This window comes from Erpetoichthys calabaricus, chromosome 6 (assembly GCF_900747795.2).
Source record: "Erpetoichthys calabaricus chromosome 6, fErpCal1.3, whole genome shotgun sequence".
Taxonomy (NCBI): domain Eukaryota; kingdom Metazoa; phylum Chordata; class Cladistia; order Polypteriformes; family Polypteridae; genus Erpetoichthys; species Erpetoichthys calabaricus.
The window spans coordinates 45,065,713-45,137,801 of NC_041399.2; the positions used below are offsets into that span (position 1 = coordinate 45,065,713).

Sequence of the window (72,089 nt, forward strand, 5' to 3'; positions counted from 1 at the left end):
TGTAGTTGTGCTCATATACTGAAAGTCATTACAAAAAAAGTGTGTTGGGGGGGAAGAGAAACTAACAAAAATATTTCATGAAAATAGGCTATTTGGCTCAGGAAAGTTTTATTCATGGTCATTTAGTGCATCCTAAATAAACCTTACTGGAAAATGGACAGTGTTCTGGCGTTGGTTCCTACCAGATAGGCAACCAGATCCAAGTATGCAAGTTGTTTGTGTTTAAATTTGATTTTTTTAGAGCTCACGATGCTTCGGTTTTTAAACTATTTACAAAACTAGATGAATATTGGTACAGTTTAGCCTGTGTCAGTCCGAAAAAAAAATATATGTTGTTAAACTAAATAGTAACAGTACTTAAGTGTCTGCAAAGTACACTTCTATGATGAAGTGTATGACAAGCATTTTCTCATTTCTCTCCTCGGAGTTCTGGCACTATTTGTACACCAATAACTACATAACAACAGACAGGAGTCAGGAAGAGGGTGGGATAAGGATGAAGCCAAACAATTATTCTAACATGAAACATTTGCAAATTTAGCAAAAACTAAAACTAACCATAGTGATTCCAATAAACTCTGAATTACATTTTTTTCTATGATAGAAAGACAGGTGCAGGGAGATGTTCCACTGACAAAGCTGAATATCTGTATCACACTTTGATTCAAGTACCATTATATTTAACAAATATGCAACAAGAGCTTTGAAAATTCAGAGAATTACCACAAAGAAAGCTCTTAAATTTTGATTTCTCTTGGCATGAGCAAATTTGTAAGTGCAGGAAAGTACTCCAATTGAGTAGTTTCATAATCTTGCATTTAGCACAGCAAATTGCTGACCATAGCAGGTGGAAATTGCACAACTATACTGTAACTGAAAGAATTATATATATTGTTACAGTATTTACCAGAGGAAAGTAATTTAACCTGGAAACCCCCCCGAAAAACAAACAAACAAACAAAAAAAAAACAACCTACTATAAAGATGACAGGCAAAAACCCTGAAGACAATAGTATCTTTAGCGTATATAACAACAAAAGAATGTATGGGCTAAGAATACTATCAAAGTAAGCCAATACTATAGAGGACAAAAAAGCCTGTTGTAATATGAACATATTAACCAGCATTGAAAGAGTAAACAAACAATATGTTTAACCATATTGTAACTGGGCACTTTTTTTCAGACAGCACTAATTTACTTATATTGCATTGAGTTTTATGTTTTACCTTTATAACTATAAATGTGTGTGTTCTGGGCTTGCCTTCCAAGAAGGGTGCTATACAAGGATGCATTTTAAATGAATCTAAAAACATTTCACTACTTCAGTATGTGGGTAAAATCCTTTGTAAATAAATCATGGTTATAAGAATTGGCCTTCTCGAGTGTTACAAATTACATTAAAAACAATCATTCATGACAAACTTTGTTTAAAACAATTTCAGGTTAACTATCAAATTAATTTCTTCCCCTATAACATACACTGATATAGTTCATAAGATAAAACCTTAAGTTGCTATGACATAATGGTTTCATAGATTACTGAAAGGCTTGGTGAAAGCGAGGCAGCGTAGTAGCTGTGCTTAGATTGGTTGTAAAAGAAGAAGGCAGACTATGAAGTGGATTCATGCCCACAGAGCTGCTAGGATCTTGTAGATCCTGGGCCTGTGGTGGGAGCTGTGACAGGCAAGAAAGAACCTCCTCCTGTGTATAGCTAATTCCCAAACCTCCCACTGAAACAGGTGGATTGTACTGAGGCCCATTTAAAGGCAGGAAGTTAAACAGCTGAGAAAAATCTAGTGAGGAGGAGCTAAGAGGTTCACTGGCAGAAGCAGAGCTTTTCGTTAATGAAACATCTCCAGTCACGTCATCCAAAGCCCCAACTTGGGCATCCAAGTCTAACTTAGAAGCAGGGCCTTGAGTTTCTTGTGATGAAGATGCCATGTTGCTTTGTAATTCCATTAAATAACTTTCTATTTCTCCCTTTAATGGCTGTTCTTTATCAGGCATAGAAATGGCATATGAGGTAGAACCAAGTTGATACTTTAAAGAGAACTGGTGGGAAGGATGGATGGCCGACTCCATATCGAGTGGGCAAGACATTCCTAAAGGCAAGGTTGTGCTGACCATTTGGTTTGTGGATCCAGCAGCCTGCATGGACTGGATTTGGGTATTGTAGATGTTAAGTTGCAAAGTATTGGCATACGGCTTGGGGGTAAGTTCACTGGAAGATATTACTGAATGCAATTCATCTTTAATTGGAACAGAGATGTTACAGGAGAAGGGGTCCAAAAGGTCCATGGGTTCCGTTTTGACTTTTAGAAGTTCTTGTGTGTGGCTTTTCTTCATGTGGCGAGTTAAATGGTCCTTTCGACCAAATCTCTGTGCACAATACTGGCAAAGAAAGTCTTTTCTCCCGGTGTGTACTACCATGTGCCTGCGAACATCCTTACGGGTATAAAAGCGGCGATCACAGTGTTCACACTGATGCTTCTTTTCTTTGGTCCCACCTGAAGACTTACCAGCATGTGTCTTCAGATGCTCCAGTAACACCCCTGTGCTTTCAAACGTTTGAAGACAGACCTTACAGGTGAGGTCACCACTGGTTGCAGCATGTAAGGCTAAATGACGCTTAAAACCAAGCTTGGTGTTGTAGTTCTTGCCACATTCTTCACACTTGAAAGCCTCTTTATTTGGATCATGAGTATGTAAGTGATTCTTTAGGTGATCCTTACGATGAAACATTTTCTCACAATAATTACACTTGTGGGTTTTCTCAGGAGAATGAGTAGCCATATGCCTTTAAATACAGATACAATCAGTAAGCAGATGTATTCAATAAACAATTACTTTGAAGGACGTTATTTTAGAACATGGATACATGCATTAAAATAAACAATCATATGCATTGCAAACTTCTAGCCACACAATTGTAATTTTAGTATTGTACAAACATATTATGTCAAGATTTGCTTTTAAACCTATTGTTTTAATGTACATCATCATCATCATAAAAAATAAGACTGCTTTCATTTAATTAAAATTTGAAAACAGTATATTTAGCACTTAAATTAGTTGCAAAAAAAAAAAAAAAGAGAGAGAGACAGACAGAGACAATTCTGGGATGCACATTTAGAATATACACAATCACAAATTCTGACCATGAATACAACCATGTATGCCAATGTTTCTTATATACTGTATATATATTTTTTTTTTTTCTTCAAAACAAGCAAATTCATGCAAATGACTGACCTCTTCTATGTAATGTTTTGCTCTTAGTCTGTCAAATTTAGAAATACACAACATGAAGATTTGTATAGTTTGATGACATTTAATGTTTTTTTTTTTTCCTTTTGAAAACCTAATGGGATGTGCAAGTTACATACAAACTATGACCAGACTGAAAACTAAAGCCAGGACTCTGGTAATCCGAGGCATGTGCACTAACCATGGAGATAGTGTAGCACAGAAATATTTTCACAAAATAGTACTGCATTTGCATGTATATGCAATATATGTAGATTCATATTAATCTATACTGTACATTAAAAATACACTACTTGTCAATGTTATAAAACTTTTGATTAAAGAAATTTTAATTTCTTCTTAATAAATGACAAGGATTCATATTTTAAGATATTCATCTTTTTTCTGGGTTATGTATTCAGTACCCTGCTCCATTCCTAGCCAACGTGTCAACTCATTTTCACTAATTCCACTATATGCATACACAGTGCACATCATATTAACAAAACAAGCAAGGGACCATACCATATGGCTTTTCATTTTATTGTAATATTCCACTTCAGTCTTTCTCAATGTGAATATCACTTAAGGCAGTTTTCACATCAAGAAAGTATAAGTATTCAAATAGATAAGCTATCAGCTTAACTTTTTGACCAAGCTAATATTTTTGAAGTTGTGCATTTTCTCTTTTAATGAAAATAATCATTTTTCATGGTCCAGATTAATAGACACTTGTATGTGTTAATAAGCCATCAATAAATAAGCATATTTAATTCCATTCATGTTAATTTTCAAAGAGTAACTGATGCTCATGACAGTTTGCCTGTAGCACAAAAAACATTTATGCCAAGACAAAACACTGCTCCCTACTTGTGTTCTCATGTCATGGTTCAAGATACATATTTCTGTGTAAACGGTAAGTTAATATAGTTCTTTACAGAAATATTTTATAAAGCCTTTATGAAGACCTCAACATACATTTTGTTTTTGCTACCCAACTTTAGATGTCTGAAGGAAAAAATTATTAATTTAGAAATATGTCTGTGTCATCAAAAAAATAAAATACCAATTTGCTGCTACCAGTTACGTGTATATTTTGTACATTTTGCATGAATTAACTTTAGAAAAAAACAAACAAACAAACAAACAGAAGACCCTAAACCAAAGCACAGCTAAATAATTCTGATGCACCTGTAAAGGCTTTTTAGGCTTATAACAATTGACATGACAAGCCCTTATGTAAGTAGTTAAAATAGAGTCTGTGCTAGGATTTCTTTACATTACCAAAAAATTGGAAGGCACCAGTATTACCCTGTGTGTGCAGTTTTCAACTCCACTCAGTGTCTACCTGAAAATTTTCCCCAGTTAAATGGACATTTGTTTTTTTTTTTAATTTCAAAGCAGTTTAGTTTTAATGGCAACTATAAATTGCCCTTGTGTGAATGCATGGTGGGCTAGCGCCCTTTAATATACGATGCAAAATCTAAAGTTTGTTCCTGCTTGACACCTGACGTTGTTGGGAAAAGTCAGGTTAAACTAGATTACACAAAAGTGTTGACATGTTGTTCAGATTAGTAATTCTGTAGTGTTTAAAAACACTAAGAGGTATTTTTTATTGAAAGTCTAAAGAATGAGAACATTACCATGTACTCTCTTTTCAATTTATTCTGTAAAATTTCCATGTACATATGTAGATATCAAAACCGTAATAAGAAAGCTGCTGTAAATCTCATGTTTGTGCAATACAGTATATTACAAGAACAACTTGAAATATGAGGGAAAAGGTAATACAGATTTGTGCCGCTTATAAATATGAGGCAAATATGTGCAATACGTTTATTTTTAAATGAAATAAATCTTCCAAGTAAGAATATTTAATGTGTACAGTGTCTTTAATCAATGTGCATTTACTGCAATGTATATTCTGTATTTATAAACAGAAATATACTCTGCAGCTACACTAGAATATAAATAAATAATTTCATTTACTCTAGTGTATCCCCCAGAATAAAAGTAAAACCCACACGGTTGGATATTTCTGAAATGACAGACTAAGTGCAGAAACAGGAAACCACCACATTCAAATTATACAAGAATTTTAATTAAAGGCAGAATTCATCCACTGATTAAAATTTGGTTAAAACAAACTAATAGCCACAGTTTTACTCAAGGACCAATTTTTGGAATTTCTGGATAAATTAATTTATATAATTTCCAACATATAACAAAGCAATAATAAAGAAATATTCAAGCAGTATTATCTAGTGTTATTGTGCATTCTGCTATTATGTATAGATTTACACTCTAAACACAGTTATCTTGAAAGAGAATTCAGTACCTTAGCAGTTTGTATTTAGAAACAAAGGCCTTAGTGCAGTCTTGCTGAGAGCACTGATAAGGCCTTTCTCCTGTGTGAGAATATGAATGCAACTTTAATTTCTCAACACTGTTAAAGGCTTTATCACACAGCTGGCACGGGAAATTTTTCCTTGGTCTACTTTCACCTCTCTTTCGTTTCCCCACAGCTGCTGGGACTTTCCCTGTATCTTTAAGTTCTTCTAAATCTTCGGTTATCACCGTGGCCATTGCAGCCTATGGCAGGCCTGCTTGCTGGACACTTCTGTAATGCCCAGTTTCTCTAAATTTTGGAGCTTGGAGTAGATTCCCTAATTTCATGTGGTCGATAAAGTTTGGAGTCAGTGCCTGAAAAATGGGGATAAAAAGAACAAAGATTTAAGGATAAATTGTATCTAAACAAACTGAACAATACCTTGGCCGTATGGCCATAGAATGGTTAATGTAAACAATTGTAAAAATAAATATAATGTTTAACAACATGGACTTGAACTGCTATGTACATACTGTATTAACACCAATTTCTTATTTAATAGTTTATTAGAAAGACAAAACAGAAACAGTCATTAACTATAATAAATTTACAAAACTGAAAATAAAAGAATACAACACTTTCAACTTAATGAAATCTGGAAATTTTAAATACATTTCCAGTTATGTGGAAACATTCAACAAGAAACAGTATATTTGAAAGAGAATTTATATATGTGTGGGCTTTCATCAAGAATAAAGTTTATATCTTTACAATATGAGGAGTAAAAAATACAAATAAAAAGAGGACAAGGAAAATGGTTTTAAAAGTCATCTGCCTAAAATTATTCTCAACCAGTTTCCGAAAGATATACATTGTTATACTATTTAGTTCATCATAAAAAACATCCTGCCATGTAAAAAATAATGTTTTATATTAACTCCAATGACATCTTGTCTGAACTAGATGCATACATAAGTAAGAAAAGAATGCTAGGATGTGGTGTAGTGGATTTACAGGAAACACTGAAGCAATTGATTGAATAGGAGTGATTATGGAAGGATAACACAAAATCAGTCTTTAGGCAATAAAATATTATTTAGTAAGATTCCTCAAGGTATCATAGACAAAAATATTTGATTCATCGACATGGATGTTATTTTGAAGAAGAAGAAATAAAAAAACAAAAAGGGTTGTGCTGAATTTAGCAGTTTAACCACAGTGAAAATAAACCTTATAGCCTTGATAAAACTAAAAATGTTCCTACTGTTGCAGGAGAATCTATAGACCAATAAACAAACAAGCTTTCAGTGAACTCATTTTGTTCAAAAAAAGAGAATGACATACATAGTAACTTCTGATTAAAATTATTTTTAAAGTTTGCAAGATTCACAATTGAACTGAATAAAAAAATCTGTTCCTAATTTTACTTTACAATACTTTAGTGATAAGCTTGATGATAATAAAAAACAGTCAAGATAGACACAGAAAACACTGCTAACATGTAATCAGGAGTTAGAAAAAATGTAGCACATGAATGCTGAACATAAACCAACAAAAATGTTCTTTTCTTTATATGTTTGCGGACACAAGCGTCTATCACCCTGTCTGGAGACAAGCCAAATGAGGTGTAAATGGACAGAGTAGATGAAAAAGAATGAACAGCCTGTTGCTGTAGCAGTGAACATACAGTATAATGGCATAATCACCAGTTGTAACATCACACTGAACTTAATTCAAATAATGCTTTGATTTCACAACCAGTAAGAGAAAGTTTTGTATTTTTTTCCCCCATACACCCCCAAAAAAACTAACCACATCACATTCTTTGATAGTGAACAAACACTTTAATAGATACAGAATGAGGTCCTTCTTGTTAACTTTAATTTGATCTAAATACCACATTAGCCTGTATCAACACTTCAACTGCAGAAAGAACAACAGGACAAATCAGGACACACGTGAGAATGTATTTTAATAGATCTATTTCAGCGCATGCTCCCAACCTATTGAAGAGAAGCAAGTGAACTCTCAATCTTATTGAGCCACTCTGACTAAACAAAGACATTCCTAAGTGTACTAAGGCATAGATAACAAACAGCAAAAAAGTAGTTAATCTTCATATAGATTGTGAAAAAATAAGAAGCTTAAAGTAAACAAGTTGTCATATGGTTACATCTTCTGCATGTTTTAGGCAAGGCAGGGAGTGTTCTTTTGTATATTATTTATAGTTGATTGATTGATACAGAGTGGCAGAGAAACTCAGAAGTTCAAGTTCAGAAAAGCTGTACAGTACCTGAAATAAAAAAAATTAATCTAGTAGTTTATTTCGTCATTAAAGTAGAATGTCGTAAACTTAATCAATGTTAAAGTTACTAGAGTTTCTCAGATCCCATCGTAACTAAAGCTGGATGTTAAATGCTTCGTATTGCATGTTGTCTTCTATGTGCTCTATGTGTGTGGATTACTACGAGTTTCTTAAATGGGCTTTCTCTTACGCCGACAGGACACAGAATACATTACATTCATAATATTACAGCTCTCTGAACAATTTAAATACTAAGGTGTATACTTGATATCATTTTCATGATGAAACGAATTAAAGCATGTATTAAATGGTAGCACGGAAGCGCAGTGGTGGAGATGAGCTGGCACCTCATCCAGAGATTATTTCTGCCTCTCGCAAAATGCTTACTGGGACGATGAAATAATTTAATGCAGCAGTACTGTCTCTTTCAAACGTATCAAACCCAATGCTTGCCCTTCCTTTTCTTTTCTTTCTCCACGTAACCAATCGCCACACAATGAGCCCTGTAATAACTATAAAGCCAGTTGTAAGCTTAGAACCCTGATTCTTCAGAATGTTTAAGGAACACAGAAATATCTTCATAGTACATGTTTAATTATTCCATCCATCCATCCATCCATCCATCCATCCAGGGTTGCACTTGTCCCAGCAAGCATACAGCATGACGCAGGATCAATCCCTGGACTAGGCGCCTGCTCATCGTTATCGCTGTGCCACCATGCTCACACTTTTAATTATTAACAGTTTACATTGTTTAAATGACGTTAAAAATTTATCTGTATAACATACACAGTTTAATGCATTTCATCTTAAAAATGATATTAAGAGTTCCAAGAAGATAGCTCTTGGAAATCTAAACAATTGTCATCATCTGTAAATACGCGCTCTCTTCAACTGAACTCCTTTATTGTCACTGTATGGTACAATGAGATTCAATATGCACCTCCTCCAAAAACTAATTTTCCTATAAAATGATAACACAAAATAATGATAACATAATGAAAAACAATGACAACTATACAATTTGAAAGCATAAGTACAATATGCATGTTCATATAGTGCAGATAAGTCAAATGGTTCATAAAGTGGCTCAGGTTGTGCAATATTACGGTTGTAATGCAAGATTGCAGTGAGGTAATTGTAATTCTAAGTACAAACAGTTCTACCGGGAGCACTTCATGGACTGATCGAGTACGTTTGTAATACTTGGGATGAAACTTTCTGAATCTTGAGGTTTGTGTTTGTCGAATGGGAGAAATTTAAATAGACTGTGTGCATGGCTGAGGCAGCATTTGCTATAAATGTTCTCCAGGGTAGATGCTGTAAACCGCCATATAACTTTCCAATCAGGTGCTGTACAGCTGTGATTCCACACTCAGATACAATGGGTTAAAATACTCCGAGTGGTGCACGGAGAGTAACAATGTTTAAGCAGCTATGGTATTTGGAATGTTTTGCCCATTCCGTGAACCATTATATTTGTCCACGCAATGATTACAATCAGATGCCTTAAATTTATAAATACACTGAAATTAACTGCATATTTGATAAAGCAGCACCAGGGATGTGAATCTATAAAGGGAAAGGAAAACCACAGAGGAACAGTAGCACTGCTTTGACGCTGGGTGCCGCCAGTTTGGAAAACCGAGTGGAAACTTGCGTACACACAGGTTAAGGCTGGCGTGGGAAAGTGCATGGCTTTATACTATGTTTAGTTTTTATACATGTCGAAATGAGCACGGAAACGGGCGTACACAACGTTTTTGTGCGTATACATCGTTTATACATGAGGGCACTGGAGTTTTAGATATTTCTGTCCTCCCTGGCAATCTGATCATTGCATCAGAATCATCATTATAATCATGACAAAATTAAAAAGAAATGATAATTAAGGACTTTATTACTTATATATCTGTAGCATTTAAGTGTGTATTGATTTATGTTTACTTACTTGTTTTGTTATTTCATTTATTCATTCATACACTTATCTTTAATTTGTTGTTTTTCTATTTTTTCTGGCAATTGTTTCCTTATATGTTTGTAAAGCACTTTGAGCCACATGCCTTTGTATGAAAATGTGCTATAGAAATAACTGTTGTTGTTATTGTTTTACTATTGTCTATAGAAACAATATCATAAAGCAAGTACCCCAAGCTTTTAAAAGTAAGAAGCTGCAAAACGTAAAAGTTCTTAAGTTCAGTAAAACATTTGAAAACATCTCAGTTAAACTAATGGAAGTGAACTTAACTATAAAGTAAACCTTAATTCAGGAATGACTTGTGGAGTGCCAGACTAGTGTTGGATTGATAACAAAATTTTGATTGCTGTACTGATACGTGAACAATACCAGAGTAAATAATGGATAACTTGAAAATTACAGCAGGGTTCTTCAACTACTTTCTCTTGAGGGCCAGATTACCAAATGTTAAATGTTGGGATAGCCAGGCATAGTTCTTAGCTCTTAGCATTCACACGTGAATGAAATGAACAACACTAAATATAATACTGTGTATGACAGGGTGTTTATTGACATTAATACTGAATATTATTATTATTAATATTTAAATCAATATGAATTATACAGGCACAAACAAAAAAAATCTTACAAATTTACCTTAGAATGCCATTTAACTGAATAACAATGGTCTGGACTATCAGTCTCTTGACACTATATTACTTTTTGTTATATGTGTTATAATTATATTTTATATAAATTTTTACAATCACTTTTAATTTTAGGAAAATAGAATACATGCACAGGACCACGTGTTAAACAACAAAATGTTAACAGTCATTCTTTTTTTCTTTACTTCTCTTATCTCATTTACACATTATACACATGTTAACAGCCAGTACTATATTTGTTTTCTAATGACTAAGAAAATTGCGCTTACTTGACTTTGCAAGAACATTTAAGTAAGGTTCATATGAAGTGAGCGCAATTTGTAGGCATTAATGGAAGTGGGTGCTTGTAAAGGGGGAGTAAGTGCTTGTTTTTATTGCATTCATATACGGAAAGATTGACTCTCATGTATATATTGTAGCAAACATTGTTAGAAGAAAGATATCCATCCCTTTAGTGTTTGGAAACTGAGACTGGTTCAGTTCTGTCTAAAGTTGTACACACCCCACATATCGAAGCACCTGCTTCAATTCAGATGATTCTTGCCAAGTCTTTCAGTTCTAATTGCAGGGAACCTTCATCAAGTGACATAAGCAACTGTTTGGCGTTGATGCAAACTCTCCTCCCACATCAGTCGTAAACGGATTCTTTTAAGATTGCATCACCTCAGTGGGAATGTCAAAGTTGTCAAACCTTGCAGCAAAGTTCGCCTTTAACGGTCTAAAAATTCTGTCATTGTTATGGTAATTTGTGCAGATGCCGAGTTTTTTTTATTTTTTATTAAATTACGCGGTGCTGGAAAATGAAGCATTGTCTCTGAATAGTTAAATCATTTGAAAACAAATCCAGTTTCTTTTTAAATCTGTTACGTTGTTCCACAAGACTGAGGACTGTTTTGGCCTTTCTTTGCAAACCAAGACTATTTAAATTTTGGAAGAGGTCATTCAGGAAGAACACTTCTGCCATGAACGTCTTGACTAGCATTTTAACTATAAATGCCCCCGTTTTCTTAAAACAGCTGCAGAGAAAAGCAACAATCTCCTGCCTGAGTTCACAAACCCGTTTAAGTGCATTGCCCTTACTTAGCCACCTAACATTGTTATGCACTTGTAAATCATTGTGCTCAGCTGACAAGCAGTGTTGTGGGCTTGAAGTTGTTCTGATGAAAGTGATCATCAACATTAACACTTCCCATTGTGTTTTTAACTCCTCTTTGAGTTCTGCTCATAGAACAACATCACATCAGCCTTCTTCATTCTCTCTAAAAGGGTTTTGAAAATATCACTTGCTAGTACTCAGACTCTTCTCATTGTTGTAGTATCAGACATTGGTATTTTCTGAATGGATAAAGTTAGGCTCTTCCTTACTTTGTCATCTCTCACTACCTCCTCTATAGTAGCCAACATGCATTCTTTCACTGAGTCAGTGAACATTTTTTCTCCCCCCCCCCCAACCAAGAGAGAATCCATGCTACATGGAGGGAGACTGACATAGCCTGTCTTGCACAGAACATGATTGATCCAGGACAGGTAGCCTGCTTTCACAGCGCGTTACTAGACATTGCTCTTTATGTCTATGAACATCTGAGCCTGTTGGAAAATCTGTGTCAAAGTTTGAGTGCTTTATATTAAAGTGCCTTCTCAAATTGCTCTCAAAAGAACAGACGTAATGGTTTTGTTAGATTGAGAAAGGCACATTTGTAGAGATATTTGCTTGCTGGAAATTTGGAGTAGTAGAATCTTGGCCCCTAGTGAAGTTTCAGGGTGTGCACTTCAGAGGCATCTAAACGTGGTGCAACAGCAAGGGTCGGAGCAAAGAGAATAAGCCGTTTTCTATTCAAGGAGTTTGAATTCGGTGCAGTGGCTTGCAGAAACAAGTTGATCTCCTATGATATATACATTTTAATGGGCTGGATATATTTTTATTTTAAAAAAACAGGAGATGGTCATGTTGAAGAGCCCTGGTTTACAACATTAAACTGGGATTAAACTAGATAGTATTTATGCCTGTGTATCAAATGACCCTTGTGAAACAAGTTCTTTGTAAATTTGTGCTGTGTGAAAACACTACAGTTCTTAAACAACTGAAATAAATCTGAACTTTTCTTGTTTTTACTGTACATATAATTTCACACCTATTGAGATCTGAAATTCTAGAAGACATCAGGAGGAGGAAGTGATAAATGCTTTGCTAGATTCGATGTGTTATATTTTGTAACACTGTTTTCAAACAGACAGTGTAATATCTTCATTCACCTTATGAACAAAGTATTGCCATATCTTACTTTGACAGCCCAGAATATCAACAAGTTGTAGACAATTAGTGTTTTCTATCATGTTAGCAGCAATTTCCATCTTTTCTTTTGTAAACTGAATTAAGGAGTACGAAACAAAGTTCATGAAATAATTTTCTGTAAGTTACAGAGGCACAACTTAGCATGGAGAGAAACTTTATACCTACAAGCCCTTCTTTAAGACACAGTGCTTGTTTTCAACCAATGCAACATAAAGAAATTTCATGTAGTCATATTACTAAATGGTATACAGTAGACCCCCGCGAAGTCGCGGTTCAGAGTTTGTGGCCTCAGTCATTCACAAATCTTTCCTTAGAACCTAACTGATAACTGTTAGCGGAAACCACAAATATCCTCCACAATTTTTATGGCTTTTTTCGTGGCAATACTGTACTGTAGAGAGAACAGGAAGCAACTGTAGAGGAAAACGCAGCTTGGGATGGTGAAAGTAGCCAATAGAATTTGAAACTGCAACTCCCAGCAGTCCCTGCAGTGGCTCTGATTGGTCTTCTGCTGAGGGTGCTGGAGCTGTTGGGATCAAAGGATGTCAGCGCGGCTTTTACAAAGGGGGCCGGGGATCAAAAGCAAAAATTTGTAATTTGTGTTTCAAGTTCCTGTCGGTCTGCCTACTGTTGCGTTACCTGTACTTATTCGTTTTGCCCTGGATCGTTTCGCGTTTGGCATCTGAATTGTCTGCCTGTATACATGAGGACTGTAAGTGGATTCATGGCCATCCTACAAAGAAAGGTGCACTCCTGAACCTGTCCACCCGTCTTCACCATTTCAGGAACTAGCAGTAGGACTATCTTTATATTCCCATTCAACGTGCGGATCTCTGGATTACCTGTTGCAGTTTATCATGATTTACTGTGTGGGTTTTCTTTGTGCTTTGTTATATTTAATGTGTAATCTCAGTTAAGGGAACATGGGTGGTATTGTTTTCATTACATTCTTTATTTGCTGTTTGATTACCAGTTTGCTTTGTTTTTGTCTCTATTTGTGAGTGCATGTGGGTCGGGCCAAGGCTGGGTGTGTCCCTGGAATTTCCACCATAAAAATAAATAAATCACCGTCTTCTCAGTGGTGTGAATCTTGGCGGCACCGGACTGCTACAGCGTTATTCATTTCTCCTTGCTGCTGATTGACTGTGATGCATCTCCAGCTGAGTGTTCTTGTGTTTTCCGTTTTGTTCCTCAGAACCCTTAAACCGCCACAACTGGCTATAGTCGTTTCCCAGTGTCATTTGCGAGCACACAGGAGCTGATCAGTCAGTGCTATACATCCGTTGAGCAGCCAGCCCCTTGGGAGCAGGGGTGCTGAACACAACCCCTAGAAGACATGGACGCTCCTCAAAAAAACGCTGATAGACTACCTTCACATTGCTCCCTTACTTGCTGGGCTTACTTGCGGCTGCTCTGTCATGCGATACGATTCTTGCGCGATGCTATTCTTACTTAAAAGCCTGAACAGCACCTGCCCTTTTTGGCCGATTGCTTTGTTTCTTTCTCCTTCCCCAGACATCCTCTGCTCCTGTTGGGGGTCCCACTCCCATTGTGCTCCCCTAGGATTTCATCCATGGCGTCAGTTACACCTTGCACATATTGTTCCAGTAGTTTTTTTTTAAATAGTTTTTACAGTTCATTAGCAGTGTGTAAAATTATCAGTGTTGCAGTAATTGTGATGCTCTTTGCATGAAAACAAATGTGTTCCATTAAAATTTCACTCAATCTTTGTGAATTGTGATGATTACTTAAAGTGCATCAAAAAAGTTTTTGGCGTCCAGGATGCATTAACCCCCAATTATGTGACAGTTTAAGGGTTAAAGCCCCAAGATGCCGTTGAAACGCCCTGCACCTTCTAAGGCTTCTGGCAATGAAAACGTGCTTGCATGAATTACAGTACATATAGCGGCAACATCAGTATTTTACATTCTAGCACTGCGGGTGACACATCAGTACAGTACTGTGCAGTATATGGGTTTACCTTTACATTCCTTTTTTTTAGGTAATGTATTAAGCTGAGTTTGAAATTAAAGTGTTTTGGGGGCATATTTAGGGTTTAAACTATAAAAATAGGCATTTTTTTAACCACATCCAAAATGTGCGGTTTTTCACAAGTCACGGGTGTTCTAGGAACATAACCCCATGAAATTTGGGGGTGTACTGTTTTGGTATATGCTGGCATACTATGGTTTAAAAAAAAAATTTGTATTGCGATTTTTTTTTTTTTTATTACACCACATTATTGTAATACATATTAGCACAGATGTTGCAGAATAGTAGAAGATGTTCAGTTATTTCCACCATGATATATACACAAGTTCTGGGTAAAAATGGGGTCAAGAAAACCTTACATTAGAATTAACTTGAAACTAAGTCATACCTAACAAGCTCTTCCTAATCACTTCAATATTTTCTCACACTTTGACTTAAAGTAGATAAATTGTATTTCTGTTATTGTAATGTTTATACTGAGCTACAATGTTTAATTATTTGAATGGTGTAAAATATAATGAACCCTGATAGACTGATGATAAATGACAATGTTCTTGAATGATCAACAATGTAAAATGAAAAATTAACATTAAAATAGAAAAAAGCTATTTAATTTACAATGACATTTTAATGTACTGAACCAGTGCATTAGAAGAAAAAAAATCTGCCATTTTACATTTATTCATTTTTATTATTCACCCACAGTACATATATTTAATTGATTTTAATACCATTTCCACACCTGGTGGAAGTCCAAGGCTCTTTCTTCAAAACCTCATCCAGTTCTAAATATTCTTGTCGAAGACCATAAAGAATTATTATCCATTTTCAAGGACCTACAAGGCAAGGGTGGAAAAGAAAAAAAGAAACATTAAAAATGGAAGTTTAAAAATAAATCTAAAACTGCATCCTAAATCATTTTCTTAAACAAAATTAATAACTGGCAAGCACATTTTGCATTTATTGTTAAGCAAAAATAATGAGTGACCTGATTTGCTGTATCAAAATGGCAATATTTATTTAATGGTAAGTGTTTTAATCCAAAACAATTTGAAAATGCAGTAAAGCATCCTTCAGTTGTTGTTTAGTAAGATGAGTGGAAATTATCAGGACTATACCTTGGAAATTGTATTCTGCAAGTACTTTGCTTTATTTACTTCCTGCTTAACAAAACAAGGTAGTCAAGCTGCCGAGTGTACTTTGGCAATGACATTGATATCAATTCTGATAGTTTACACAATTAACAATAACTTAATATCTTCTTTACTATTCTCCTCACAACTTTAACAAATGAAATATACATTATGTTAAGCCTGATTTTTTCCTTCTGCATTTTTTTTTTTTTTTTTTAGTTCTTGCAAAGTAAAGATTAGGGGCCTCATGTACAAATGGTGTGTACGCACAAAAATGTTGTGTACGACCGTTTCCACTTACACTTCAAGATGTATAAAAAGTAAATTTGGCGTTAAGTCACGCACATTTAAACAGCAGCCTCACACCATGCATACGCACTTTTCTGCTCGAGTTTGTAAAGTGGCAGCACGCAATGTCAAAGCAGTGCTACTCTTTCTGCGGTCTTTCTTTTTTAGATTCACATCAATGACGTGGGCTGTATTAAATATACTAAAATGAATTGCATATCGTTTATAAATTTAAGGCACTTGATTGTAATAATTCTGTAACAATATAACTATGCACGGAGTGGCCAAACTATTCCTAATACCATGGCTGCTTTACTGTTATTACTCTCAGTGCACCAAACAGAGTATTTTAACCTGTTTATTGTATTTGTGTGTACTTTCACAACTACACAGGTTGCATTGGGAGCGCGAGGACTACAATTTACAGCAGAGGATAATGCCTCCAGCCCTGGAGTTCATTTATAGCACGCACTGCCTCAAGAAAGCCGCCAGCATCTGCATGGATTCCACTCACCCATGCCACAGACTATTTGAACATTCCCCTTCTGGCAAACGCTTCACAGCCTTTCCTGCACACATCCTGAGACTCCGAAACAGTTTCATCACAAGAGCTATAAATGCACTCAATCAGTCCATCAAGTGCTCCTGGTAGAACTGTTTGTACTTATAATTACAATTACCTCACTGTATACTTGCACTACAACTGTAATATTGCACAACCTGAGCCACTGTATGAACCATTTGTACTATCTGCACTATATGAACATGTATGCTGTACTTATGATTTCATATTGAATAGTTTTCATTTTTTATTGTATCATTTTATAGGAAAATAAGTTTATGGAGGATTTACATATTGAATCTCATTGTCCTTTTGATGCATGAATTGTGGCAGACCGCTGCACATTAAGAATTAATTCCCACAGATGAGTGGCAGTGACACTTTTAAGACTTCCTCTTGCCAAAAACCCCAGGTCGAGTACTGGATACACTAAGGAATAACTAAGGGTCAGCCCAGATGAATGGCTACAAGGCACTAAGGCACCTCACATTATGAGCATCTCTAGAAGTCAAAAGAAGCATTATGATTGGGGCACCAAGCTGCACAAGGTAAAAAAAAAAAAGAGACAATATTAATATTCATTCTGTGCAATTCAAATAACTTTTGACCAATTTTAAGGGGATTGAAATATTTTAATTACATAAATAATAAAAGGTGAATGAACATGTTACAGATAATTCATAAAATGTGGTGCATGGAGCTACATTACAAAAAAAAGTGTAGGAGGGAAAAACACTAAGTTCAAATTCAATTTTTTATTTAGGGATAATTAATATTTAAACTAACACTAATAAAAGATAAAGACTGAAATACAACGTAAAGGCACAGCTGACACAACATCCACAAGGTATCAATGAAGATGATGGAACAGTAGGTAATTAGGAAATCCAAGAGTGAATTGGGCAATCTAATAAGTTCCATACTACCCATTAACCCAGCTTTTCTATTAGCACCTAACATGGTTTATGGTATATTTTAACTATCTCTATTTCTGTATGTACAAGCAGAATACTTGGCACCGAGAATACCTTAAACAAGCTTATAGAGAAGTTGTAGTCACCAACTGATTCTAAGTCATGCTATCATACAGATGAAAAACTGCAATCTAAACACTGTTGATGAGAAGTATAGTTTAAAATTTCACATTAACCATTTAAATTGGTTTTGCTTTGTGTAATGCTTATTTTTGCTTAAAATGAAGTCACAAGCAGATTGGACTAAAAATGAAAAACAACAGACTGAAGTTGATGCTGATGAAGATTCAAATGTCAAAGAATGCAACCCTAAAACAGTCATATAGAATGTGGAACTTTCTGATTAACCACAAACATATGCAACCACAATACTGCTGCACAACTTTATTGATTGGTGCAGCAGCTTCCCACCTGATGCACGAAGACCCCTCCACCTACATTCAAGAGTATCTGGTTGCACTCAGCAACTAAGAACACAAGAATAGCATAGATTTATAACATCTTTCCTCTGCATTTTGGGGGTCAGGTGAAGGCATAAGGCACCAGTGCCTGAGTTGGTAGCTGCTATTACCTGTCATATGTAATATACAAGTTTGCTGTTACAATGAACAGGCCAGATGAAACAGAGGGTTCAGCCAGTTACCTTACCAATAAGCCAACCACAGTGTACAGTATCTTCATGGCCGCTAAAGCTACATTTCCTCAAAATAAATGACCCAGGCCAGTGAGTCACGACCCTTGCCAGTCTTATCTTGGCTTTACAGAGGACTTGTGTGTTAACGGGATGTCACTGCTCATAGTTAACAAAAGCAGCTTCATTCTCACTGGAGGTGTTATTGAAAGGAAAATACTATGTATTTGCTCAGACTAAACTAGGAGAACTGGATACTGCTGCATAAAACATGTTTTACGTACATGCACCCACACCATATGAAAACTGGACGTTACATCTCGGCGGCCAGTTAATGGATTTTATTACAGCAGGCATGACGGAGTGAAGCTTGGCAGAGATATTCCTGACCTATCAGCCAGGTCTCTGAGAAGGGACAATAGGTAGCAGATATAAATTGACAAAAAAAAAATTCTTCAGGGCAAATAAACAGCATTGCTCCTTTTTAAAGGGAATTAAAATATAGTCTGCACAGCATAGTCATCACTTCTGACTTTTAGGTGATTAGACTATATCAAAGTCCTGTGGCAGGCCTTACTGAAATTTCTACTGTCTATTGTTGACAAAAATAGTTGAATCAAGTCATGCCAAACCTTCCCCATCTTTAATGTGGTCTTTTAACTAAACAATAATAAAGTTAAATAATTATTGTTAGGAAAATATTAAATAGCTTAGTTCATCAGAAGAAACTGAAATGTCAATAACAGTATGTAGGCTTTTAACATCCATTGTTATCAGCAAGGACAACTGGTGTAAAGAAACAGTTTCTTTCCCAGGCTACAGCTAGCTTTGGTCCTTCCCTCTTGTGTACATCAAACACTGGACTGAATTAGATTACTTCCCTTGTGTGTCTTGGGGTAAAGTAAACATGCAATTCTTGTGCACCCATAAATAAAAACAGGCATCTCCATTGCTACTGACATTTTATACTGAAACAGTGCAAAGCAGCTGGCACAGATCCAAACTGGAAGTTGTTTGCGAAACCACAAAATAAAGCCAGCTTTTGGTTTCATCACCATCTCTGGCTCCTGTCTACAATCGGCACAACAATACTCTAACAAAGTCTGAGTACTTATAGCATTTGTATCAGGAATGTTCAATGGCAACACTATTACAATTACACATGAAATAAATGGAAATTAATTTGCTTTAACATCCTGTTTTATTATGACAGGATAAGAAAATAGTTAAAAGATGCAATTCTTCATTCACTCTGTTGCTGTCAAGGCAACTGGGCTAATCTGCAACTTAATTTGTTTTGATTATCACATAACTGAAAAGGGATTTTTTTTTTCTTTTTTTTACCCTTAACCATCATAAGTGGAAGCCCAGTTGTCTCACATGCTAAAACAACACCCCAGATACTCTAATGGGCATATTCTATTCAGGGTACTGGAGAGCTATATCCCAATAGCATGGGGCATAATACATGGTGGGGATGTTGGTGGTCACCAAGGAGGTCGATATTTCGGTGCTAAATTTTGTAGTGAACATAAATGTCAATGGCATGGCTGGCACCTTAAAAGAATAGCCCTTGGGAGAAATATGTGGATCTCCCAATAGAATTGGCAATATAGCCAAAACAGCATGATGGGGGGAAAAAAACAAACAAAAAACACAAAAAGAAAAAAGACAAAGTGATAACTGTTGCAAAATATAGTAAATAAAGCTTCATGTACACAGCAGTGAAATGTCCTCTTTAAAATTAAAATGTAAACAATGATAATGCATAAAGATTAAGAAGGATCAATCAAGAATTGCATTTTAATTCTACATAAATAAACATATACACAACAAAAATGGATTACATACAACCTGTGAAATTCATGTCTACATATTTATTCTTAGCAATATTTAATCTAACATTTTCCTTTAAAAACTTGCATTCTATGTTTTGAAAATATAGTTATAAACTGCCATTATCAAAATACATCCTACTTTTTATTTATTTATTTTTAAATGTACTATATTTTCACTACTGGCTTATTCTGCTAAAATGTCAGAATCTTTAATAATAATAGCTTGTCTGCTAATTATTCAAAATGTGAATTTTTTTTTTTTTTTAAATACCACATGCTCTGTTGCTAGATAGTTAGCCAACAGCCATATACAAAGCATTAGCCCCTCACTTGTTTTGTGTATGTGTTGGCACAATGCTAAATTATCAGAAATTTTGTCTGGCTGTATGTGCACATGGACTACAGCAGAAACCTTGCCTTCTCACAGAACCAAGCGTAATACTCAACAGGGATGATCAGTAAAAACTACCATTAACAAATGAGAATGTGAAATTAATAACTGAAATCTAAGGCGTGATATTGATGAAATAAAAAGTGACAGTGTGAAATCAACATTTAAAAGCAAGAGTATGAAATCAATCTAACTCACAAGAGAAATGACTTGCACCCTCTGAGTATGAACCCCGTTTCTCACAGAAATGCTGCACCTAGAATTTACCTCTGAAGTGATTTGTCGAATATTTGTGAATAAAAAAAAAAAGTCACAGATATTAAGAAAATCTAATTGATGTGCTGAAACTCCCCACACACAGCACCATAAGCGCTCCATTTCAGTCTTCTTTTTTTGCAGCGTGCGGCCATTACAGTGGTAAAACAGAGATGAAACGGAGAGGGCAGTCCCATGGGGATGGGTCAGCACTGGTCCAAAGTACTTGATAGAAATCCCAGCCCAGGAATGACCAGTACAAAGTTTATGCTGAAATAAACATGTATTGTATTTCATCATACAGTATATTATTTTATGATATACAAGTGTAAAAAGTACAACAACACGAGATGTATTGCCCACCTAGCCGCACTAAGTAACCAATAAAATGGGTGTGAATCCCGCACCCTGCTACTGTCTGGATGGATTTTACACAGTCTCCTCATGTCCGAGTGGGGATACACAAATAAGATAAGTAGATAACAAAGGGTCATGCATTATATGGTGTGCAACAACCAGAGGCATTATGTTTGTAGTGTGTAGTGAAAAGGCAGCAGATCATAGCACATGCACAAAAGAAAGGGAAATCAATGACATCATATGCCATTGCAGAGAGTTCTAGCCTGGTGTCCCTCTAGCACACAGGTGTCGAACTCCGGTCCTCAAGGGCCACAGTGGCTGCAGGTTTTCATTCTAACCATCTTCTTCATTAGTGAACCGTTTTTAATGCTAATTAACTTCTTTTGCTTTAGTTTTAATTAACTTGACTCAGGCCCCTTAGTTGTCTCTTTTTCCTTAATTAGTAGCCAAACAATAATGAGACATCAAACAAGCCACCATATGACCAGGTTGCCCATCACACAATATCTGAAAATAAAGAAAGGTGAAGGTCTCAGTAAGGTTGGTCTCTCAGGTCACCAAAACATTGACGGTGTTCTTAGAAAAAACAGAAAAATCAACAGATTTGGAAATGTCTGCTGTGTCAGAATGAGAGCAGCAACAAGCCATGGAATTAAATAACGGGTATAATTAACAGCAAGGATCAGCTTCTCATTAAGAGACTGTTTGGAGTGAAACTGGTTGGAGTTTGAAATCCCAGTTTAGCTGGTCATCTGTTGGCTCATTTCACGTCTCATTTCTGTTTGGCTGCCATTTAATGAAAAAACAAATCAACTCAGGAGGACTGAATCCTTAAAAACAGGACTATTGAAATGAAGGGAAAATGAGTTAATTAGCATTGAAAACTACTCACTGATTAGGAAAAGGGTTAGAATGAAAACCTGTAGCCACTGCGGCCCTCCAGGCCCGGAGTTCGACACCCCTGCTAGCAGAAGGTGGGCTGCTCTGATGATGCAAGCGACTCCAGCATGGAGCTTCAGGTTGGACATGGTAGTAGAGTAACTCAGTAGGAAAGCAGGGGGAAGATTTTGCTGCAAAGGCTCATCTAGCAAGAGAAAAGGCCAGTACTGAGAGAAAGAGATGTGGTGAAAAGTGGAGTGCTTCATTGTACTTTTAAAGTGGGCAACTCAACCTTCTAGCAGAAGTTTGCACAAGGAAGAACGCAACCCCAGACAAGACTCCAGTAATCTCCAAGTAATCAACATGTACTGTACATGGTGGGATGTGGAAATAAAGCTATGTCAACTCTGTATATTCATTGCAATTGCTTATTCATCCAATCTCCACAAAAAAGGGATCAAACCCTATCTCTGGTACTGTGATACAGTGGTTCTGAACAATTAACCCAACATACACCAACTTCATATTTGGGAAGATGCTAAAGTAGTTGTCTAGACTCCATATAGACACAGTGAGAATATGTAAACTCTGCTCACAGACTGGTTATGCCCAAAATAAAACCAAAGCCGCAGGGGCTATGAGGCAGTGGTGCTAAATACATTGCCACCATGCTCCCTATACTTTCTACACCTCATAGGGGGGAAAAAAAAATCATAAAGCTCAGATTTATGTCTTCTTGCACAGATTTCATCCTCAGACCACCACCTCCATCATCCTCAAAAGGTTGATAAGAGTCTGAATTTCACATCACATTACTCATCGAAGACAGCAGTCATTTTAGTCAATCATTTAATTAAAACTGATAGTTGATTCATTAATTAATTAATGAGTACATTTATGTCCACCGATGCCTAAGTCAGCCACCAAATAAAACCTTACAGAGAAAAAAGGCTCACTTCTGAAGCTCAGTTTTAAAGAAGTACTGTAGCTAGGTTAACAAAACCAACATAACACCCAAAGAAAGAGGCTCAGTGACCTTTATTAATAAATGTGAAGAATAGAAAGAATTTGCCAGATTTTTGAAGAATAATCTGTTACCTTATAGTTTGTACCTTTCAATACCAATTACCATAACTGATTACATTCTTGTCAAACATTACAATAAACAAGTGCTTTTCAAACTAACTAATAAACTATTTAGATCTTTCATCAACAGTGTTTTTGTGGATGTTTGGTGTAGCATGTACTCCATACACACACACACACACACACACACACACAAATACTGAACACTGACAGAACACCATAAAGGAACATGCCCTTCTAATGTAGAGAGAGAATTTTATTTGTCACCCAGGGGGAAATCAGTTCACTACTTAATCAGTGTGAACATCAAATAAAGATCACAGGCACAATTAAACTGTAAATCTACCAATGGCATCCATTTTAGATCAAGAATGTTTAAACATTCTTGAAGTGTATAAAAACATTTTTTTTTCTTGCAAGCCAGTATCGATTTAGAAATGTCTAAAGCAGCAGCATTTTGTCCATCTCATCAGATGGAATCATGACCAGGCTTGTTCTGAAAACTTCAAGAATTATCTGTTTTCTCTAATTATGAATAGATTTAAAAATTCATTAAATAGAGAGCTGCATAGTGACACTGCTTCTTTAATGTTAATGCATTTTAAACTCACTTGCCATATAGCATTTATTGAAGACTGTCTTGAGACATCTTCACTTTTTAAAATGAACTATTTTTGAAAATGTGATGCAATTTATATTTGCCTCATTTTTCAATGTTAATTCAAAAACAGCAGAGTCAACCCCGATTAGTTATTAAGATTAAAATTAAAAAAAAAAATTTAAAAATCTGTTTGACGAGTTTTGTTTTTTATACTGCCCTCCGTCATTGCTTGCAGTTCTATGGAGACATGTAAACCTGGAGTTAATAGTGTGCGTGCAACTATCAGTACAGAAGTGATCTTGGGATAATGATAAAGGGGTTAAAGTGGTCTAGATTGGTCAGTCTAGTGGCAGAAATATTTCTTTGAAAAACAAAGCACAAACACTTCTTCATACATCTGGATTAATTTTGGAGCCCGGGGCTACATCCCACGTTAGTCTGTGCAGTGGGTGCCAGACACACTGGCCTGAGTATACAAGGAACATGAAAAGTCATAGAATAGTTCTAGGAAAATGCTAATGAATTCATCTCTGGGCTTGTTAACACCTGTGTGTTTTCCTGTGTTACCCCCAAAGACAACAGCATAAAACAGGTAATCCCCTGAACGGCAGTAAAACATATTATATTCTATGGCCCCTGTTCACATCACTGCGGAGGGAAACACACTAACACAGATGACTTATGTCTAGATGTTTCCTTAGTTGTGGCCTTTTCCAGGTTTCTGTATCCTGGAAATAAGATTGAGCATATGCACACAGAAATCACTGTGGAGGAAGGTGAAGTCCTGTCGGCAGACATTTCTTTCCCAATATCATCTGTCTCAGAACACTCTTTAGAATTGCAGCTTCTAAATAGCCAACCGATTCTCAAGGTGGACACTGTGCTAAAAGAATATTGAAAAGACATTGTTCAACAAGATGTCTGCACAGGACTGGAAGTGGCTCCAGTGTTTTCCTCCACTTGAAATCTGTTTTTGTTTTTAAAAAACAAGAAATGGCAGGTATACACAAGAAAACACATAAACCTAGCTGCAGGAACATGCAGTAAAAATGCATACCAGCACACATATATGCATGTGCATATGCAAAGAGGTGAATGGGCCCTTTCAGCACTGGGTGCTATAAATTTTAATTTAACTATTATCTGGAGTAGGGCTTCATAATCAGCTAATATGTATGAAATGAGACATACTAGCATTCACATGGGCCAGAAGCTGTGTGAGAGTTTAAGGATTTCTTGAAGAACTTATCAGAATGTGAATTTCCCCTTGGGATTAAGAAAGTATCTATCTATCTAGAATGTTTATATGTACAAATAAAAAGCCTAGAAATAACTTACAATATTTTAAATCAAAAGTCTCTTTATTAACTGGAATGCAAACAAAACAATCACTAAAAACTTTAAAGTAACTTTTTCCAGAACAGCTATAAATAAAGGAAAAATTGATCAATTACAATCATTACAATTGATAAAATTGCAAGATGCAAAATAGCAAAACAACAGAGAAATCTCTATTATTACAAGACTTACAACTACACTTCCACATGTAAAATTTATGCCTTATCTTTGTGATGTATTATAAACTCTCATTGAATGAACATTCATGGCTTTCAAAGAGCACCACTTAAACATAGATTTTAGTTTTCCTGTAATTTGGATGACAACAGTCACCCAAACTCATGCATTTATACTTTTACAATGATATTGACTCAGAGACATTTTCATAATCCAGAATTACAGGGATACAAGTAACAAAAGATTCACCCCATTAAAACAAAGTCATATGTATAGGTCAGTCTGACCAATTTCTTTCAAGAATGCATTTTCTCACATATATTTAGATAAGTGACTGGTTTGGGTAAAAAATTAGACGTTTGCTCAGACAAAACTTTTGCTCAACTGTGTGTGCCTTAACTCTTTAAGGACATATGTATTCATTGTTACAAAATTATTTTTTAATTTTTTCTTCTCAGCTATGAAAATGGTGTTAAAAACAGTGCTCAAGACGGAGACAAACTAAATCAATTGAATAAAAGTATTCATTCACTAGCAGGCATAATTTTAAAATATTCTTTAAAATAACTAATTTTCTCATGCATATTTGCTTGCATTGATAGAAGTATGAAATGGCACATTTTGTACTTTTTAAATAAAATGGACATTATTTTTTTTTTTTTTAACTTTTATTCTGGAAAAAGTTCAGGTAAGACATTGGCATTACTTGACGTACACTATTTTTGAAAGCCTTTAGTTTAAAATTTGTTTTGCTGATATGGTGTAAAGGGTGGTTAATAAATTCATATGGGAGAGCACTGGAAGGACATTCAACTGACCATAGGAACAGCATTATCCTTAAACCAATTTGTTTTGCCATACATCTAACTTGGCCTTTATACATGTCAGAAAATTCAGTAAAGTCAATCACATATATTAAACATTTTTTTGCAATATAGAAGGAGATATCCATAAATGAATGCCTTTTTGCCAAAGATATTTTTTATGATTTGGCTTGGTGCTCAAATTTATTTAAGCTCCACTAACTCAGACACATCTTTGTTGCCCCTCCTTAAACCATGTCTCTGACAGTCATCGGTCTTGAAACTTTGGTCTAGAAAAAAAATTGTAGTTGATGTGTCTACCTGTACAGTATATGTAATAGAAGCACAAGGCCAGTTCTTACAGCATATCAATTAGTATAATCTGTCTTGGAGATAAAATACTTCTACATAGCAAACAATTTTGTTTTTCAGGACCAAGTCTCCAGTTTTTTTTTTTTTTTTTTTTTTTTTTTACACCCTTTTAACTTTTCCATGATTTTTCCCTATTATAAAGCTGAGCAATTAAGGTAAACATTTGTAATTATATGGTATTTGGGTTTTTCTGAAACTCCTCAAACTCACAAGGTAGGGTAACAGGGCTGGAGCATAACTTGGTAACACAGAGCACAATAGCAGGAAACAGCCCTGGACAGGGTGTTAGTTCATGCTTGTTCGTTTACTCATTCACTCACACACACACACACACACACACACACACACACACACGCAAGCAAGCAAGCACACATAATGCAGCCATCCTAGGCTTCTAATCAATTCTAATTTTGACATCTTCAGGGATATGGAAGATAAATCAATGCAAATATGGGGAGCATATGAACAATAAAAATCCCAAAAAAAAAAACCACACACACACACCCCACCACCACAACAATACACACAAGTCCTTCTATGATCAAATCAAAGTCATTATCCGCTATAGTAAAACATTAGCCCTCTGGAATTGTTAGAATTCAGTGATGTTTCAAATATAGCACTGACCACCTAAATTACATTTACTGTACTTATTTGGCCAACTTACAACATTTATGATACAATTCTTTCAGTTTCTCAATTGGAGTACAGGCACAATAAATGACTTGCTCATGGTCACACAGTGTCAGTAGCAGGATTTGAACCCACGACCACAGGATTTGAAGTCAAAAGCTTTCACCACTACACCACACCGCCTACTACACAATTAGGCTAGTACTGAAAATAATGAAAACGTTGATTTGTTTTGATACAAGAAGAGTTTTTCATTTCACAGAAAACCGTAGACATATGGAATAAGTTACCAAGTAGGGTGGTAGACAGTAGGATTTTAGGGGTTTTCAAAACTAGACTTGATGTTATTTAGGAAGAATTAAGTCTAGATTGTTCTAATGTTCTAAGACTCCAGTCTTACAGAAGTCATTTTGGTAAATTGAGGAACAGAGTTATTTTTGATTTTAAAGACAGAATCACTATAGAGGAGTTATTTTACTGGTCCAATGTTATCCAGTTATGCAGTATTATTTAGACACTATATTTGGATCCAAAAAACATCACTTTACAGCTCTATACACAACACTGTAACAGATAATCTTGTAATCTATTACAAAATTATTAAAAAAAAAAAAAAAAAAAGTCTTGAGTTTAAGGGACAGTATTATAAGAAATTCTTGAGAAACTGAACCTGTACAGCATGGAAACAGGTTTTTATGATGTAAATGCCTAACAGTTTCCCCCTATCTGCTTCAAACAAAAACAATGCAGCTAGAAATGAAAGTAAAGAACCACCAGTTCTCACATATGGATGGAAATATCTAAATGGGTTTACAATAAAGGTTTTATAATTAAAAAAAAAAAATATTCATATTTTATATATATATATTGTGGACCACCAAGGGGGCATACCAGTCAACCTACCCAGCACAGAAAGGCAGACACAAGTTCAAGTCCAGCACAAACAATACATACCGTGGGGAAGCCCTTTCCCTTTGCACCCCACTACACAGCACAGTATACAGTGCAGTGCATAAGCAGCACAACACAAGTCCTTTCTTCCTTTCTCTGCCGCCTCCAGTCCTCTCCCAGTAAGCTCCGTCCACCTCCTCCCGACTCTGGCTCCTCGAATGAAGTGAGGCAACCCCTTTTATAGAGCACCCGAAGTGCTGCAACCCAGGGCTCAGCAACTATCCAGGCACCCCCTGGTGGTGGCCACAAGCCCCAGCAGGATTGAGCTTCTAAGCTCCAAACCAGTGGCACTGCTGTGAGCAAGGGGGGGTTGCCCTCTCGTGTTCTGGAGGAGGTATTGCTCTAAAAGTGCCCTCTCCACCTGTCCATCCATTACAGGGCCATCCCGATCCGGCAAGGGCCCTGGCCTTCCGCCACAATATTCTATTATATATTATACACACACACGCACATTATATATACAGCGATCCCCCGCCTATCGCTGAAGTTACGTTCCAGACCCACCCGCGATATAGAAAGACCACTTTTTTTTTTTTTTTTTTTAATAGTTTAAGCCTTAAAATACCCCTCCCACATGCTTTAAACACATGTAAACTTATTAAAACACACTCTGGATACACATATGATACACGGATGTCAGCTAAAGATTTGAGTAACATAATAATTATCATCATCATCAGTTTTACCTTCTCCTGTATGGTCAAGGTCTTCCTCTGGCGCTTAGGCTCACTGCTACCAGAAGGCTTACAAGATGCAGGACACTTGGGAGCCATCGTAGGGCTTAAAACAAAATGAAAAGTTCACAAAAGTTTGCTCAAAAAAGTCGGACCACAAGCAAGGTACACGATATGCGATTCGTCGGGGACCCACGCTCGTTGTTCTTGCGAGATTACACCACATTAGCAGCAGCTAATCAGAGCCCAAGAGAATAAAATCCGCTCTGATTGGTTGAGTCTCATCTTTCAGCCAATAACGGACTTTGTAAGAAATCATCTGGGTGCTGTAACGCGAAACTTTGTCTGCTGAAAACCGTATGCTTTGTTATGAATTGGCTGCAAAGTACACTACAGGTAGGATGTACTTATTGAATTTTTTCACGATATAGCGGGGGCATGATAGCTGAACCGCGAGAGAGCGGGGCATTACTGTATATATATATATATATATATATATATATATATATATATATATGTGTATGTATGTATGTATAAGTTTAATATGTTTTACAGAATATTTAGAAGAGTTAAAAACCTGAAAGCAGTTCTAGTAGGATAAATGCATATTAAGTACAAGAATAAAAACTAGTCTGAAACAAGGATCATTTTTGATTTCCGTGATTATATACAGTATGTTTCCCCTTGTAGTTCCATGTGCAGTAAAGATCAAAATATCACAACAATGTGACAATTCTGTTAAATTACCTATACAACAATGACAAAATTGTGGCTATAATGTTCCTCACCTATGAAACCAGGATTCGCAACAACCACAGGGACAGTGTCTACTACACATAACAGAGGATAATACAAAATAAAGACAGCTGTAATATGAAGCATGCACTAGAAAGCAGTGTGTGAAATAATAATCTGAAAACACATAATGTCCTAGTAACCTTTACAAGACTTTGGAATGAAATAAAAATGAAAAATTACAGAGTATGGATAATAGCTGGGTTTAAAAACACTTAGTCGTCGCTAAAGCTCCCACCGTGTCATGCTGTCACTTGTTTCATTTTGGGACTACTGTTTAATAAGATTCTGCTTACTTAGTTGTTTCTTCTTAGCTAGATTACAGTTAAAGTTTAAACATAAAAGTGAACCAAAAATTCAGTTGATACAATTTGTATGTGTGTTGTTTATCATAAGTAGTTGTTTTATTAAAAAGAAATAGGAAATACATAAATCATATCAGCCTCTAATTGTAGAAAATTCTGATGCTGCAAAAGTATAGTAGTCATTAAAAGTTACAAGGATGAGCAGACCTATAATTAAAAGACTGGTTAGAACAATGGAGGAGAGAAAGAAAAAAAATAAAAAGTAGCCACTGCTACTCAGGGTGGAAGATGCCTAGTACTCTTCCAAAAAGCACAGATGCACAGTTTATATGTATTTTGTATTATGTATTCACACTTTATATGTATTTCAATTACAAAGAGTACCACAATATTGCCTTTCTTACAGTTTTAGAAGTTGAAAGTTTGAAGTAACTTTAATAAAAGTAAAACAAAGTACAAGCAATAGAACAGCAGGGGCAAGTGAAGAAGCTGAACACCTAATCACTGCTGCTTCGAGGGAAAAAAAAAAAAAAAAGAAAACACACACTGATGAACTGAATTTATGGGTACTAATCTAGGTTTGGCACTGGGAGAGATGGATTAAATCGTAAATTGAAGGGGAAAAAAACACATTCAAAGTACTAAGAATGGGAATACTAAGTACCAATGTTAGACTTACTGCTAATGAAGAAATATCATTGGAAGAGATCATTTTTCTTGCTCTTTCTTCTACAGGAAGTAAATGGTGGATGTGTCTTTCATATTCAGTATCTCTTAGTGTTAGTAGAGAGATATAATATACTTCATTTAATCCAAGTTTTTCTTATTCATCATTTACTTATATATTCATTTGAATGTTCCTTGTTTTCATTTTCTTAATCTGTTGTGATTTATATTTTATGAAGCATTGTTGGTTTCATATTTTTACATAAAATGTCTAAAAATATTGTATGTTTCCTTAAGGTTGTTTTTTGCATTTTGATTCAATTTTTAGTTGTTAGTCTGTACCAAAGGTGGCTTAGCTGGCCAAACCTTTATGCATTATAAAACAGAAATTAGAGCACTTTTTATTTAATTAGACTTGTAATTTGTCACAGTGGTAACAAATTAACTAGGTGCATGGAGGATCCTCCTATGCAGAAACCCCCCCCCCCCCCATAAAACTATTGAAAGACAGACAAGGAAGGGGAACCTAAACAAAATGTGCAAGGTAGATTTTACGTAGCCTTCTTGGGTAAAAAGTGAAAAGCCAGGCAGCAGTTTTATATCATAATATGACCAACCAGTAAGTCAAGATTAACATTTAATTATGGATCAAAAACAAACTTATATGGTAAGGGAGATGCCCTAAAAAGGATGCCATCACGGGTGATTTTCTACTAAATATTATTTTGAGCTTTGTAGCCTTTTCAATCTTTTGAGTCTAGAGCTTCCATACAAATATGCTGGTCAGACCGATTTGGAATGAGCACTCACACACACCCAGTAAAAGTGATCAAACATCACTTATGCTTGCTGGGAGTGAACAAATGAGAAAATACATATCAAAGTAGCATGCAATGTAAATATAGACACATTTAAAAATGAATTGAATAAGGCAAAAAGAAAAACATAGATCTACTGCATGCTTTTTGTTTTATGACATTTCTAAATTTTTTAATAAACATTTCAGACATTGAGTAAAAAAAAGTTTGTTCTCTGTTGTTTTTGCCACTTTTGCTAAAGTAAAGGGCAAGACGAAGCTAAGTTTAAGTCACAATATTGAAAAACAGGATGAGAATTTAAAAGAAAAAAATGCAAATTACTTTAACAAAACTAATATAAAACTCAGACATCAGTATATCTTCAAAGATTCAGAGTACTGTAAATTAATAACTGCAATTGTAACATTAAAACACAGAGTAAATGCTTAATGTGATTTAAATTCATAATGTCAAAAAAATATGCAGAATGACGAACCATGTCCACTTACAATGTGGCACCCATATTAATTGCCTTTTATTAAACCGAGCCATGCTTTAGGTCTGTAATGACACTTAAATAATACAGAAAAGAAGATTGGGGTTGAGTTTAAAAATGAAAAGATTGTACTCCTCATCATCAAGGAATACAGGACAAAGCAAAAGAAAGCAAAAATGTCTTTTAAATAACATACAAAATTATTTTAGAAATAAAACTAATGTAAAGCAAAAGCTACCTATAATTTCACTGAGAACTTAATAAAATTATCTAAATTTATTTCAAGTAAAAAAGCAATAGCCTTATAGTACAAGAAAATTAATTTTTCTCTATTATTACTGCTAGTCTGTTATACTTTGGTGAGAAGATCCAAGTATAAAGGAGAGTGAGATTCTCATTAATAAAAATTAAATTTGAAGAATTTTGTTATTAACATCATTTTTACAACAGAAACTCTAAAAAAATTATTAAGTTAAACTAAAACTACAACTAAGATTTACATGGCACAGGATTAATATTTCTATACTTTCTTTTTGAAAGATGGAAAATGTTTAAAACATAAAAATACACTTATTATTTTGTATTATTTTGCAGGATGGCTCAGTATGCAAACATGTAAATATGAACATGAAAACATGAAAAGAATACTTCAAAAATAAAATTGACTTTTATCCCCAAATATTCTACATAAAATTATTCAAGTGTCACATTCTGTGAAAAGACTCACTTATCAATATTTTTGTATAATGATACTTTAAGCTATATGATTTCCAGTTAACTATAAATAATTTCATAGCTGCTTTCTGAACATTGTGTGCATTATGTGCATTAATCCAACATTCATTTTTTGTGGATAAAAGAACTTTAGCTAATATGGTACATATCTATTCAAATGGCAATCTCCAGATAGATGTCTTTAAACTATTTTTGTTTAATTGCATGTACAACTATTTCACAAAATAATTTAAACCGGTCCATTTTCCTGGGAATAAACAGCCTGTATTCAAATGTCAGAATTTTAAGATTTGCACATTTTACTGTAAATGAAGGCTATTCAATTTTTCAAGCCACTCTCAGTAAAATGTTTAATTTTTTGGTAATTATTTTAAAATCCCATGTTTCCATAAGATAACACAGTACATGTTCAATTAATATTGAAAACTTTACATTTCCCTCCATGGATAGCAACTACTATGCCAGACAATATTTTAATACATTTTTCAGCATACCAGTTACCTACTGTTTAGTAAGGTAAGGTAATTTTACACATTAACAACCAAATGCTCTTTGTAAACCATTGTGCAAGTGTTACATAGTTTCATGCTACTTCTGGTGCTTCTTTCTTAAAATTTCATTATTTAAAAAAAAAAAAAAAAAAAAAGAGCACTGAAAAATGCTGAATATTTTAGTGATTTGTATAAGCAACAAACATCCTTTACAAAGGCATAAAAACCAATATAATGAATATGGTCATTCCTGCTGAAAATGCTTATTATAATATAAGGTTTTCCCTAAGGACAGTAATTCATTTAAGATGCAAATCGTAACATATAATGATTTAAAAATAAACTTTAAATTAATTGACACAAACAAAATTTTGATACCATATCTTTATACCAACTGCAGGAAAAAAACCCAATACAAAACACAACAAAACTTCACTCAGAATACCTCTTAAGCAATTCTTTAAAATGAATTTAATAAGATAAATAAGCTATTAAAATATAGGATACTAGTTCAGTACAGTATCACAATGCACTCAAGATCTATTCTAACCGTAAAGTTGTCACATATTCACATTTTTGATTTTTCAAAGTTAATGAAACAATTAAAAATGATATTTTCCCCTCAAAACTTGAAAGATATCAAGCATTAGTAATTTATTTAACTAACTGATAAACTGACCAATGACCTAGGTCAAAAACCATCCCATAATTCTTCATACATCACTATCTTGTTCAAGTAGACTTTTTTATATTATCTTTAAGCAAAAAATTATACTGTTTTAGCTCACTCTTTTCTTTAAATTGAGATCTCATAGATTTCACACACAACACACTATACTGCACTTTAATAATTACTACCTACATGAAATGCCACCTGCTGTTTAACAAATGCAACCAAATAATGGATTCTTTTTCAGATAATGTGTAGTTTGTTGTTTCAAAATAAATCATCACCATACTCTCTCCCAAAAAGCTTGAAAGGGACTTATCTATCATCTAAGAAGGGAGCCCTAACCAATATTTACCAAGGAATGATATTAAGGTTTTAGGGATGATCAGTTTATTTATGGACATTTAAAAAGAGTTTGCTCTACTTGCCAATGACCACAATAAAATTTTACATCTAGGCAAAATTATTTTTAATGAAATGCATAAATATTACCATAACACTTAAACTGATATTCATCTGATAGTGAAGTGTGGAGATTAACATTTGGGAAAATGCATTTCTTCTCTTCTTGCTTCTGTTTATTCTGTTCATTTTTTGCATTATTTTTAAAGGACCAAAACTGATAAATTAAGAATGTACTAATTCAACAATTAAGCAATAACATTATAGCAAAACTGGATGGGGAAAAAAGTTAAAAATTCAATATGTTAACTTATGTATAACACAATTAAATTACATTTATGTGAAGAAATGAAACTTGCATTCCAAAAGCTTTTTGTGCCAATTTATGTCATGAAATACTTCGAATTAACACCAGATTAGTAAGAAATGAAACTATGCTACAAACTGACTTTAAAAAAAAAAACGCCAATCTTGTCATATAAGCTATAGAACACTGTAAAAAATCAATGTATTTTGAATCCAAAACAGCTTGAATTACGTATCCAAACAAACTCAATTTAAGAGAAATATTTGTAGATTCCTTAAAGAATAAACAATTCTTAAACATATTATCATTGCATGTTTTATACGTTTGCAGTGTTTTTGGTTTTCAGTTTAAATACAAACTGATAAATATGTAGCTACTACTGAAGCTGTACAGTTTGATTATTTAGCTTTCCCCATTATAAAAGCAAGCATATACAGAAATATTTTATTGCAAAACAAGCACTTTTGTGTTACCTTTATGGTGCCTATTAGTATACAGGCCAAAGCCTTATGTTTAAAAATCTCTCTGTATATTTGTATCATAAAAGGTATTTTTCACATATATGAATTTGGATCCAAGTGGCACAATCATTAGATTTATGAAGAATGTCAAAAATTCTAATACATACAAGTCGAATATTTGTTTGATATTTAAAATGGTTGAATTTTCATGTAATATAAACCATTCAAATAATTTTATAGATTAAATACCTATAATAGTGTAGATGTTTCATATTAAATACACAATCTGTAAAACAGTAAATATTTATTTTGACATATACAAATAAGTATATATTTTAAAATTTATATACAACATATCTAGTTGCTTTAATGAACACATGTGGTACATGTTAAAGCCAATGTAAAAAAATGAATGTACAAATTGCTAAATCTGGATTAATACAAATTTGACATTATACAGCATTTTAATACCCCAGTTAGTTTAATGCCCATGTAACGTACCATACACAAGTTAAAAAACACTCTTAATTTGTTTTGCATCCTTTATAAAGCTTTAAAAATATACATGGCAGTAATCTCCTCCATCCCATCCCTCAAAGTAAAAAGGCAAATATGTTCAAAAAATTGTAAACTGTTAACAAAAATTAAGCTAAAGGAAATACATAACTATAAAAATTAACAATGCACTCAGCTCAAATCAATTCCAGTAAGGTGTAAATAGTAAATGTACAAATAAGCCAGGTGATTAGCAAACAATAAGTCCTACACACATCAAATCGTTTAATATGGTGTCTTGTAATATGAATAAGCAAAATGCATTCAGCTATCAAAGATTGCAATTGAGTTACCTAAAAAAAAAAAAAAAAAAAAAAAAAAAAAAAAGGCTGTACTGTTTATTACCAAAGAGAAGTGACACAACAATTGTCAATGTTCAGCAACAGAAATATACTACAAAAATGGTCGTGTACAAGTTTCAAAGGACAAAACAGCCATGACCCTTTAAATCACCAAAGTTTACCAGGTGAAAAAACAATTTCAAATGCTGAGGAGCAGTACAGGAAAAATTCAACAGCCTGACAAGCAGAATTCTGCAACACCATTATCTTCTCCTCAACCTTCAAGCCTCATCAGTGTATATACACTGAGCCTTGTCTGAATGAACTGCAAGGACCATGAAATGCCTTGTTTGATTAACACAATCAAATCAACGTTATAGTCAAATCGATTGAGACCTAAAGCACAAAATAAATATGGCATAGAAGCCATAGATTTTTTGCGTCAGACATATCATATAAAGTTCAGCGACTCGTGTTGCTGCAAATTAAAAAAATATATCCAAAATAAATAACATTGTACAACTGAAATTTTCTGCAAGTCGTTTTTATCAGTCATGTTAAGCACATGGCTAAATAACGGCAGATAACAGGCAAAAAGATAAATTGACCAAAGACTGGCCACTGCATCATATTTGAAATTATGAATATTTTACTGTAAATGACCCCACATTATATTTTACTATGCATTTAAAAAAGAAAACAGATGCATCATAACAATAATTTACAAAAATCCTCTGCATTTGTTTCACTGCATATATTAATCTGATTCATGTATTCGCGCATACACACATATTTATATATATTATATATCACACCAAACGTGATGCATATAACGAAACAACATATTCGAAAACAACTTAAATTAGGACTCTTCAGTTCTCCCTCCATTTTGGTTGTTTATGATATTGACAAGCAATCTCTTATTCATTTGGATCCCCCTTTCTACATAGCCTCCTTTCGGTTAATATGGATTTTGGAAACGCGCAAAGCTCTCTCTAAACTTGTTAAGCAAAGTTTTAATCACAGCATTTACCAATATTATCTGCATAGCATAGTTACATTAAATATAGCAAATCTAATCTGGTTTCAATCGACTGCTCTGCATTATTTTTCCTAAATATAGATTGCACCCTAAATCTGATCGGTTTTCAGGAAAATTTGCGTTCTGAGATTTATTTTCTGCATTTTTAAATTGCATTTAGCACGAGATACGTTCCTCCCTCTGTTCTTATAATATTTGCAAAAACTATTGTATTTATGCAACTTTTCAAAACTTTGAACAACTTTTTGATTAATGTGCCAGTTCCTTGAGATGCTCAGGTTGCATTTCTTGATAACCTGACATGACAGCAGCTTGATACGCATTTTCTTTGATTTTTTTCTTAATTTTTAAAGTCTCCCTCTCCCTTTCTCTGAGGTCCCAAACAGGGGGCTGATTAACACAAACTTTTTTTTTCCCTTGCTCACCCCTCTCCCATAATTTAAATAACCCTGATATTTTAATTCAAGAAGACAGTAACAATTCACCAAATTTACATCAAACTTACCACAGAAGCCTTAACATCCTTTCTCCGATGTTTTTCTTCACTTTAAACAATTTTCCGAATTTTTAATAATTTTTTTCTCATATTTTTTCTGGTCGCTGCGGGCCTGAAAATTGTTTGCTTTCCTCTCTTTCCAGCAGCCATTGTGTATGCGCTGCGGTGCCACCAACCTTAGCCCATTTTCAAGTCCCGGTGAGTTCCTCTCTCTCATTTGTTAAGTGTGACATCAGTCTAAAAAGGTACCAATCCGAAGTGGCGATTGTTGCACAAAGGGAAACTCCGATTGGTAATTTAATATGTCAATCACCCACTGCTCCGAAGGCGTGAGTTTGATATGTAGGGCGGGATGATGAGAAAAAAGTATCATTCTATTGGTGAATGCCCATGCTTGTCTTTCGCGAGGCGGGAAATCAATGTCATTTCGCTTTCTACCTTTGGTGCAAGAAGCTGTCAGTGTTTCTAAAAGAGCGCAAGCTAGGTTGCAGTGGTTCGTGCGTTTTGTAGATGTTAATGACGCCCCAACTAATGTAATCACCCTGTGCTGGAGTGAAATTTCTTGGGAAACTAAGGTATGTAACGTAAATGCACATGGGTGAATGAACACTTGTGCACAACCATTTCAGGGGGCTAATATAATGTTCAAACGTATTGTCCCTAGTAGAAATGCACATTTGTGTATGCTGTACAGTTTGTCCTCCAGCAAGTCATGTTCGCATCACCTGCACAACTGAGCTCAAAGAAGTAGCAAGCACGCTACTGAACGGCCTTTTCAAAATTACATTGATGTTGTCACGTTAATCTTTTTCACGGCAGAATACTATTTGGAGCGTGTATTGTCGAATTATAATAATAACTATTTAGTAAGAGTGATAACTACGGGAGCGTGTGTGAATATGTGCCTCGGGTGTCGACTTGTCCGAAGCTAGTTTCTACCTTACGTCCAGTGCTGTACGTGACCAGGAATTGGATAAGCAGGTTAAAAAATGGGTGAATGGAAGAACAAGTTGCCCTTTGGGAGTGAATGAAAAGTACCCGAATTCGTACATATGCTAAAAGACCACTACTGCAACTCACCTTGGAACATGATCTGGAACGATGGTTGAGGCGTATAGCCCTTCAGAATAACAAAATTACCCTCACATCATCTTTGAGCCTTTTGAGTCTGACCTCACTGTTGCATTGTTATTTTAACATTGTAGTACATGTTGAAGCCGTGCGGTCGGATAAAGGGTTTGGTTGTAAGGACCACTTTATTCATTTTGCAGCTAAGTATTAACCTGTGTGGGTCGTAAGAGACGCTGGACTGAATCTCTACATTTAAAGGGAAAATTGGTTTGTGTTTTCAGTTTCCAAACGTAACGTCGCAGTTTTACATTGCATGACCTAACGTAACATACTGGAACTCTTCGGGGAACTGGCACCTGTCGGACCAACTAAGAAACGGGTCACAAACCCCAGCACTGGACCAAATGTAGAAAGTGGTAGCCGATAAAAGAAGGGAGAATATGCTACCCATTACCATGGATTCGTGATGCCGCAGCTCTAAGCACTGCACCACCATGCTTACAATAAGCTAGTCTGTTACCCAAAAGGATAGATGTTGAAAAACCATGAAAATTAGTGCAGGAATTATTGATGACACGACACCAAAAACATTGCGTTACACACGTTTGATTTTGTTTGTGTGTATGTATATATAAATGGTCCACTTTTTCATAGTAACTGATACATTTTTATCAAGATAACATTAAAAGTATAGCCAAGACATGACTGGTGTTTCTAATGGCTTTTACAGCTTGAAATGACTGCTTGTTAATTTATTATTCACTTACGACTGCAAAGCCCTTAGCTTGTAATTAATAATAAATGCTGATTGGTTATTGGAGAAACCTTTGTAATTGCATGATCACTGCTGATGAAAAACTAGTAATGTCTTGGCCATATTTCTCAGTTAATCATATCTTCATTAAAGAAGGTATACATTTCAAACAACAACTTGACCATTTCTAGGTGTGACCAAACCTTTGTGTAGTAGTAGTGTGTGTATGTGTATATATATATATATATATATATAATAAATATATATATGTGTGTGTGTGTGTGTGACTAGAGGTCTCTTTTAGATAGATAGATAGATATCTTGTCAGACATTCCTCAAAATCATCTATTGTTTATGTAAATTATATATATATATATATATATATATATATATATATATATATATATAAACAATTATTATACCTCTATCTGCACCTTTTAATATGTTAGATCTATTTTTAATGTGAACTTATACATACAATTGCACAGTACAGGCTGCTCACTGAGCTGCATTTCACTTTATACCCTAGAGTGTGTACATGTGACAAGAAATCAAATCTTGACTATATTTATATATATATATATATATATATATATATATATATATATATATATATACATAACAGTATTTATGTATTGTACATAGTAGTGTACAGTATACCAAATCAATTTGCAGGGAGAATAATATTGTTATTCAGACATCAGTTGGTATCACTGGTAAGAATTTTATGTTAAAAAGTAAAGTATAATATTATTTTATACATTGCATGCTTTGTGTCCAAATTGAATGCAACATTTATTTTTCCAAAGTTAGGAAATGGTTATCCAGTTTTATTTTGCTGAAGATTTTTGTTTTAGTAGAAGATATTCAAGCAAAGAGAAACAGCATGTTTTGCATATGAATGCTGTAATAGATCTGTATTTCAGAAAAAAATATCACAAGCATCCTGCTGGCAACTGGCTAATATGTGAAGAAGGTGACACATTTTTATTGAAAATGATTGTTCGATTCCTCTGCAATTCCTGAAGTACAAATTTAATAAAAACCTTTCGTTTTGCTGCTTTTGCTTAGATTTCTCAGCTGCTTTTGTCTCATTTTATCCCAGGTGAAAGTGAAACTGGCTGCTAAATATAGACAGTCTGTTCAAGTTTTTATTTTTTTATTTATTTTTTATGAAATGTTTTAATTGTTTTTCTTTAAATAACAGTTTATCAAATGTTTACCAAACATAATACAAAGGTACTGCAATGCACAGTTTTTCATATTTATTTTGATGCTTAATGCTTTTGGTCAATATGTAAAAACAAATGTAATTGAATCAAATTAATTTTAAAACATTTTTTTTATAAAGCCTAAACTGACTATAAAGAACTGAAGTGTACGAAGTTGCTGACCAACTGAATTAAGGCACATAAAGCTTTTTTTTTTTTTTTTAAAGACAAACTTGTAAACCTTGTGATTTAACACAGACAAATGTGTTAGGTTTATTTGAAAATCAAAAAATTGCCCCCTTTTGTGTGTGTGGGCCCTGCAGAAGACTTATGATCTATCTAGATTTGGTGTACATTTTGTGCCTGATGTTGCTAGGATGGGCTGTTGTTCCTCCCCCAACTCCTGAACTCAAAACTCGGTTTGAAAGATTGTAGTTGAGTAGAGAGTGATAAAGTGTTCATTTATCAAATTTATACTTTAACACTTTCTCCTGAAAGAACTATAGTTGTTTGTTTATTAGTTCTCTGTTTTATGTGAGAGTTATCTTTCTCAGAAACATCTTTGAGCAGTAATATGGGAAATATAAAAAAACAAAACATTAATCTCTGGAAAGAAGCAGATGCTGGGTTAGCTTTTTTGCTGGAATACAGTAACATCTATCCATTAACAATTCATCTTTCTTTATTTTGCTGTCAGAAGGTTCACAACCTATCCAGGAAACGTTTGTCGCAGGATAGGATCCAATCCTGAATGGTGTTACAAGTCATTTCTTTGCACACTTGCTTACTAGTCCATATGGGCCATTTTTATGGCAGACATTTAATCTATCTTTGGGATGTGGGTGGAAAAACAGTAGTAAAACCTGTGTAGACCAAATTTCAAATTCAAGATTCATGAAACTGTGAAACAACAGAACTGACCTTTATGCCTCTATATTTTCCCTACAATGATAATTTAAAATAGAAATTAAACTAATTACAAAGATTGCTAGATAAAACTTTTTCCAAGACAAGTAAGGAATATTCTTTTGGACATTTTTGAAAAGAATATGGTAAAATAGTCCTTAAAAGTTACTTGGGGCTTTGTAAGCATTTTTCAGTATTACAGGAGGAGGAGGGGACAAGCTACTAAAAAATTAATGAAATAGTAAAATAAATCAGTTTTACGAGAAAAGTAATCAAATATGCCCACATTTATTTATTCATTGTCAATACTTCATATACATTGTCTTAATCATAAGGTACTTGAACTGTAACAGCCCCAGGGCAAGAAAGACCAAATATTGGACCTAGATCATGGTAGAGGATGCATGCACCTGCACGCTCCTGACATTTTTGTAATATTAGGAAGAAATTTGCATTTTTAAAGCAAGGTCCATGTAAGTATGTAGAGATTTGGTGGGTTACTTGAAGATGGCACCCTACTTAAGAAATAAATATCGTTCAAGTGTTGTAAAAGAGTAGTGTCACTTACACACCCAAAGAAAATTTCTACATTTTCCAGCCAAGTCTGAAATTTTTGAAAACTTGGGCCGAAAGTTGCATTCTGTCTTAATGTATGGAGAATTGTTTTAGATTCTCTTAATAGTAATTATTTTTCTTGAGAAGCATTTTTTGGTTACTCCTCTGCAAATATTGACTAGAAAGCAAATATTAGAAAAAAGTTTATTTTTATTATTATTGTTGCAGTAGTTGTATTGTCGCATGTGCTTTTCTTAGGGGTTTCCCCATCACAGTCTCACTGCATAACCCAAAGCAAGTCTCTTAACGTAATTGCACACTATTTGTAAAAATATAAAAACAATTGTACTGGACACTTTTGATTTGTTAACTTGCTTCTGATAACTATAGTGTCAGCTTAATAAATAAATTAACAATGAATCCACACTTAGCAGTTTGTCACAAAAAAGAAATACTTTTAAGAAGAAACTGCAATGTTACATTCTGTTTAAATGTGCTTAATTTATAAACAGTTTTAGAGGCTGCAGATCATAAATGCATGTTTGTTTTAATCCATTTGAGTGAAAATTGGTTTGCATATCCTTGAATGGACTGGTGTCCTGTGCATAACGGCTCCTGTGTTGCTCACATTTGTCTTTAGATAATACTTTTCTCCCTGTTTGTAGGAAATTTAGTGTTAAATCCCAGTCTTTTCACTGACTTTCTGGAGTTTTAGGTTGATTGGTGACTTTTAATTGTCCCGTTGTTGGGGTGTGTTTTGAGTGCATATTTTGAAGGACTACTTGCACATCTGGAGTTGGATCCTTTTTTGCTCACAGGGATACCAAACTAGGCTTTAGTTGTGTGGCAGTTAATTGGATTGAGTTAGAACAGAGATGGATGGATACTTAATTAGTCTTCTTAAAGTTACTTTCCTAAGCTGAAATTACAATTTGTAATCAACCACTACAAATAAATTCTTTGCCAAGGTGTTCTACATCTCTATTATGGTGGTGTTTTTGTTTAAGTGTGCACATAATGCTATATGGTTTCATGAACAAATACAGTCATATGAAAAAGTTTGGGAACCCCTCTTACTTCTTTTGATTTTTGTTTATTATTGCCTGAGCTTTCAAAGTAACTACTTCCTTTTAATATATGACATGCCTTATGGAAACGGTAGTATTTCAGCAGTGACATTAAGTTTATTGGATTAACAGAAAATATACATCATGACAAAATTAGACAGGTGCATAAATTTGGGCACCCCAACAGAGATATTACATCAATACTTAGTTGATGTAATAGTTTCTATTACATCAACTTTTGCAAATATAACAGCATGTAGACGCCTTTGATGAGTGTCTGGATTCTGGATGGAGGTATTTTTGGCCATTCTTCCATACAAAATCTCTCCAGTTCAGTTAAACTTGATGGCTGCCAAGCATGGACAGCCTGCTTCAAATCATCCCATAGATTTTCGATGATATTCAAGTCAGGGGACTGTGACGGCCATTCCAGAACATTGTACTTCTCCCTCTGCAGGAATGCCTTTGTAGATTTCGAACTGTGTTTTGGGTCATTGTCTTGTCTTGTTGGAATATCCAACCCCTGTGTAACTTCAACTTTGTGACTGATGCTTGAACATTATGCTGAAGAATTTGTTAATATTGAGTTGAATTCATCCGACCCTTGACTTTAACAAGGGCCCTAGTCCGTGAACTAGCCACACATCCCAACTGCATGATGGAACCTCCACCAAATTTAACAGTAGGTAGCAGGTGTTTTTCTTGGAATGTGGTGTTCTTCTTCCGCCATGCAAAGCGCTTTTTGTTATGAACAAATAACTCAATTTTTGTCTCATTAGTCCAAAGCTCTTTGTTCCAAAATGAATCTAGCTTGTCTAAATGAGCATTTGCATACAACAAGTGACTCTGTGGCATGAGTACAGAAAGGGCTTCTTTCTCATCACCCTGCCATGCAGATGTTCTTTGTGCCAATTGTGCTGAATTGTAGAACGATGTACAGATACACCATCTGCAGCAAGATGTTCTTGCAGGTCTTTGGAGGTGATCTGTGGGTTGTCTGTAACCATTCTCACAATCCTGCGCATATGCCGCTCCTGTATTTTTCTTGGCCTGCCAGACCTGCTGGGTTTAACAGCAACTGTGCCTGTGGCCTTCCATTTCCTGATTACATTCCTTACATTTGAAACTGACAGTTTAAACCTCTGAGATATCTTTTTGTAGCCTTCCCCTAAACCATGATACTGAACAATCTTTGTTTTCAGATCTTTTGAGAGTTGCTTTGAGGATCCCATGCTGTCAGTCTTCAGTGGAGAGTCAAAGGGAAGCACAAATTGCAATTGACCACCTTAAATACCTTTTCTTATGACTGGACACACCTTGTCTATGAAGTTCAAGGCTTAATGAGCTAATCCAACCAATTTGGTGTTGCAGGTAATCAGCATTGAGCAGTTACATGCATTCAAATCAGCAAATTTGCTTCACTTAAAATATTTGTTTGGAAAACACCCCAGTACTCAGATGTTCCTAGGAAATAAAAGACATACCACTGTTATCTTTTTCGTTGAAAGTAGAGTAAATTATTATGCAGGCTGAGAGGGGTTCCCAAACTTTTTCATATGACTGTAATGTTTAATCCCTCCATTTGAGAATTAACTACTTTGTAAATTGTAGTCATACCTGATTTTCTTTGCTAATTTAATTATACTGACATTCAGATGCAGTATGGAGCCAATTAAGTAAGGACCAAAGTTTGGGGGTGGGGTTTGGTGTTGACATAAATAACGCTTTCACAGTTGGACTTGGGTCTCCATGTCATCTATACCAAACATCTTAAGGCAAGAACCAAATTCTAAATGGCAAATATTAAGTACCACATGTTCTTTGAAAGCATGGAATAAATATATCTGTTTTTTCTTTTGTGTGAATGATATGGCAGTGTTTAACTGTTTTCTGTTTTATCTTTATGATACACTTCTATTCTAGGCTCAGGTATGGAATTTGCATGAACCATCAGTATGTTGATTAGTTTTCTCACAGAATCTTAACATTTGCTCCTAGACAGCTATCCGTTTACTGCTGTACTGTGATTGTCCAGCCCCCTTCATGCAAATATGGATAAATGTATGGAGAAGGATGGGTGGCTGTGTGGATAAATAATGTGTTTCCATGGTTATGCAATGGTAGCACTAATGCCTCACAATAAGAAATTTGAGGTCCACATCCCAGCCTCTTCCAGCATTGTGTTTTCATTTTCTCCTCATGTCCGAATGGGTTTCCTACCACATACCAAATACATGCCGGTTCAGTAGAGTGGCAAAGTTATTTGGCCCTTGTGCGTGTGGAGGTTTGTTTGTGTGTTTGTCCTTCAATAGACTGGTGCCCTGTCCAGGGATTGTACCCTGGTTACTCTCTGCTTACTGAGGTAGACTTCAGCTTCCTTGCGACCCTGGTCATCATTTAATATGTTTAGAAAATAAATGATTAGATGACTGTTTTTATCATTTAATAGTGCTTGTAATAAAAAGACCAGCATTTGCTGACTCTGAACTTAGCACAGCTGCTTCAAACCTGTAGAGTCCTGGGGCCTCATGTATAACGCCGTGCGTAGAATTCACTCTATAACATGGTGTACGGACAAAAGCGGAAATGTGCTTACACACAAAAAAATCCTGATGCATAAATCTGTGCGAATGCCAACTTCCACGTTCTTCCGCTACATAAATCCCAGTCAGCGTGAAAGTAACGCACATGCACGTGCCTGCTGTCCCGTCCCAACTCCTCCCAGAATTACGCCTCTTTGAATATGCAAATCAATATAAATAGCCCTTAAGTGTAGCCTTCTGTTAAAAGACAATGGCAAAAGCACAGGGGAAAATAGAGTAATTTCAGCGAATACCAAGTGGAGGCAAGGAAAAACATACTATTTGTTGGTTTAAACAGTGATATAGTCAATAAAAGGAAGTTGATCGAGTGACATAGAGTGTCGGAGAAACTCGAAAGCTCAAGTTCACAAAGTCGCACAGTGCCCAAAATAAAGAAGTTATCAGATATCAAAGTCGCCGTGAAAAGGTGAGTTGTAGCCCATCGTCTGAGTGTCATATGAAAGCTTATTAGGGTACAGAGAAAAAAAATAGGTACACAGTGGGGAAAAAAGCACAAAATGTCAACTTTAATCTTGAAATTTCCACTTTAATCACGTAGTTTATTTTGTCATTAAAGTAGAACATCATAAATTTCATCTTAAAATCGTTTAATTTACTAGTTTCTTAAATCCCATTGTAACTAAAGTAGTATGTTAAATGCATTGTTTCGTATTTGATCTTCTATGTGCTATATGTGCACTACCTGCTTCTTAAATGGGCTTTCTCTTCCTCCAACAGGACACAGAATCCATTACATTCGTAATATTACAGCTCTCTGAATAATTAAAATACTGAGCTGTATACGTGATATCATTTTCATGATGATAGGAGTTAAAGCATGTTATTAAACATGGGAACACGGTGGCACAGTGATAGTGACAAACAGGCGCCTCATTCACAGATTGTTCCTGCCTCCCGCAAGATGCTTGTTGCGCCATGCGCGACCTTCGATGTAATAATTTATTGCAGCAGTACTGTCTCTTTCAAACGTACTAACTTGGTTACTTTTCTTTCTCCAAGTAACAAATCGCCACACAATCAGCTCTGTAATAGATGTTAAGCCATCTGTAAGCTTAGAACGCCGATTCTTCAAAACTTTTAAGAAACATTGAAATATCTTTGTAGTACATGTTTAATTATTCTATCCATCTGTCTTTCCACAGTGTCGCGCCATTCCCAGCAAGAATACAGCGCGAGGCAGGAACAATTCGTGAACGGAGTACCAGCTCCTTGCTAGCGCTGCAGCACCGTGTCCTCACGTTTAATTATTAACAATATAGATTATTTAAATGAAAAGTTTTATCTGTATAATATAATAAACATATTTTGCTGCATTTCATCTTAAAAATGATATTGTCATCATATGTAAATATGTACGCGCTTTATAAAGTGGCGCAGGTTGTGCAATATTATAACTGTATCACAAGTTTACAGTGAGGTAATTGTACTTGTAAGTACAAACAGTTCTATAAGGAGCACTTGATGGATTGATTGAGTGCGTTTATAGTTCTTGGGATGAAACTGTTTCTGAACCGCGAGGTCGGTACAGGAAAGGCTCTGAAGCATTTGTCATATGGGAGCAGTTTGAAAAGCGAATGCCTGAGGCAGCATGTGCTTGATTCTGTATACCGATAATTCTCTTTCCTATCAGCTGCTCCGAGTGGTGCAGTGAGAGTAACAATGCTAAAGCAGCTATGGTATTTGGAATAGTTTGGCCATTCCGTGGACCATTATATTGTTACAGGTTAATTACAATCAGATGCCTTTAAACTAATAAACAATATGGGGTTAATTTCAGTGTATTTATAAAGTCACGTTAGGGATGTGGATCTGAAAAAGAAAGGGAAACCACACTGGAACAGTAGCACTGCTTTGATGCTGGGTGCCACCAGTTTGCAAAACCGAGTGGATAACTTGCATACACCAGGGTTTGAGCTGCTGTGAAAATGTGCGTGGCTTTACGCTAAGTTTAGGTTTTATACATCGCGATTTCAGTGTGGAAACGGGCTTACGCAACATTTTTGTGCGTACCCACCGTTTATACATGAGGCCCCTGGTGATTTTCATGTTTTCCCAATGTCACCATGAGATTTCCTTCTGGGTACTCTGGGATTCATTGCACACATACCAAGATGCAAATATTCTTGTTTGCAGTAATATACTCTGATATTATATACTAGCTTCCCATCCAGAGTTCGTTCTTGTGTGGCTCCTCATACTGCCACTAAGCGGTTTCATAAATTGATGGAAGGAGTACCTTGGCAGATATTGAAGGATTTCTAAAAATATTTAGTGTTCTGTCAGTTTAGTATATTTTTTGATTAATTTGGATTTTGACCAAAAGAACTAAGGAAGAAAAGGCAAAGGATTTTAAGAAAGTGATTCAAAGTTATATTTTCCTTTGACTCATAGAAAAAACTTCACTGTTAATCTTCTTGAGCAACCCATACTAAATTGCTTATGATAAGTGAGGCAATTGAACCAGGTAAGTGTTGTCCAGTGGTTTTATTATTGTTAATTTTTTTTTGTTTGTTTGTAGACTGCTTAAGGGAATTTAAGAAGATGGCTAGGAAACTTAGAGACAGCGACATTAATCCGTGCTTAGAGGTAAGAGTGCACTCTGTATAATTTTAATAGTTGTTGAAGACCTCACCAAAGCTTAATATACTACAACTAACATTTTCATGATGTTTGTGTGTTTGTTATACACAAAAAGATGCAAAGTATTTGTTTTTGTTTTCAATTTTTTAAAACTCTTTCAATATTATTATTTTTTTTACATTTTTTTACTTTTTCATATACGAGATATGGCACACACACGTGTATGTGTGTGAATGTGCCCTGGGATGACTGGTATCCCAGCCAGATTTAGTTTATTTTTTTACCTGTTGTTTTCAGGATAAGTTCCTTTCTTTTAATTGGATGAAGCAGGTTTGAAGGAATTATTGTTCGAAATTTATTTTTAATCTGCCACTAACATTTATATTTCTCCTGAACAGTTTTACATTATACCACAGCCATATTTTATATTTTTTAGGGTAGAATAATGTTTTCAGACTTTTTTACGTCTGTCATATACTTTATTCTCAAATGCGGTGCTGAGCACAGTCAATTCTATTATTTATCACAAATGAAGAAAATCATTATTGAATAAAACAAAGGCATGTAGTGGTTATTTTGGAAATGATATAGAAATAAAATAACTATTTTCTTAATGAAATATCAATAAATATAGAAAAGAAAGCAAGAAACAGGTGGGATTTGTACAGATTTCACTACCTGTATCTAGTATTCAAGCCCATGGGTCTGGAGCGGTGAGGCAGTAGCACTAGCCACAGTGTTAACTTTCAATCAGTCGGTTAGTATTTATTTTATGTAGCTACTACATTATCAGTATTATGACATAGTTCTTTTGGGAATAAAATTAATACATTATCTTGTAGGAGGATCCATGCATGTCTGGCAAAGGCAGTAAAATGAACTAAAAAAAATACAGTGAAATAAAGATGCAGAATAGGGTTGAAATTATGTGCCAGCACTTAAAAAGGTCATTTATGGAAGGCAGTAAATAACATGCTGTGATATACACACAGTGACACCTATACATTGAAACTGCAATAACCAACTAGACTGATATTTTATATTGTGTGCACTTAATATTGTATTAAAGGAAAACTCCACCTAATAATGATAATGGTTTTTAATCCGTTATTTACTTTGTGTTATTTGTAGTAATGGAGAAGAAAAGTTTTGGATATCATGCTTTTGTGGAAAATGGAGATAACAAAAGTTTCAGACACAGTAGGCTTCTATGGGGACCAACACTAAACGCTATTGAAACACCCATGTAAAAGTCTCAATTTTATTGTGTTGCATAATCCATATGTCAGATATCCAATCTTATGCACATAACATCCCAAACACACATTTTTGCTAAACTTCTGTCAAAGGAGCTTGTTCAAAAGAGATTGAGGTTTTGAAATGAAGACCTGTCCATCCCCTCCGCCTCTTTATCCAAATTTTCCATAAAAACATGAGATTGATCATTTTTCTGAGCCATTACAATAAACAACATGAAGTAAGTAACAGATTAAAACATTTTTTGGGAGGAGTATTCTATTAATAAATATATTTTACAGTGTAGTTTGAGGTAAATGCTATACTATATGATAGAAGTAAATTACAGATGAATTGCATTTAGTTTACATGAAAAATTCTATCAACAAGTAATTTCCATCCATCCATTCATTCATTCTTCAACTTGCTTATAGTTTGGGGATACAGGGGCCTGGAGTCTGTCCGAGCAGCATCAGGCTCAAGGTAGGAACCATATGTAGATGGTATGCCAATCAAAAGCTAACTAGTCTAGAAAATATTTATTTAACTCTTCAGCCATGAGCTTTTCTATAGTTATTATGAAAAAAAACTCTTACTAGATACATTTAAGCTACTGTATGTTTTAAGTTTTGTCATGTGATGTTTACAACACACATACAAAAAGTATGGGATATTTTTTATCTTTATGATGCCAAAAGTCAAAATATTATGTAAGGAAAGTATTGAATATGGATTACATTTGTCAATAATGAAGCCTATTCAATATTCATAAACTTAAATCACTAGTATCTTATGTTTTTAATTATGGTAAAGGTTACAAAACTCTGCATTTCTTTCCTGCACTTATGAATGGAAAGCCGGTTGTTGTTATAGTGCGTGAGAGTGCAGTTCTGAGTGGCTGAACAATGAGCTCTGCCAAGGAACTAGCTTTTTTTTTCTTTCTCTGCACTATATTCTGGATTTTCACAGATCTCTGTGTAGTCAGCTGTGAGGGCATTGTCCTGGTTTGAACTCCAAACCACATTTCCATTTCCTCGTGAGTCACAAAAGGGCTGGAAAAAGCAAAATTGAAGGAGACAACTTGGTTAATTCTGTACATCAGTCTTATTATGCATACAAAATTAAAAAGGAATTGTCATCATTTCACACCTGTTAATTATAGACTTTTTATCAGTTGATCAAAGTACATGCAAGAATAAATGATAAAAATTACTTACTGTTTCACAACATTTAAAAAGTAATCTTAAATGAATTGTTTAAGTGGTGTATAAATGATTGAAGAATCAACATTATGCAGTAACTATTGAAAATATGGAACACTATTCTTAAAGTCCATAGCCCCATTGCTCAGCTGGGTTACATATTGTGGTACATATGAGTGTTTTGTCCATATTTCCTTTCAATAGTTTCTCTTGTTGCCCGGCTACTATACAGTATATTTAAGTGTGTTTATTTAGAGTGCATCCTGAAAGTATTCCCAGCGCATCACTTTTTCCACCTTTTGTTATGTTACAGCCTTATTCCAAAATGGATTAAATTCATTTTTTTCCTCAGAATTCTACACACAACACCCCATAATGACAACATGAAAAAAGTTTACTTGAGGTTTTTGCAAATTTATTAAAAGTAATAAAACTGAGAAATCACATGTACATATGTATTCACAGCCTTTGCTCAATACTTTGTCGATGCACCTTTGGCAGCAATTACAGCCTCAAGTCTTGTTGAATATGATGCCACAAGCTTGGCACACCTATCCTTGGCCAGTTTCACCCATTTCTCTTTGCAGCACCTCTCAAACTCCATCAGGTTGGATGGGAAGCGTCGGTGCACAGCCATTTTAAGATCTCTCCAGAGATGTCCAATCGGATTCAAGTCTGGGCTCTGGCTGGGCCACTCAAGGACATTCACAGAGTTGTGTGCTTAGGGTCGTTGTCCTGCTGAAAGATGAACCGTCGCCCCAGTCTGAGGTCAAGAGCGCTCTGGAGCAGGTTTTCATCCAGGATGTCTCTGTACATTGCTGCAGTCATCTTTCCCTTTATCCTGACTAGGCTCCCAGTCCCTGCCGCTGAAAAACATCCCCACAGCATGATGCTGCCACCACCATGCTTCACTGTAGGGATGGTATTGGCCTGGTGAAGAGCGGTGCATGGTTTCCTCCAAATGCAACGCCTGGCATTCACACCAAAGAGTTCAATCTTTGTCTCATCAGACCAGAGAATTTTCTTTCTCATGGTCTGAGAGTCCTTCAGGTGCCTTTTGGCAAACTCCAGGCAGGCTGCCATGTGTCTTTTACTAAGTAGTGGCTTCCGTCTGGCCACTCTACCATACAGGCCTGATTGGTGGATTGCTGCAGAGATGGTTGTCCATCTGGAAGGTTCACCTCTCTCCACAAAGGACCTCTGGAGCTCTGACAGAGTGACCATCGGGTTCTTGGTCACCTCCTTGACTAAGGCCCTTCTCCCCCATTCGCTCACTTTAGATGGCCGGCCAGCTCTAGGAAGAGTCCTGGTGGTTTCGAACTTCTTTCACTTACGGATGATGGAGGCCACTGTGCTCATTGGGACCTTCAAAGCAGCAGAAATTTTTCTGTAACCTTCCCCAGATTTGTGCCTCGAGACAATCCTGTCTCAGAGGTGTACAGACAATTCCTTTGACTTCATGCTTGGTTTGTGCTCTGACATGAACTGTCAACTGTGGGACCTTATATAGACAGGTGTGTTCCTTTCCAAATCATGTCCAGTCAACTGAATTTACCACAGGTGGACTCCAATTAAGCTGCAGAAACATCTCAAGGATGATCAGGGGAAACAGGATGCAACTGAGCTCAATTTTGAGCTTCATGGCAAAGGCTGTAAATACTTATGTACATGTGCTTTCTCAATTTTTTTATTTTTAATAAATTTGCAAAAACCTCAAGTAAACTTTTTTCACGTTGTCATTATGGGGTGTTGTGTGTAGAATTCTGAGGAAAAAAATGAATTTAATCCATTTTGGAATAAGGCTGTAACATAAGAAAATGTGGAAAAAGTGATGTGCTGTGAATACTTTCCGGATGCACTGTATATGCTTAGCAAAGAGCGGTATTAATTTATTTTGCACTAGAATTGAGTGGTATCATTATAATTATATTTACTTCCAAAAAATAAATAATAAACTCATACTCTCAATGCCAGTGTTTTGTTTTGGAATTATCTATATTGTAAAAAGCTTAATGTCTTTTCACTGGATTAAATATTAGCTGAATAATTATTGTTTAAAAAAAAAAAAAAAGACAAGCACCTGTTACATTAATTACTGCAGTGACATCACCGTACCGTGACGGGCTAAAGTTAGTGGACCTTTCAGGACTGCACGAACATTTTAGATCTACAGGCTAAATCACTTATTTCTTTATTCCGAATTGTATAAAGAAATCATGGGAGCATCTCAAATGTGGAAGACTGGAAAATGTAAATATGGGTGCACCAGGTGAACTTCAAAAGCAGGGTCAAATCATTTACAAATGTCTGTAAAATCTGTTGGTCCCCAACTTTTGTAAGAAATTCATCCAGATATGGACAATTTATTGTGGTAGGTCTATAGTTGTGCACTTCCTGGTTTGTGCCTATTGCATCACTTTACGTTTACAAATATTTCAAAGTATACACTGTATTAATGTATAAATAATTTTGCATTATTGTGTGTCTCCTTGGGGCGCACGGTGGCGCAGTGGTAGCGCTGCTGCCTCGCAGTAAGGAGACCCAGGTTCGCTTCCCGGGTCCTCCCTGCGTGGAGTTTGCATGTTCTCCCCGTGTCTGCGTGGGTTTCCTCCGGGCACTCCGGTTTCCTCCCACAGTCCAAAGACATGCAGGTTAGGTCGATTGGCGATTCTAAATTGGCCCTAGTGTGTGCTTGGTGTGTGGGTGTTTGTGTGTGTGTCCTGCGGTGGGTTGGCGCCCTGCCCGGGATTGGTTCCCTGCCTTGCGCCCAGTGTTGGCTGGGATTGGCTCCAGCAGACCCCCATGACCCTGTGTTCGGATTCAGCGGGTTGGAAAATGGATGGATGGATGTGTGTCTCCTACCAGATTTTAAAACTGGGTTTGCTTATTTTCTTTATACATATAGATGAATTATTAAAATTTATTTTAAGTATGACATTTAAGAAATCTTGAAAGAAATAATATGTAATCAAGATCTTAACTATGTACTGTAATAGGTGTATAGTATCATTCCTGGGTGATAAGTTGAAGGCGAATGTGAAATTATCCCAGTAAACGACTAAGCTTTATGTGTGTCTACTAAAGGATATAATTGTTGAACTCACTTAAAAGTTATTTTCTGCCAAATTGCAAAACAGATTTTGAACTGTTACATATTAGCACAATAAAATGTGAATTTATTTATATGTGCTTTTTAGGATTTTAATTCTTATTTATGCTAATGTTAGAAGTACTCAGACACCTAAAACGTTCTAACACAGATTTCTTGCTATTCTAAAGCCTCAATATGTACTTTGTAATTTCTCTCTTCATTTCTCAATCTCTTTGACGGTCGTCCCTTGAGGTCCCTTCTATATGAACATTTTTAGGTTATGCCTATAAACCCATCTTCTCAATTTAGCATTCAAATGAACTTGTGGTTAGTTTGTTAAATTTCTTTAATTTTTAGCAATGATTCTAACTAATTTCTGCTATACATTGTACTGTACTGTATTATATTGTTTTTCTGGGAGTAACCTACTAATTACTTTCATATACAGATACATTTTGTTCTGCAATAAAAGTCATATGGTGCCTTGTATAAGGAGTGCAAAAAGATACAATTAAGCAATTGTTAAAATTATGAATATTTTTCCCTCTCAAAGGAATCAGATGCTTCCAGGAAGTGCTTAGATATGAATAATTACAGCAAGGACAAGTGTACATTGTACTTCTTACACTATAAAAACTGCAGGGCATTTTGGGTAAGCATTTCCTTTGTATGTTTCGTTTTACAATATTGAGCAAGGTTGCATTTTGTTTTTAATTAAACATGCACACTGTATGTTGGGTTTATGTTGGATCTAAATGTGAGTAACACCTTAGCTTCAGTTCGGAGGTGGAAAAATGAATTTAAAAATTTTAAAGTAAATTTCACAGACTATGAGATGAATGGGAAACTGCAATCTTTATTTTAAATGTGTAATACTGTTTCTTTGTGAGAAACATGGGTATCAATGTTATTGAATTCTCATTATTTTTGGAAACTGCGTATGAATCTCCTTATTTAAGTACAACCTTAATCATAAGAACATGGTGTTTCAACAGGGTATAAAATGAGGCAACTACTCTAGATCCTTTTCTCATTTGTCATCATGGATAAAAGTTGAAGAATTAGTGAATAAAATTGGAAAACTGATTGGTAATGTTTACAAGTCAAGCAGTACATACAAAAAAGTAAAAGTGAAATATTCCAATTAGCTGTGTTAGGGCAAAATTCATAAGGTTAAATAGTTGTTTACTTGCCAAATAGAAGTTGTATGTGCCTTCTGTCTCATGGCATGGTAACGAAAATTCTGATAGAGGCAAAAAAAGAATACCAGAATCACAAATAAGCTGTTCATCCCAACAGGCTTTCTGAAATGGTTGACAGCTCAAAGTCCTAATTAATACCAGACCATTGAGAGTTTGATTGAAATCAGTCGCAATTAAGAGATGAGATCAAAACTGAACGCTTTTGTCAGACACACACACATATCATCATCATATGTGGCATCAAAAGAGTGATTTATACAAGCAAAGTAAGTTCATAATCCCTTTGAAATAAAACAGTGAATTTTGGATGTTTGGGCGGCACTGTAGCGCTGCTGCCTCGCGGTTAGAAGACCCGGGTTCACTTCCCTGGTCCTCCCTGCGTGGAGTTTGCATGTTCTACCCGTGTCTGCGTGGGTTTCCTCCGGGTACTCCGGTTTCCTCCCACAGTCCAAAGACATGCAGGTTAGGTGCATTGGCGATTCTAAATTGTCCGTAGTGGGTGCGTGTGTGTGTGTGTGTGTGTGTGTGTGCGTGTGCGTGTGTGCCTTACGGTGGGCTGGTGCCCTGCCCGGGGTTTGTTTCCTGCCTTGCGCCCTATGTTGGCTGGGATTGGCTGCAGCAGACCCCCGTGACCCTGATGTTAGGATATAGCTGGATGGATGGATTTTGGATGTTTTCTTTTAAGAAGTAATGTATTTTGGCATGGTTGTAGATTGACCTTCCAGCTAGCAATATATCCAAACACCTCTCACAATCAACAACACAAAGGGAGTGGATGTGGAGGTGGGGTATTGCTACAAGTACTTGGGTGTCTACATCAGTGACAGGGTGTACTGGTCTCATAGCACAGAGGAAATATATAATAAAGGGCAGAGCAGACTTTTTTCCTACATTCTTAGGTGACTGTGATCCTATAGTGTGGGTAGTGACACCCTTTACTTGTTGTGTAACTCTCTCTGTAGTGTGCTGAACTGGTATCATCACTTAAGTAGCTAGTAAAAAAAAACGGCTCAATTATAGGATGCAGTCTCAACTTGCTGGACGTAGTAACAGGCGAGAATGAAGACACAACTGAGTGCCGTTATTAACAATGCCACACATTCTCTCTGTCACACACAAGCAGTGAGTACTTTCAGATAATGAATAATTCAGCATTTGCGTGTGAAGAAACAATAATGGGGCTCCTTTGTACCAATGGCAATATGACTTTTAATGCCTCACTGTGACTGCTCTTTTTTTCTTAAGCCAAGTCAGTTTTGTTCTTTTTAGTTTTCTTTCTTCTTTTTTGGTAATTCTTGTGTGTATTTATTTGTTATAGTTTTTATGTGTTTAGTTATTTACTTATTTACTTATTAATTGAACTTCTGTAAAACGCCAAAGTTCCCCTAGTAGCAAGTGGATAGATAGAACTTTATCTGTCTGAATACAGAATACTGAATGTAAAAGTTTTACGGTAGCCATCTCAGCCTTAACTTTTAGACCACAGATGTTCAAATAACCTTAAATGTGCATTTCCTATATTTTGATCAAATTACCTATGAAAAATCTCAGCATAGTGGTATGGTCAAGAATGCCTTTAGACGATGCTTTCATAAGGCCTAAGACCTAGTGCTGCTGATGTACTTTTGCAAGAGGAACTGGCAAAAATTCTTGAGCACTTTTTGTAGCCATGATTTAATTTGCATTCTTGGATGCAAAATATAACATTAATTAGTTGTTGTGTGAAAACCAAGAAATCTACAGATCTCTGACAAGGTATATACATTTTTTAGAATAATTATGAAGAAAGGTTTTTCAGGAAAACCAAAATATACACTTTGAGAAATAATTAGATAATAATTATGGTCTTGATAGTTAACTTTGACTGCTGCTGTCACCCGATTTGATGCTAACACCTCTGAAACATTATCTAAGGCCCTTTTTGTGTCAATAAAACATTTTCTTGTAAAATATCTTATTTTTTTTCTCGCAATGTAAACAACTAAGGTAACTGTTGCCCAGATCCTTTCTCTGTGTGGGAAAGACACAGTTTTGCTAGTAATGTAACTTTGCTACACATGCACAAAACAGTAGAAGAAATTTCACATTTTAGAACAATATATTTGTTGATTTTATCACCTTGTTAACATTTAGGTTATTATACTTAAATAATGATAACTCATTCTTTAAATTAACTGTTGTATTGCCAACCATTAAGTTGTATTCTGGAAGAACAAACCCAAAAGCAGCTTAAATAATGCTCGGATGCATTAATTAATTTACAAGCATTGAGGTTATTTGAGTGTAAATTTTACACCTTGGGACTGCACAGTGGCTCACTGTTTAGTGCTACACTCTTTCCTCTCCAGCAGACTGGGTTTAGAGTCCAGTTCAGAGACTGCTTATGTGTAGTTTGTTCATTCTCCCTATATTGGATATTCTTCGGGTGTGCCAGTTTTTCCTTCCATATCCTAAAAAATCTGTACACGAGGCTAACTGGCAATTCTAAATTGACTGAGGTGGTGGTGTGAGGTGGTAATGTGTGCCTAGCAAAATAATAGCACTGTGTCCACCATTGTTTCCCACCTTAGGTCCAATACTTCTTGAGTTAGTTTAATTTCCATCTAACCCAGAAATTGGATTAATGAAGTTTATTATATTGTTAGATAGATGAATTTGGACAGTAGAGCAACTAAAATCATTTCGAAAGTAAAATATCACAAATTAATTTACTATATAGTTGCATGTAATTTCTGAAACTGAAACTATTTATGCAATACTGTTTTTTTTTTCTCTCCAGAATTTGAAAGTATGTTTATAATGACTATTTTCTGCATAGTATCTTGTTCAAATGGCATTTTTGCACCACTGTTTTAGGGCTGATGTGTTTTAAGTTTTGTATTATCATTGGAAATTCTTTAAAGATTTTTCTTATGCATTGAACACTAAAAAAATAATTGCTTCAGTGTGTGATTTTTTTTTTATGCATACTAAAAGCAAAAGGGTTTATACTGTACTTCTTTACCTTCAAATACATGTGGTCACATTGTGTCCTCAATTGTCTTTGTAAACATGGGGTTTTTGACTTGGGAACAGCTGCACAATAACTTGTAAGTATGTCACTCTTTTAAAACCTCTATTTGATCTATTTCAAACAAAGAGGGCATCAGACTTCATAATAAAAATACGTGGGAAATGTTTTTTTCCCTTATTCATTTTGCTTGACTGCTAGTTATTTACAAAATAAAAAATAAATCCACTCATTCCTCTTTCTAAATCCAGTGTCTTAAAAGTAGTGATGGGGAGCCAAAGTCCATGTAGTCTGCCTTATTTGCAATATGGGAATTAGCCATGGACGGGATGCTAATGCATCACTGCAAGGGACCATTCTGTGGAATCAACAGTCAACAAGACACATGCAACTTGTGTGATACTGGAAGAAACCAGAGCACTTGAAGACAAGGGGAGAAAGTTCAAACCCTACATAAATAGTGACCAGACTGGGAGTTGTCTCGGAGTATTTTTAGCTTTGAAGCAGCAGTGCTCTATGTACTTCACCACCACTGTGCTGCCCAATTAGTATGCTACTTCTCTGTTTAAAAGCAGCAGTGGTTCAGAAAATGTGTGTGTGTGTGTATATGTGTATAATAAAATATATACAGTGATATATATATATATATATTTTTATAACACAATCGATTATTTTTTATATAATCAATTTTGTTTGGCTTAAAATTGGTCCAGTAGCAAAATAGGAACAAACATTTTGTACATCTTTTCTTCATAGAAGATGCAATTACTAAATGTTTCTAAATTACAGGTTTAAAAGTGCAAATTAGTATAAACACAAAGCATTTTTGTAGTTACTGAAGCAAATTTTTATTTAAAAACAACAACTCTCTTAGCCACTGTAATAAGCATGTTACATCTGTGGTGAGAGTGTCATCTAAAAGACACAGAACATATGGAGTGAATTTAAGGAAGCTTCTGCACAGCAGTTACCCAGGCGGCTTTCATCACTAGAGCTGGGAAGGGAGAAGTGTTTTGTAAATTACAGTCCACTTTTGGTTTAATTAGCATCACTTGAGGCAGTAAAAGAATAAGGGGAAAAGGTACACTTTGCACTTTATTAAGATTACTCATTAAAGATTACATAGTTAACATCTGACTCTTGTGAATGTACAATTTCTGAAGAGCAATATAGCATGATTAAATATAACATCATTAAACACAGTTGCAAAGCAAATTTTTTTTGATTCTGCTGATTGTATTAATTTGCTGTTGTAGTATCTGTCATTAATTGGCACAGAAGCTCAGTAATAAACACTGCTGCTTCACAGCTGCAAGAACTTACTTTTGAATTCTGTTGTTATGTAGACTGCACATTTATTTTTTCTCATGTCTCTAGGTTCTGTGGTTTCCACCACAGTCCAGACATGTGCAGGTTAGTTTCAGTGATGAATCTAAATTGAACTGGTATGAGAGTGTCTTTATATAAATGTGCCCTATGATGGGCTGGTGTCTTATCCAGGGCTTTTTCCTGCCTTGACCTTGATAATGCCATGGTAGGTTGTAGCTCCCAAGAGCCTTGTAATTCAGTAAATGAGTTCTGAAAACAAATGGATGAGTTATGAATCAGTTTTTATGGAATGCCTTTAATTGTGTGTGCAGTTACCAAAACACAAGCCACCCTATTCATCCAGTGATATACTGTATTACTGTTTCTTTATGGCAAGGCAACAAATTCAAATGTTGTATGGTTACATTTTAGATAGTGTTTGTTGTTTGATTTAGTCACAACATTCACAGGCCCCACCAAATATTAAAATTTACATTTAGTTATTCTACCACAAAAGGTACACTGCCAGAACATCAAAAACCCAAATTGGTATTATTTATTTATTTATTTATTTTTTTACCTGGAATTGAGATATTTGCAGACAGATGTGCATTTTAAACTGTTAAGACTACAAATGTGCATTTTAAACTGTTAGTCTTCTATGTTTTATTTTTGTGTACTGTATGTCTTCAATTGGAAACAGTTTTTGGATACATTAGCTCTGTGGTAGCGCTTTGTCATTTATTTCGTAGCATTTTGTCTGTTTCATGGACTCACCATAAACTAATCTGTGTGCATCCTGACATATAAGGCAAGAAAATCAGTAGTAATTTCGATATTTTATGTACAATTACAAGTCATTATGTTTAGAGTTAGTCTAGGAAAATACTGACAGATTGAGGAACAGTTTGGTTTCACCTCTTGGTCATAACAAAAACAACTATATACTCAAAAGTTGCCTTTTGTCATTTATGTTTGCTTTTGTTTTCTGTCTTGCAGAACAATATAGCAGCACAGAGGAGGAGAGATGGAGTGAAACCAGTAATTCCACCTGCAGATGAGAGAGTGAGGATATTACAAGATATAGGAGGGAAACCATATTGAGCCAAACTTTAACTATGGAATAAATAGTAAATGTTTGAATATTCTCCTTATGAAGATAAGCTAACAAGTGAGAAGGCTTTTCATTTGTAGAAAAGTACTAAACTGTTTTATTGGCTTTATATTAAAAAAAAGATCTTTTTCCTTGGTGGGAAGATGAGAGTATCAGTTATTGTGTTTTAGCTACCAAAACCCTTTGATGGGTAGGTGAAAAAAAATCCAAAAATATCCAGAACAACAAAATCATAAATACAATTGCTGGAGGTACTGTATATTACAACATTTTATAAGTAGATAGAGCCCTTCTTTAGTTTACTCTGCATTTAAAGTTCATTGTGAAGCAACTACAGAACTATTTTTTTTCATAGAAAGGATTGACAATATTTAGATCTTAAGGTAAAGGATGCATCTGAACTATCTATGTAGGCTTACAGTAGGTCCTTTAATGTATGCTACACTATTGTTTGATATTCTAGTTATTTGTTCATGTGTTATTCATTATAAATTACTTTTTGATTAAAAGAACATGAGCAGTATCAACAGGGAGCATACAGTAATCAACTATATGGGAGACAAATAATGAGACAGTTTTCAAATAGATTTTTATTTGTTTTGTTTGTTCTTTATAGATTTTGGTACTATGATGCAACTAAAGATCACAAAGACATGTTTAGAGTAGTATGTGTGCAATCATCAGTGTGACTGAAGTCATCAGTTTTGTAATTGTAAATGACAGTGTTCTGCGATCAGTAGGACAGAACATAGCTGTACTAAGTGACTGAGAGATTATTTCTGGTGAAAAACCTTTGCTCAGAGGTCCTGTTATACTGGGTAAGAAATTATGTTTCTAACTTTCCTTTCTGTGCAGCTATGCATGCGGACACTTATTTTTTTAGCCAACCTTACATATCTTAAATTTCTACCATTTAATTTGATTAATCTAAAAACACTGTAGTATTGAGCCGAAGCGCACTCAAGCATTGTTTAAGAGAGTGTGTTACAGATTGTAGGTGACTTTTTTTTAATGTTTGAAAATGTGTCACTAAAAATATCAGCATGATAATTGAATTTCAGTATTATCGTTCAGTCTTAATTCATGATATGTATAGTAGCAATGACTGTTTGAATTAAGTATGCTTCCTTAAATGATGCCGAAATATATTTGCGCCATCATCTTTGTAAGCACAGGCTTTGTACCCAAGAAAACTATGGCGTCAACTGCAGGGTTTGTATTTGTCATCTCAAAAGAATTACTGAAGCAATTTTCCTACATTTTTAATGTTCTGTACTGTAGTATAAGTGAAGGGTAACTGAACAAAATAAAATTAGTTTTGAGTTTGATAAAAACAGTAATTGTTCCAAAATAGCACACCATAATCTTAAACAGAATGGGAGTAAATGTTTACTCAAAGTTTTAGACCCAATATTGCATTGAAAGAGTGGCATCATCCACATTAATAAAGGGGCAAGTGTCGGTGGGTCCATCAGTTTGCTCTGTCTCGGTCATTCCAACCAATGGCACTTTGTAAACAATTTTAGTATTGCGTTTTATTACTACATGCAAAATATGAGTTGGTGCACTGCAAATTTTTACTCTGAGGTCTATGCTGATAACTTTGATTTCAACCCTACATAGACAGATAGCAGTGGTAGTTCAGAATGGTAAATTTTTGGACTAAATATATACTTGGTCAATAACTACTGGATATGGTCCTTGGGTGTTTCAGGGCAGTGTACTGGCACATCTTCAAGGCTGGTGAGCCTGAATTTGAATAAGGGGTGTGTAAAAATTTAGTTGATGGGATTCCCAGTTTTGCTCACATCTGAAAAGAGAAAGAATACAGGATCTAAAAATGGGGGTTGAATTTTGATTTCATTCAGTCTGATTAGTTGGTGTTAGCAGGTGAAAGTCACAGATTGATGGATGGACAAAACAAGAAGCTGGTGCTGACCTTACTACAGTAGCTATAGTAATCATCTCAGAAATTTTTAACATGAGAGAAGAAATAAAAGTGTATATAGTACATTAGTGATTCCTATTGATACATTATTCACATGACTTTGGTAGAAAATTACTGTATTTCCTTGAATATTGTATTTTTGCAGGTTGGATTGATCTTTGTTTACTAAGCTTTAAATGAGGCCTCATGTCCAAATGCTAAAATGTTTCATTTTGCTTTTGGCAATGCATTATAATGGTTAACAGTCCTAATTACCCATAACCACCTCAAAGCTTTCTTTTGTGTCTTGTGCCAAACTATCATTCAGTGTAAGAGTGTACTGGATGCCGTTTATTTGTTTGAATCTGCAAATTGTGTAAAGTTGATCGACCCTGTTAAACTCAATTAATTGTGTACAAAAATGGATCAGTAATAAAGGTTGTTGGGAAGATCTGAATTTTTGTAATGAAGAAAACATTATTAATTGGCTTGCCAACAGAAGTGGATTTTAGGTGAAACTTTTGAATTGGAGGCTGTGTGTAAAATTATTTCATTTTCATACTCTACTTTTGAAAATTTATACAAAATTTTAAATTTGTTTTTCTCAAAGATGTTCTGAAAACTTATTACATTTTTAAAAGCTTAAAGATCAGTGGGAGATTAATTTTTTAATGTAACATACCGTTCTTCAAGCAGCTTAATTAAATTCATGGACAGGAGTGGATTATTATTATTTTTTTTTAACTCTTCTTCTAATTCCTGAACTTGTTTAATTTATTATTCAGAACTCCTCCACAATTAAGAAATCTGATAAGCACTGCTTGCAGAATTGGCTAGTGTAATATGTGGTGTTCTGTTTGTTCATTATCTCAAAGGAATGTGGGAAGCCTAACCTAATCTATATATATAAAATTCTTTTCGCGTTTGAAACGGAAATGACGTATGACCACGCGATATGGAAATTACGTAAAAGTGGTAAACACAAACACGCCGATCTATCCCATACAAGTGCGCCCCGCGTCGCCCTCCTCTCTGGACTCCAGCGCTGACCCGTCCGCCTCTAGGCGCGTTCTCACAGAGAAGACTGCCACATTGTAACTTTTTTTTATTTCGCAGTACTTGATAGTAGAAGAGATGAACAAAACAGCTTTGCGTCTTTCTACTTTTTAACTGCGCCGAGCTGTAAACAATGTGAAGACGAGACTGCCTTCAGCGGCGAGGGGTCGTAAGAACAAAGTGGACCCTGGGAGGTGTGGAATGTCGGGCTTTTCCTCCGGGTCAACAGCTTTGCAGTTTCGGGCAGCGTCCTCTCTTCTTGCACTGTTTGTCACACTTCATGTGCCCCGTTGGCTCCTGGGATAGTGGAAATCTTTGCGAATAAGTGTAATCGGTGCTATCGAAGTGGGACTCTCTTGGTAAACTGTCCCTTAAGATGAATTCGGGTCACTAAAACCCTGCAATATTCAAGGTTGCTTTTGTGATGAATTCTTTTAATAAGATGAAGGGTTTACATCTAAAAAGATGTACCTACCTCTTCATGTTAAGTATTGGACTTGGGAATTATTTGGACCTTCTGCCCGTTAAGCACGGAAAGGCAGCGTCCACTTTTCTCAGAATAATTTTTCTCTTAAATCACAGGCACATAGTGTAAGGTTGTCAAGCAGGTACTTTGCCCGAAACCACTACAGCAGTACTCAGTGTATCTTTACTTCTTAAATGTTAATGTTTGACTGTTTAATAATTTATACGCTTCTTATATCTTCTTAAAATTATTTTATCAAAATGTTTTACTACTTAATTAATATTTCTATAATTTCTGTGTTATTATGAATGCTCTTTATTCAAAAATAACATTAGTAATTAACAAACTTATTTTATAAATACTACATTTTAGTTTTTTTCCCTTACACTCAGTGAGCGAAGCCACTGGGTAATCAGCTAGTATGAAAATAAAATATTAAAGGTGCGGACTGTTTCTGAAATGTGTGCAAAACATTTACTATGTCTTAATTTCACATCAAAATGGCAGGTTTTCTCTGACCAGCTGGAGGATATACAAGTTTCTGTAGGAAAGAGAGGTCCACAAGGGAGTCATTGCAGTCAAGAGTAAAAACAATGTATTTCTTGAATAGCCCAAAATCACACATGGGCTTTAACAGTACCTGTTGTTTGATGGCTCCCCATCCTAGACTTCCTAAGAAGACAAAAAAAAGTGGAGTGGGGGAAGGAAGATACCTTGGGAAAGGCAATTCAGAGAGAGAGACCCCTTTCCAGGTAGGGTGGGCATGCAGTGGGTGTCTGAAAATGGGGTAAATACAATACTCAGAACTAGTAGAGCATGCTACTAGTGTACTGTATATTAGTAATATTCATGATTAGTGCACTGAGTGATGTACACACCATATTTATATTTAAAACCACTTTCAACTTTGTTTTTGTAAGCCTTTTTATATATGCAGCACACCCAGGAACAGAGTTACAAAAAATTCCAGTACTATTTGCATCTTTAACAGTAGCCACAGTGATTTTTAGGGGGTGTGGAAGAAAAGATATCATTTTCACAGTTACTTTGTTCAGGAGACATTATGCTTTATCTTGATTTTCATCAACCACTGAGGAGGATTGTTACATTTGAAAAAGCTACCAAAGAGGAGTAATTGTGCCCCATCCACTTCGTGTAAAAGAACCCAACAGTGTGGTTCTCCTTTTTCAAAGAAGTGGAGAACGCTGGTTCATTCAGAATAGGTATGTATTGTATGTAGAAATTCACACTGACCAGCAAACACCTATCCGCATGGTAGTTTGTGCTGCTACTGAACATTGAGTGTGTAGTTCTAGTCGGGCAGTCTGTTAGTCTGTGTGTTCTTTGTCATTGTGGCTTCCACTCTTTCACCTCAGTGCTGTTCAAAACAAGATTGAAGAACCCTGGATAAGAGGTAACATGATGTTTGATCACAGATGTGTTAGTAGTCTGCTACATTTAAGCACTTCCTTTGATAAATACTGTAGGTCTTCTGTTATCCAAAATCATTCTTTGTGAATGTTGTTAGCAGCACGGAGTTTATCCTGGTGGAGGACCCTGGCCAGATGGTACCACATTTTGGGTGTCCTTAGTTTAAAAAAGTGTGGGAACACCTTTTCTAGGATAAATGTTTTCTTGGCTTGTTAATTTGTGTGATTGCAACCTTTTAAAACTAAACAGTATGTCTATAAATACCTCCTTGGAAAATCTCTAACTGCTGGGAAGTTAAAAACTTTTTCACTTGTCATAACTTAAGGAAAAATAGAAATGTAGGACCTTCACTATTTCACTGTCTTCATATTTTAGTTAGCCTTTTCCGTATTTAATACACTTCCTGCTTAACTTGACCTTTATTACTAAAATATCTTTGTGATTTATAACATACTAATCTGACAGTCAGAAAAAGTATCAGTTCTTTGTCTGCTTTTAAGCCCAATACAGTAAGCATGCAGCATAAAGAAGCAATGTTTATTGTCTGATAGGAAAAGAAGCCTGAGTGATATATTTTTCTCTCTGTAAAGTATGCATGTTCTCCCCATGTTTTGCTGTCTCTTCACTTACTTCCAAAGACATGCTTTCTGATCATGCTCAACCGCTGTGTATATAAGTGTGTCTGTCACTGACCGGAACCACATGTGAGAGTTTCTACCTTATACTTGTGGCCCACCATCACTCAGACAATAAGGCAGCATAGACCATAAAGAAGTATTTATAAAGAAAGGGTATTGTAGTAATACAATTTTATGAATGAATTTGTTGGAAATTTAACTTAAATCAAATCTGTTAGTGTGAAAAAATAATGAATCTTAATGCAAGGTAATTTTCCAAGTATTCATACATTTTCAGACATGGTTAATCAATTTCTAATGGTTGTGGGAAGCCAGAATGGATTCCAACACTGGATTCAGAGCCAGTTTTTTTTTGTAAGCTGACTGCAAGTTTGAACTTGGACAGCAGATGGCAGCATTGTAAAGCAGTTGTGTTTCTTGAATACTTGAAAGCGTTCAGTGTTTCTCAAAGTGAATGCTGTTATTACTGAAAAAGATTTATTTTTAACTGCTTAACCAAAACAGTGTAAAATGGTTATTGCCACACTTGACAGATATTCGCTGATAAATACCCACTTATCACTTGAAGGGGATATATATATATTTATATATATATATATATATATATATATATATATATATATTATACATACACACAGTCATATGAAAAAGTTTGGGAACCCCTCTTAATTCTTTGGATTTTTGTTTATCATTGGCTGAGCTTTCAAAGAAGCAACTTCCTTTTAATATATGACATGCCTTATGGAAACAGTAGTATTTCAGCAGTGACATTAAGTTTATTGGATTAACAGAAAATATGCAGTATGTATCATAACAAAATTAGACAGGTGCATAAATTTGGGCACCCCAACAGAGATATTACATCAATACTTAGTTGAGCCTCCTTTTGCAAATATAACGACCTCTAGACGCCTCCTGTAGCCATTTGATGAGTGTCTGGATTCTGGATGGAGGTATTTTTGACCATTCTTCCATACAAAATCTCTCCAGTTAAATTTGATGGCTGCCGAGCATGAACAACCTGCTTCAAATCATCCCATAGATTTTCGATGATATTCAAGTCAGGGTATTGTGACGGCCATTCCAGAACATTGTACTTCTCCCTCTGCATGAATACCTTTGTAGATTTCGAACTGTGTTTTGGGTCATTGTCTTGTTGGAATATCCAACCCCTGCGTAACTTCAACTTTGTGACTGATGCTTGAACATTATACTGAAGAATTTGTTGATATTGGGTTGAATTCATCCGACCCTCGACTTTAACAAGGGCCCCAGTCCTTGAACTAGCCACACAGCCCCGCAGCATGATGGAACCGCCACCAAATTTGACCGTAGGTAGCAGGTGTTTTTCTTGGAATGTGGTGTTCTTTCTCCGCCATGCAAATCGCTTTTTGTTATGATCAAATAACTCAATTTTTGTCTCATCAGTCCAAAGCACTTTGTTCCAAAATGAATCTGGCTTGTCTAAATGAGCATTTGCATACAACAAGTGACTCTGTTTGTGGTGTGAGTGCAGAAAGGGCTTCTTTCTCATCACCCCTGCCATACAGATGTTCTTTGTGCAAATTGCGCAGAATTGTAGAACGATGTACAGATACACCATCTGCAGCAAGATGTTCTTGCAGGCATTTGGAGGTCATCTATGGGTTGTCTGTAACCATTCTCACAATCCTGCTCATATGCCGCTCCTGTATTTTTCTTGGCCTGCCAGACCTGCTGGGTTTAACAGCAACTGTGCCTGTGGCCTTCCATTTCCTGATTACATTCCTTACAGTTGAAACTGACAGTTTAAACCTCTGAGATAGCTTTTTGTAGCTTTCCCCTAAACTATGAGACTGAACAATCTTTGTTTTCAGATCTTTTGAGAGTTGCTTTGAGGACCCCATGCTGTCACTCTTCGGAGGAGAATCAAAGGGAAGCACAACTTGCAATTGACCACCTTAAATACCTTTTCTCATGATTGGACACACCTGTCTATGAAGTTCAAGGTTTAAGGAGCTAATCCAACCAATTTGGTGTTGCAAGTAATCAGTATTAAGCGGTTACATGCATTCAAATCGGCAAAATTACAAGGGGACCCTAAATTTTTGCACAGCCAGTTTTTCACATTTGATTTCATTTCATACAACTAAATACTGCTTCACTAAAAACTTTTGTTCAGAAAACACCCCAGTATTCGGATGTTCCTAGGAAATGAAAGACATACCACTGTTATCTTTTATTGTTGAAAGTAGAGTAAATTATTATACAGGCTAACTTTTTCATATGTATGTATGTGTGTGTGTGTAAATATATATATATATATATATATATATATATATATATATATATATATATATATATATATATATATATATATATATATATAATATAGTGTGTGTGTGTTAGGAATATTGCAGATATGGCAATATTTATGTAGCACATTTTCATACAAACAATGTAGTTCAAGGTGTTTTAAAAGAAGTCAAAGAGAAAGTTGCAAGTAAAGAAAAACAAACGAGATTAGGTAATACTATTAAAGAATAAGTAACAAAGAAAAACAAATCCATATGATCTTAAAAAAATGATGAATATCAAGTGGAAGAGTGGCATTCTTATATACAATAACATGATGTAAGTCTCTAAAGATGACCCAAAGAGATTTCAGCATTTTATTAGTAAAAGAACAGTCAAAGAGAAGGTGAAGTGTATCAAGAATAGTAAAGGGGAATTTAAAAAATACAGTCAGTGATCTATCCATGTCCATCCATTTTTCTAAGCAATTTTCTTTTTTCATTACAGGATTGTAATGGCACAAGGTTGAATGGGATGGCAGTCTGTCACAGATCCATCGTGACTCTTATCTCTCCAGTCACCAGTTAACCTAACATACACGTCTTTTGGAGGGCAGTTAAATGTGGAGAGAACCGACGAACTCCACAAAGCCAGTGTCCTATAGCCGTGTGAGAGAAGCACAACTAGTCCACATGCATACGCCACGTGTCACAAATTAAACTTTTAAATTATTGTTACACTTCACACCTTACATCTGTTTCTCGTTAGTAGATATCTGAATAATATATTTTTACATATATGTGATTAGCCAGTACTGCCATTTTACCAGGCCAACGGCAATTTCTTTTGCCTCAGTTGATAAGAACAAAGTTTGAAGAAATGAAAGAAAACAATGCAAACCAGTGACAGCAGTGTAGGTTAATCATACCAGCCTCTGATAAGCAGTTTAAATTCTTCACTTTGAAAAGGTGGCTGTTGTTTTCAATTATAAATTGGAAGAGAAAATCACCAGTTACCAAACATTTAAATAACTAATTAAGAAAAATGGCACTAAGCATGTTTCTTTCAGCTTCAGAAATAACAAAACAGTGAACACAGTAAGGTACTACTTAAAGTGTGGTGTTTTATAACTGGAGTGAGGCAGAGAGCAGACGATAAGCCGAATGAGGTACAAGCCTCAGACTAGTAGTGTGGAGTTCTTTACAATGTTAGAGATCTAGTTGCTTCCTTATAGTAGATGGAGAGGGACAATAAATGGCAGGAAATAATCGTGAAGACTTTCAGGCTCTTATCTGGCAGCAAATATTCCCCTATTGGAATAAAGGTGATGGGTTGAAGGCTGCTGGATAGATCTGGACATCTAACGTTTTGCAGTGAGCTCAGTAGGCTGCTAGAGAGACTGTGCTGTAAGGGAGCCCCTCTGCACTTATTGTGGGGATCAACTTGGAAGTGAACTAGAGGCAAGCGGTAGAGGTACCATGATGTAGGAAAGGGAGAGAGAATTAAGGCTGATGACTTACTGGCCAAGGGATGAAAAGAAAGTGTCTTGAGAGAAATTAACATACCTCTATTTTTCTATTTGGACAAATGAGCAAGTAGATACGCCACCACACTAGACAGACAGGTCATTGAACTGTGAAGGTAGGGGCGGAGGGTCAGAAAGGGTTTTATCTGTGATATGTTCCTTTTTTCCTTTACTTATGTTTCGTTTTGATTTGACTTTGTAGAGTAATTACAGAATTGTAACTGCTGTATATAGAAGTATTGGCCATCTACTGTAACTGCTAGTTATCTCTTAAGATTATAGTTTATCTCCAAACATAATAATATGCAAATGTCAGCAGGGCAAATGAGGATACTTCATGAAACTACTGCATCGGTGGTACACAATACAAATATATGGTTTGTGTTTATATATGCTCAATATCCACTTTTTATCTATGACTCATTTTTTGCCTCCAGAACAGTCTACATTCTTTGAGACATTGTGGTGGTGTGGGGTCGGCTGCATGCTACCAGTTGCATCCCAGGAGCCTCTTGAACCCGGTACAGCTAATAACGTACCAGAGGGATGAGCCGGAAAATGAGGACTCTCACTCAAAGCAAGTGGTGGGTACAAAAATGAACATATTGCTTTTATTAAAACCAGCAAAAAACCCAAACCGTTGTCCAAAAATGCAGTGCTCTCTTCAATAAATAAATAATCTTGAAAAACCAGGTGACAATCCATGAGATTAAAAATCAGCATTAAAGATGAGAGTAAACCAACAGCCATCAGCTCCTTCATGTTCTGTCAGGCAAAGCCAGCACAACACCCTTTTTGTCTCCCCAGCTTACCCATTGGTCACTCAGCTGGCGGAAACACTAGCGGCTCCCCGTCATGTGCCTCTGTGGGAGCAGCACTTCAATCGCACACCACAAAAGGCTGATGAAGCAATTGAGAAAGACCACACCCTCACGTGCAGGTATGTCTCACTCCAACGAGCACGCACACCCATGGAGATTGAGCCGGCCATTAAATTACAGGTAAAATTCCTTTACAATGAACTGTCAGGGACCTAAAAAAATATTTAGTTGTAATGAAAATTTTGTAGTAATGCGATTCTGTATTTGTCACTATAGTGCTTTCTATAACTTGTGTCCAGGCATTTGCAATCATTTCAATAGCTTCTTTCACGTTAATTTTAATCTCCTCCTGTCTACAAGTTATGCTAACGAGAATTTTTCCTCAGCATTTCCTTGTGATAATGCACTTCCAGAGTGCGAATGATGCCCAGATCCAATGGCTTGAAGCACTGCTGTGCAATTGGGTGGGAGGAATTTAACACAAACATTATCTAAATGTGGAAGCATGTTGTGGGCAGCACAGTTATCAATCAGAAGCCGAATCATTCTTTTCTTCTTCTTTATATTGTGAGATTTCTGAACTCTTTTGGTTTTCCCCACCCACCCAACAGAAACAACACACTGAAGTGCATCCTGAAGCGCGATTGCCATGTCTGTGGAAGATTGTTTGGCTGCTGCCGGGGCAGGGCAACAGCAGACTCGCAGCGTTGCAGTGAAGTGCCATAGCAGCAAATCCTAAAAGATTGGGGTCACGCTATAAGTCCCTGTTCTACACCCCAAAACACGAGGCTGAGTCTCAGTACTTTAGCAAAACCAGCTTTATTCAGCTTGAAAAAGGAACAGCACGGTTATTTATTGTAGCCACTCTCCTATACACAGACACAGCAGTCAGGCAGGATTGTGACTAGGTTTGTGGCCAAGTAATACAGTTCCCTGCATTTACAATGTTCCTTGCATCACCCATCGAGATCTTTTCTGTTTGCTTCGGTGAAGAGCCGTAGCGGCACTGTGACCCAGCTGTTGCCCCAGCAATGGATAAACAGTCTTTCACAGACGCGCTGATCGCACTTCGGGACGCTCTTTGGCGTGTTGTCCAGTTAGGGGAGGTCCCAAGAGAGTTTAGAAACCTCACATTTTTTTGAATGCGTGCCGCATTAATAGGAATGTTTCTTGAACGAGCATTACTGAACCACATAAAAACTGCTTTTTCGATGTCTTCCAATGCAGCAGTTCGCATACGTTTGCAACCCGAGATTTTTCTTGTTTTTTTGCTTGGTCTTTCAAGAAAGTTGACACTGTTGATGGTGAAATTCCAAATTCACTGGCAACGTCTTTTTTTCTTTTTGCCGCAATCGAGAGCTGTAAAAATGTAGTTTTTTTTTCTCTTTAATATGAACTGTTATCGTTTTTTGTGTCTGCCGTTTCAATAGGAGGGTAACAATGAGTTAAATTCCAATGGATGTTTTTCAAATGTTGACGAGCAATAAGTAAAAAGTATCACTGAAAACCACAGAAAACAAACACAGCAAAACAACAGTACGAGGAAAGTTCAAAGAAAGAAAAAAAATTTACAATGTTTCTGTTTGCGACCACAGAACTAACTGCTCTGTGGATGATTCATTCAGGCATTTCAAGGTTTTTTGGGCACTTCATTGTAATGAAAGTATCTGCTGAATGTATTTCGTAGTAACAAGATTACTATAGACTTGTGTCACATGGGGAAACTGTTGGGACCATAAAAATACTTCATTGTAATGAAAATTTCGTTGTAAAGATAGTCATTGTAACAGAATTTTACCTGTAAT

The 72,089-nt window shown here is 35.6% G+C and overlaps 2 protein-coding genes and 1 long non-coding RNA gene across 5 annotated transcripts in view; 2 read left to right on the forward strand and 1 right to left on the reverse strand.

The window, feature by feature from the left end:
• Positions 1 to 953: 953 nt before the first annotated feature.
• Positions 954 to 37,428, reverse strand: plag1 (pleiomorphic adenoma gene 1). Of its 2 annotated transcripts, none has more exons than XM_028803542.2 (4): positions 37,246 to 37,428; positions 15,534 to 15,627; positions 5,586 to 5,950; positions 954 to 2,798 (listed from the first exon to the last, which is right to left on the reverse strand). In XM_028803542.2, exons 3-4 carry the CDS (start codon positions 5,831 to 5,833, stop codon positions 1,538 to 1,540), a joined length of 1,509 nt encoding a protein of 502 aa, XP_028659375.1. In that variant the 5' UTR covers positions 5,834 to 5,950; positions 15,534 to 15,627; positions 37,246 to 37,428; the 3' UTR covers positions 954 to 1,537. The 2 variants fall into 2 exon arrangements, with proteins under 2 accessions (XP_028659375.1, XP_028659376.1); XM_028803543.2 differs by having other exon boundaries at positions 15,523 to 15,627.
• A 202-nt stretch (positions 37,429 to 37,630) lies between these two features.
• On the forward strand, positions 37,631 to 60,281 carry chchd7 (coiled-coil-helix-coiled-coil-helix domain containing 7). 2 transcript variants are annotated; one of them, XM_028803546.2, is made up of 4 exons: positions 37,676 to 37,811; positions 47,922 to 47,989; positions 54,066 to 54,164; positions 60,032 to 60,281. In XM_028803546.2, exons 2-4 carry the CDS (start codon positions 47,945 to 47,947, stop codon positions 60,134 to 60,136), a joined length of 249 nt encoding a protein of 82 aa, XP_028659379.1. In that variant the 5' UTR covers positions 37,676 to 37,811; positions 47,922 to 47,944; the 3' UTR covers positions 60,137 to 60,281. The 2 variants fall into 2 exon arrangements, with proteins under 2 accessions (XP_028659378.1, XP_028659379.1); XM_028803545.2 differs by lacking the exon at positions 47,922 to 47,989 and having other exon boundaries at positions 37,631 to 37,811.
• A 9,568-nt stretch (positions 60,282 to 69,849) lies between these two features.
• The window catches only part of LOC127528409 (uncharacterized), an 11,541-nt gene continuing 9,301 nt past the window's right edge, over positions 69,850 to 72,089 (forward strand). The window contains exon 1 of the long non-coding RNA XR_007935298.1: positions 69,850 to 70,047. This is a non-coding gene — a long non-coding RNA (uncharacterized LOC127528409). The remainder of the gene's footprint in view (positions 70,048 to 72,089) is intronic.

Excerpts from the sequence above, each read along its gene's own strand:
- plag1 (XM_028803542.2), bottom strand. The coding sequence starts at position 5,833 with ATGGCCACGGTGATAACCGAAGATTTAGAAGAACTTAAAGATACAGGG. Across the intron at positions 2,799-5,585 it reads TCTAAATACAAACTGCTAAG|GCATATGGCTACTCATTCTC; the intron begins GTACTGAATTCT and ends CTGTATTTAAAG.
- chchd7 (XM_028803545.2), top strand. The coding sequence starts at position 37,656 with ATGTCATTTCGCTTTCTACCTTTGGTGCAAGAAGCTGTCAGTGTTTCT. Across the intron at positions 37,812-54,065 it reads AAATTTCTTGGGAAACTAAG|GAATCAGATGCTTCCAGGAA; the intron begins GTATGTAACGTA and ends TCCCTCTCAAAG. Across the intron at positions 54,165-60,031 it reads AAAACTGCAGGGCATTTTGG|AACAATATAGCAGCACAGAG; the intron begins GTAAGCATTTCC and ends TCTGTCTTGCAG.